Source organism: Neoarius graeffei, chromosome 1, assembly GCF_027579695.1.
Source record: "Neoarius graeffei isolate fNeoGra1 chromosome 1, fNeoGra1.pri, whole genome shotgun sequence".
In the NCBI taxonomy this organism is placed as follows: Eukaryota; Metazoa; Chordata; class Actinopteri; order Siluriformes; family Ariidae; genus Neoarius; species Neoarius graeffei.
Genome location: NC_083569.1, coordinates 31,267,017 through 31,339,105, shown reverse-complemented (window position 1 = coordinate 31,339,105; position 72,089 = coordinate 31,267,017). Strand labels below are relative to the sequence as shown.

The following is a 72,089-nucleotide window of genomic DNA, read 5'->3' as shown; positions in this document are numbered from 1 at the left end:
TGTTTACCCTACAATAAAACGAGAAACATCTCTGAACAGCTCTGTATGTGCGTGTGTGAGTCAGTGACGGTGTGCTCCCAAATATCCATGAGGCAGAATCTTCTAGGCGGCAAAGGTCTACATTCTGAAATCATATGTTGTCAATTCGACCTCCTTCGGTACAGGAAGATTAAAAACCTAAGACTTGTGTTAAACTTTAGTCTTTAAAAACAAAGTTCACGCCATATAAATTAAGGCAATAAAACAAATAAACCACACACACACACACACACACACCACACTTTTAAATCTCACACACTGCAGTGGTAAATTTACACACATGTACTCCATTCTAACAAAAGCCACAATGTGTGCAATGTCTAATTCTTATCTAATCTGCTTTCATGCATAGTCCCACCTGAAACCCATTCCTTAGTTTTGGAGATTACAAACCCCATTTCCAGAGAAGCTGGGAAATTTTCTAAAAAGGAATTAAAAACAAAAATCTGTGATTTGTTAATTCACATGAACCTTTATTTAACTGGCAAAAGTACAAAGAAAATATTTTCAATAGTTTTACTGACCAACTTAATTGTGTTTTGTAAACACTTATACAAGTGCACTGTATGACCTTGGTTAGATATTATTATTCAATAAACTGCTGATGGATTTAGAAACTGGAAGCCTTTTATTTGGCTTTTATTTTATTTAGTTAGAATTTGATTCCTGCAACACACTCAAAAAAAGTTGGGACGGAGATTTTCCGTCATGGTGTTTTTACTATATACCAGACAAATTACTAGCCAAAGTCAGTATCGAGGTTCATGCATCTATGTTTTACTGGAGCACTCAATGTTGGTTTTTACATACAACACGCAGACTCCCCTAATGCAATGCGGCAACCAACCAAGAGTGTCAGTAAGGAACAAAATGCTAAAATACATAAACTACTATACATGACATACTCCTCCCCCTTTAACTGAAAGGTACCACTTTTCCAAAGACAATTCAGATGGCAATACCCCATGACAAGTTAACCCAACATGTTACTATACTGCACCTGTCCAGCTTTTCGTTAGTAGCATGACAAGCCACAGTGCACATAATGCCAGATGGTATTTCAGCATTTAGTAACAATGCAACAAAGTTTTTTTTTCTTTTTTTTTTAACAGTTTAACTAATCTAAGGAAATGAGGGTAGATGGCCCCAAATCCTGACATTACGCTGGGGTTTATTCTGCCCCAAATCAGGGTATGTCACAAATACCTAATAACTCAAATGTTTTTGGGGTCTGGGTTCCCTGACTAGGTACCGATGAACAGTCACTTCTTTGGGTGAAGATATACCTGGGGTGACAGGTAGTTGTACAGGTGTAGATGGTGATGGTGTAGAATCCACCTCTTGAGAGACTGGGCCTGAAATGGCAGAAACAGGCTTCAGAGATAGCGGCAGCAAACCACTAGTTGTAGGTATCTCTGTGGTGAGCTACGGTGTTGGTTGGGACTTCACAGGTAAAGATGTTGCTGGTGCTCCAGTTCCCTGTAGCAGCTGATCTATAGTTCTTCTCCAGACAGTGTCCTCTGCTGTCTGAACCATGTAGGACATGGGACCGGTCTGTGTGATGACTGTACCTGGAACCCATTTTGGACCACCTGTGTAGTTGCGTGCCAGAACACAATATCCTGAACAAAAGACCCTCTCCTTTGTTGTGTTCTCACACCTTTCAATCTAGGGTTCAGCAGATCAAAGTTAGTATGTAAGCAGCACTTCAGAAAAAGTGTTGACAGTGACACCTTTGTTGTTCCATGTGGCACATTTCTGTACAACAGCAAGAAAGCATGCAGTCATTGATGGAGTGAGCCTTGTCCTTGTGAAGTGTTGAGTGAGTGTTTCATGCTCCGTACAAATCTTTCTGCTAATCCATTAGTAGCAGGGTGGTATGGAGCAGATCAGACATGCTGGATTCCATGTACTGTACTTCAAGGAACTTTGCAGATTCTTCAGAGAGAAATTGAGCACCATTGTCACTTACCAGCTGTTTTGGAAAACCAAACTGACTGACCATTTCCTTGAGCTTCTCCAGGGTTTTCTGGGCTGTGGTTGATCTCATAATTGCAACGTCTGGCCACTTACTATGTGCATCAATAGCTACCAGCAACATTCTCTCTTCAAACAGGCCAGTGAAATCAACATATATGCGTTGCCATGCCTCCTCAGGCCAGTCCCATAGACATATAGGGACTAACTCTGGTGTATTGTGGACTCTCTGACAGGAGGAACATGACTTGACCATGTCTTTGATGTGGCCATCTAGTCCCAGTCGCCAAAAGCAGCTCATCGCAAGCTCCTTCATGTGGACCATTCCACAGCACCCAGAATGTAACTGTTGGAGTATTACTTCCCTCAGATTTGGTGGAATGATTACTTTTTGGCCCCATAACAGATAGCCTGCTTGGTCTGAGATTGCATTCCTCCTTGAGAGGTATGGTTTCAGCTCAGTAGAACTCTCAAATGTTCCTTCCACAGTTTAGAGCATCAATCAGCTTAGATAGTGTGGGGTCATTTCTGCTATGACGTTTCACTTGTGCACAGGTGAGAGGAGTCCCCTCCACTTACTGGAAATAGATGATGTTTGCTCTGTTTGACACAGGATAGATGTCAGACAAGGGTAGTCTAGACAGACCATCAGCATTTGAATGTAGTTCAGACTTCCAGTACGTTAGGTCATATCTGTGCACAGATAAGAGCAATGCCCACTTTTGTATACAACTTGCAGCCATTGATGTAATGCCTGTGTGTGGCCCAAAGATGGTGGTGAGAGGGTGGTGGTCCATAAGAAGGGTGAACTTCCTCCCATAAAAATTACTGATAAAATGTACAGATGACAAACACGATTGCCAGTGCCTCTCATTCTATTCGGATGTAATTGCTTTCAGCCTTGTTGAGTAAACATGATGCAAAAGCTATTGCTCTTTCCTCACCATTTGGCATAATGTATGACACCACAGCACTTACTCCATAAGGTGATGTGTCACAGGCTAACTGCAGAGGAAGCGAAGGTTCAAAGTGTGTCAGTACATCAGATTTCAACAATGCTTCCTTGGTTTGTACAAAAGCCCACTCACACTGAGCTGTCCATTTCACATTTTGTCTTGACACAGAAGGTGATGGAGTGGCTTCAGCATAGATGCCAGTTTGGGAATAAATCTACCATGATAATTCAGCAGACCAAAATAGGAACATAGTTGACTTATGTTTTGTGGTGCTGGTGCCTCTGTGATTGCCCAAACCTTTGATGGAGCCTTGTGTAAATGCTGGGCATCTATTCCATGCCCCAAGTACTCAACAGAAGGTTGGAAGAATTCACACTTGGCATTACAGTCTCTGAATCCATACTCCTTCAGTCTTTGGAGGGTGCCATCAAGATTTTTCCAAGTGCTCATCCTCAGTCTTCCCTATAACTAGAATATCATCCAGGTAGCACTGTACTCCAGACAGGCCACTTAGAACTTGATCCATTGCTCACTGAAACAGTGATGGGGCAGCTGTGACTTCAAAAGGCAGATGAAAGTATCTGTATAGCCCCTTGTATCTGATTATTGTCAGCGGTTCTCGTGACTGTTCAGCAACATGCATTTGTAGGTATGCTTGGCTTAAGTCTATTTGACTGATTTTTTGTCCTCCTGCTAGACCAGCAAAAAGATCATCAGTGAGAGGGAGTGGGTATTGTTCGACTTCCATCACTGAGTTTAGAGTCACCTTGAAATCCCCACAAATCCTTACAGAGCCATCTTTCTTCATTACAGGAACTATGGGTGTTGCTCAGTCACTCACAGTGACAGGCTCCAGCACCCCACTCTTGACTAGGGAGTCTCACTCTGCTTCAGTTTTTGTCCTCAGTGTATAGGGTAATGGTCAAGCTTTCATGAACTTGGGTTTACTACCGGGTCATTCCATGCCAAATCAACAAGAGGTTATGCTCGACCATCTCAGATTTCAATGAAATTTGGAGGGCTCAAAGATACTATTAAAAGACGTTAATCCCCAAAACTTGAGCTTCCTATCACCAATAGTTTCAGAGATACATGCATTTGAATTTTTTTTATTTTTTTTTGTTTTTTGCTCAAAACACATATTTCAAAGTGCAATATAATCTTTATTATGCAAGATAGAAACCTAAAATTTTGCACAGAGAGACTCAATGTCTTGTACTACAAGCTTCAACTTAGAATTTCAATGGTCATTGTATATTAGATGGTGATTTTAACAAGGAAATTAAAAAGACAAATTTGCATTTTTTGCATTTTTAACTCATTCTGGAAGCTTGCCTGTGGCAGTAATGCTTAAACTAAGAATGCTATTCAAATATATACAGAAATATTTACCAATTTCAGTTTTACCAAGTCTCCACTATTCCTAGTTTGTCTGTAATAGAGTTTTGAAATTCGCCGATTTCTAAAACATGCCATTTTCAGTAGCAAGAAATCCAATGTGGGATAGCAGTTAGGAACTTGTAATTTTTTTTTTAGTAATCCCCAAGACCCATATTTTATATTTCCAAATTTTTGTTCTGTGTCTCTCAAGTATTTTTAAACTACAGGGGTTTAAAAAATCCATTTTCACCAAATTCGAATTTTTGATATATTTTCATATAACTGATATTTGAGGGTTAATAAATGCTTCAATAAGGCTCAAGTAGGTTAGGAGACATGTTTCTTCCTCAATTTTAAATAAAATTTCAATTAATGCTCAGTATTAATTATTTGTAAAGTGATTTTAATCTAAGACTGTGTAACATTAGCAATCAATGACCAGCTATTGTGTACCAGTCAACAGCCAGCCTTATCAATATCAACACAGCACAATAGGTGACCTTGAAACCAGAACAGGTGGCTCATATCTTATAGTTTTAGAGTCTGTAAACTGCATACTTGTTCAGCTAACATTATATTGCTTGGATTATATTAAATACATTGTAATACAGAGCACTGAGAAAATTTACCAATGTTATTAACTGAATGTGTTTCTTTGCAAGGATTGGATATTTTGAATAGTTGACTAGGGAATTTAATTGTAGTTGCTTTCAATTTGAGATCAGTATAAATGAGTTTGTTCTTAGACATCTAGAAATGGCTGAACTTCCTCCTTGTTCTATAGGAATTGGACTAAAGAAAGATTCTGACTGCCATAAACTAACATACAACAGAAATTGTAAGTTAAATACACTCTCTCAGTATAGTTTGGAGCAAATGTCATTAATTAATAAAATTTCATTTTAGAAAGTAAAGTTTCTTCTACTCGTTGCAGCTTTGCTTTGCCATATGCAGCTTTCTGTTTGTGGCTATACTTGGCAATTTTCAGTGGAGGGCAACCAATTGACACAAGGTTTTTGTCAAGTGATTCAGCTACCTCACCAGTGTATGTTGGATCCACATCTACACACATGCTCTCTTGTTCTGATTCTGTAGAACCTGCTGAATCTGCTTGGCTTAAATGTTCTTTCACTCTCTGTGAACATTTAGAACACAGTTTTTGTCCAGGTTTAATATTTTTATTTATCAGATTTGAAAGTGAATCTGCTGTTTCAGGAAGAATTGAACGTAATTCTGTTTTAACTTTTTTCTTGTGCCTTTCATATGGATCACAACAACTTTTCTGTAGCTCTTCATATTTCATCAGAAACAGTTTCTCATGATGCAGGCATACTGTGTCTGTGCTTGAAATGTTCTCAAGTTCAGTTCTCTGTTTAATTAATGAAAATTGCTCCAAACTATACTGAGAGAGTGTATTTAACTTACAATTTCTGTTGTATGTTAGTTTATGGCAGTCAGAATCTTTCTTTAGTCCAATTCCTATAGAACAGGGAGGAAGTTCAGCCATTTCTAGATGTCTAAGAACAAACTCATTTATACTGATCTCAAATTGAAAGCAACTGCAATTAAATTCCCTAGTCAACTATTCAAAATATCCAATCCTTGCAAAGAAACACATTCAGTTAATAACATTGGTAAATTTTCTCAGTGCTCTGTATTACAATGTATTTAATATAATCCAAGCAATATAATGTTATCTGAACAAGTATGCAGTTTACAGACTCTAAAACTATAAGATATGAGCCACCTGTTCTGGTATCAAGGTCACCTATTGTGCTGTGTTGATATTGATAAGGCTGGCTGTTGACTGGTACACAATAGCTGGTCATTGATTGCTAATGTTACACAGTCTTAGATTAAAATCAATTTACAAATAATTAATACTGAGCATTAATTGAAATTTTATTTAAAATTGAGGAAGAAACATGTCTCCTAACCTACTTGAGCCTTATTGAAGCATTTATTAACCCTCAAATATCAGTTATATGAAAATATATCAAAAATTCGAATTTGGTGAAAATGGATTTTTTAAACCCCTGTAGTTTAAAAATACTTGAGAGACACAGAACAAAAATTTGGAAATATAAAATATGGGTCTTGGGGATTACTGAAAAAAAATTACAAGTTCCTAACTGCTATCCCACATTGGATTTCTTGCTACTGAAAATGGCATGTTTTAGAAATCGGCGAATTTCAAAACTATTACAGACAAACTAGGAATAGTGGAGACTTGGTAAAACTGAAATTGGTACATATTTCTGTGTAGATTTGAATAACATTCTTAGTTTAAGCATTACTGCCACAGGCAAGTCTCCAGAATGAATTAAAAATGCAAAAAATGCAAATTTGTCTTTTTAATTTCCTTGTTAAAATCACCATCTAAAATACAATGACCATTGAAATTCTAAGTTGAAGCTTGTAGTACAAGACATTGAGTCTCTCTGTGCAAAATTTTAGGTTTCTATCTTGCATAATAAAGATTATATTACACTTTGAAATATGCATGTTTTGAGCAAAATGCAAAAAAATCGAAACATTCAAATGCCTGTATCTCTGAAACCGTCGGACATAGGAAGCTCAAATTTTGGGGATTAACTTCTTTTAATAGTATCTCTGAGCCCTCCAAATTTCATTGAAATCTGAGATGGTCGAGCATAAATTTGTCAGATATTTGTTGATTTGGCATGGAATGACCCACTACTGAGTGATAAGAAGTCCTAGTGAATGCTTGATAAGTAGACAATAATAAATAATTAGGTGTATTTTTCGGCGCGTGCACTATGACTCAAAATAATAGTAACGGCAAGAAATAAAAGTTACTTTCACCCCTGCCTACGGCTGCTCCACAGATCAGACACACACAACGTTCACCAACTTGAGTAAAGAAGAACTCTTTCTCCCATTCATCCTGAAAGTGATGTCTTCTTTTTCTTGCTCTACGACATCACGTTTAAACACTTTTACAAAACTGCCTTTACTTATCGCACTGTGCTGATCGCTATTGATTGGCGGGCTAATGACTGAGGACTGAATGCAAAGGGGAGTTGGCATGCTGGCATAGTGGGCTAAACTTTGACCCAGCAAAGAAAATTATCTATGGTACATTAGGCATCTATTTTAATTTAAAAAATATTAGGGGGATTTTTAGAAAATACTTCTGGATTAAACTTCAAGGCATCTTAAAACATGAAAACAATAAAAAATAATATTTTTTTAAAGATTACCAAATATGATTTGAACAGTGCAGTAGTCACTGGCTATTTTTAGAACTTCCATCGCGGGCGCCTCCCAGGCTCCCGGTGGGCCACCTGGTGCCTGTGGGCACCGTGTTGGCGAGGCCAGCTCTAGAGACTGTTGTGTGAAATATCACAGGAGATCAGTTTCTGAAATACTCAAGCCAACCTATTTGCCAACAACAACCATGCCACAGTCAAAGACGGAGATCATATTTTCCCCCCTTCTGATGTTTAAGAGAAACAGATCAAGTATGAGAAATGTCTTCACTATAAATCTAGTGTCTGACATTTTTAATTTACAGTATGTTTCAGTATGTGACCTTGCGAATGAAAAAAACCCTGATTTTTTTATGTCATTTATTATGAACAGTACACATGCTATGAGTAGTGAGTTAGCAACAACCCTGCACCAATGGTGATGTGAGTCGCTGCCTCCTGAAGGAATTTTACAGGGTCATAATACTTATCCATTCCCGAAGGTACTGAAATACCACATGAATTGTACAAATGGATGTAGTGGCAAATTGTAATTCTAAATAATATGCATTTCAGTCAGGTGGTTTCTTAACTGGTGTGGTTTTGCACGCAGTGATGGTTGTTCACTTTTTCATTTCTGTTTCCTTTGCAGCTGCTTCACTTTGACATGGGGTGTGTGTGTGTGTAAGAAGACCCAATGTGTGACAGCATGCTGAGAGTTTCAACCAGAACTTGTGTTTCAGCAACATGTTCTTGGCTGGGTAGCTTCTTAGTCTTAGAGCCTCAAGAAACACAGTGAAGAGCAAGCAAACACACTGCAAGCGTGCTTGAAAGATTCAACAAGGCCTTGTGGTTGAATGACCTTGCTAGCTTACTCTATAAGCTTTTGGCTGTGTTCTGATGCATGCAACACAAACAAACCTCGAAGGAACAAAGGAATGGAGCATGATTTGCTCATTAATTAATGATGAATCTTTAATGACTATGTATTACTTGCTTAAAAAATTACGAATACTATGTATTACAAAACCAATAAAATGTACAAAATTGTATCACCTGTAGCTTTAATAATGTCAAAGAAATGCCACATCTTGGATCAATCTTTATTTGATCAGAGTCTAAGTGCATCTTGAATCCTCCAAGGCCTGATGTGTACCCCTTGACTGGTAGTCCATAGTTCACTTCTGACTTGGGCAAAGTCCATGGGGCCACAGAGATCAGAACATTTGGCCCATCAGCTTTTGAGAACTGCCAGGCTGGACAAGAATTTCATCCTCATCCCCTCAGCCAGCACTACTGTAAGCATCTGATGGAAGATCCCCTTGTTGAGAGGCAGGACATCAGCGCAGGATTAGCAGGGGCCAATAACCTGAAAGTAGGGATGGTGGTAGTTTTGTTCCCCGGACCTAGGAATGCAGATGTGGTCCTCTTGCCAATAGAGTTAACAGTGTTAATGTTAACAGAGTGTGTTGCAGGCATCAAATTCTAACTTCAATTAAATTTTGGAAATATAATTAAGTTGGTCAGTAAAACAAACAAAACTTCCGGCTTGATTACATCAGCATTCGAAAGAGGGCACATGCGTCTTTTGACAACATTGGCAGATTTTGGTCACTTTGATTTCCGCTGTATGTTTTACTTCCATCCTACAATATCTTGCACAGGTCCCAACAAATCTCATTTACAACCATTGCTTTGACATATGGATTGATACATTACATAGCATATTTCAAACACTCATAACATGCTATAGCAGTGACAAAATAGCTATCAAAAATGCATTCCTGCATTTCATAAAATGAGATAAATAAAATTTTGATAATAAAAAAAATTGCCTTCAGTTTTCCTTGAATGACTGTTCACAGGAATTTGTTGGCAGCACAGAAACTGCCAGGGATTGACGTGGAGGAGCTTAGCAGTTGACCCCCAGCTCCTAAGTCTCGGGGATGCTTTCACATGAAAATGCTGCAAGCTATACAAATGCAAATCAGAATAGTGGGAGGATTTTGAGTCATCACTGGTGCAGAGGTTACACCTTTTTCTAAAAGGTACCAGCCATTTTGAGAAAATCTCTAGTATAAATAGATTAAGCTTAGTATAAATACAGAATTCATAAATTGAAGCTTGAATAGATTTGCCTTACATAAGGAAGTATGCAATGATGAATTACCTTTTTAACCACTCGTAATAGTTAATAATTTTTTTTTAGAAATACACAAAATGGTACAATTTTATTCAACAGTTAACTTGAATCACGGTTCATTCCCTTTTTAAGAGTAAACGTCAAGCACTTTCAAGGTATCTAAACCAAAATTTTCTGACTCTCAAAGCCTTTATCATCACAACTATATTGTTGCTATGAATGTAATTTTAAAATAAAATAAAAAGTTTACAGATTTCAGTTATACCCACAGCAATACATGTACATTGATACTTTATTTTACCTGCTGTTCCTATTAACTTTGTAAGCTGCATATGTTTTGTTCATGATTATTTAATGCTTGATCATTTCCAGAGTAAGGGATCAGAGGAGTCAAAGAACAGACAGCCTTTCAATAATTTTAAAACACAGTTTACATCTTTTCATATAACAGCAAGTATAGCAAGTACTCTGTGTACAGCAAGTATTCTAAGAATCTGTTTCTGTCAAAAAAAAAATCAAATGAATAAAATGATCAGATTATCCCAGAATAATATTTTGATTAGGAAATATATACATTTTTCAAAAGTTAATCCAGCCACTGGGGGTGCATAAGTCTACTCTTGGTGCCAGTCCCAAGCCCGGATAAATTTGAGAGGGTTGTGTCAAGAAGGGCATCCAGCATAAAACTGTGCCAAATCTAACATGCAGATCGAAAAGAGAAATACCATACAGGATCGGTCGGGGCCTGGGTTAATCACGTCCGCCTCCGGTACCGTTGGTCAACAGAGTGCCGGTGGAAAGTATGCTACTGTTGCACCAAAACGAAAAAGGAAAAAGAGAGGGGGGTGGTGTGTTACTGTAGGAGAGCATGTGAAAGATGGAAGGGAAGGAGCTTAGAAGTGAGGGTAGGAACATTGAATGTGTGAACATTTACTGGCAGAGCGAGAGAGTTAGCAGGTATGATGGAAAGAAGGAAGTTGGAAATTTTGTGTGTGCAAGAGATGAGGTGGAAAAGAAGCAAGGCCAAGAACATTGGAGGTGGATGCAAATTGTTTTATTATGGAGTCAATGGAAAGAGAAATGGTGTTGGTATTGTTTTGAGGGCAGAGTTGGTCAACAGTGTGATTGATATGAAGAGGGTGTCAGAGTGATAGGCATGAAGTTGGAGATTCAAGGAGTGGTAATCAATGGTCTGTGTGTGTGTGTGTGTGTCCCACAGGTTGGATGTGAGAATGAAGAGAAAGAGTCTTTCTGGGAAAAGATGGATGACGTGGCGTGCTGATAGGAGTAGATTTCAATGGACATGTTGGCGAGGGAAACAGAGGAGATGAGGACGTGATGGGCAGATATGATGTAAGAGAGAGAAATGTGGAAGGGCAAATGGTGGTTGATTTTTCAAAGAGGATGAATTTGGCAATAGTCAATACATACTTCGAGAAGAAAGAGCAGCATAGGGTAACGTTTAAGAGTGGAGGAAGATCTACACAGGTGGACTAAATACTCTGCAGAAGGGGCAACCTGAAGGAGATTGGAGACTGTAAAGTGATGGCAGGGGAGAGTGTAGCTAGACAACATCGAGTGGTCGTGTGCAGGATGAGCTTGAAAGTGAAAAAGAGGAAGCGTGAAATACTGGAGCCGAAGATTAAGTGGTGGAAACTAAAAGAGGTTGAACATCAGAAGGAGTTTAGGGAAGAAATGAGACGAGCATTGAGTGGTAATGGAAGTCTGCCAGAAGATTGGGATACTACTGCTATACTAGTAAGAGAGGCAACAAGGAAGGTGCTAGGGTGGTCATCGGGAAGGTGGAAGGAAGACAAGGAGACATGGTGGTGGAACAAAGAAGTGCAGGTAATTATAAAAGAGAAGAGGGTAGCAAAGAAGAATTGGGATGATCAGAGAGATGAGGAAAGCAGGCGGTTATACAGAGAGACGAGACAGAAGGCAAAAAGAGCAGTAGCGAAAGCGAAAGCAGATGCATACCAGGAGTTGTACGAAAGACTGGAGACCAAAGAAGGAGAGAAAGACCTGTACATGTTAGGACTGGGACTGTTTTGGCCTCTAGAGGCCGCTGTTATTTCCTGTTTTTTGTCTGTTTGTTTTGGCCTCTAGAGGTCGCCACTGTGTCCTGTGTTTTGGGTTGGTGTTGATTGCCTGTTTTCATTAGTGTCACCTGTTTCCAATTTCATTCTTCATTCATTATCTCTAGCCGCTTTATCCTTCTACAGGGTCGCAGGCAAGCTGGAGCCTATCCCAGCTGACTACGGGCGAAAGGCGGGGTACACCCTGGACAAGTCGCCAGGTCATCACAGGGCTGACACATAGACACAGACAACCATTCACACCTATGGTCAATTTAGAGTCACCAGTTAACCTAACCTGCATGTCTTTGGACTGTGGGGGAAACCGGAGCACCCGGAGGAAACCCACGCGGACACAGGGAGAACATGCAAACTCCACACAGAAAGGCCCTCGCCGGCCCTGGGGCTCGAACCCAGGACCTTCTTGCTGTGAGGCGACAGTGCTAACCACTACACCACCGTGCCGCCCTGTTTCCAATTTATTTTGTGTATTTATACCCCCTGAGTTCAGTCCTCTTGTCACGGAGTCTTTGCGCTGTTATGTTTAAGCTCCAGTTACCTCTGTTCCGATTTCCTCGTCCATGTCCTTGTGTTCTTTGTATTTTTGCTTTCTTTTGGACTTTGTGGATTTTGTTTTTGACTTTGTGGATCTTCTGAGCGTTTGGCATTTTTGCCTTTTCTTTTCTAGTTTTTTTGGCTTTTGTATTGACTTTGAACTTTTGGATTTTTTATTTTTTCCCTTAGATCTTCTGAGCGTTTTGGATTATATTTTTTGGATTTTTTGTAAATATTGTAAATAACCTTTTGATACTTTTTCTACTTCTGCCTCACACCTCTGCATTTGAGTCATCCCCCTGGTGGCCTAGTGGGGGTTTGCTGGATTATCACACCAGCGAACCAGGTTCATATCCCAGCAAAACCCTAACAGAAAGACTCCATCATGACCAACTCAGGAGAGGCTGCTTCAACTGTCTACATGGCCAACCTTCAGGGAATTATGGCAGCTTTGACACGCTTCGGAGCGACCATGGACGAACGCTCACCAGCCAACGTGAGGCCCTTGCTCACCACGAGGAACTGCTTCAGCAAATTGGGAAAACCCTGGCACAGCTGACACCTCTGCCTGCATCTCCTCATCCTGATCCAGCTTCTGTTTCTGCTCCAGTGCCTCCTGCCACACTGTCTCCTTCACCTCATGAACCCAGCCTTCCTGCACCACAGAGGTATGACGGTGAGTGCCGGGAGTTCCTTACCCAGTGCCAACTCACCTTTGAGCTCCAGCCTACCACCTACACTACGGATCGCTGCAAGATCGCCTTTGTGATAACCTTGTTAGCTGGTAAGGCACGAGCTTGGGCAACAGCTATCTGGCAGAGACGGGGACCCGAGTGCTCTGATTTTGAACTATTTACTGAAGAGATGCTTTGGGTCTTCGACCAGGCGGACATCAGTACCGACGCAGCCAGAAAGCTCATGTCCATCCAGCAAGGAGGAAGCGTCGCAGATTACGCCATCTCGTTCCGGACGCTCGCAGCAGTAAGTGGATGGAACGAGACTGCCCTGGTGTCAGCCTTCCACCATGGTCTGTCTGACCCCATCAAGGATGGCCTGGCCTCTATTGGATGCCCAAGTGACCTCGAAACTCTCATCTCACATTCTACTCGTCTGGACAACAGGATGAGAGAACGCCGCCAAGTCCTGAGCCCCCCCAGCCTCCCTACCTCTACCTGGAGCCCGTCTACCTCCTTCAGTGACTGTCCAGAACCCATGCAAGTGGGTCGTACTCGCCTCTCCGCATCTGAGAGGGAGCGCAGAAGGAGGGACAAGTGCTGCATCTACTGTGGCAAGCCTGGTCACTTCCGAGCATCATGTCCCGAACTCTCAGGAAAAGGACCGCCCCGTCCAGCTGAGGGAGGGTTGTGACGGGGCCTACCCTCTCTCCCGGACTCCCTGGCCAAGGAATCTACATCCCGGTCTCTATCTCCTGGGGTGAGTCTGTCCACTCTTGTCAAGCTTTGTTAGACTCAGGGGCGGCTGGGAACTTTATGGATATTCACTTCGCCCAAAGTATCAATGTCCCGACTGCACCTCTTGAAGTCCCACTGTCTGTGTCTGCCCTCGATGGCCAAGCGTTAGGTGATGGAAGAGTCACCCAAGTTACTTCTCCAGTCTTCCTCCTGTCTCAAGGTCACAAGGAAGAAATATCCCTGCACCTGATTCCTTCACCTGAATTCCCAGTTATTCTAGGCCTTCCTTGGCTTACTCGCCACAACCCTCGCATAGACTGGGTAACAAGCCAGGTTGTGGAATGGGGCCCTGCATGCCATGCCTCTTGTCTGCTCTCTAGCTCTCCTGTGTCTCCTGCCGAGCCCCCTGATCTCACCGAGTTATCTCAAGTTCCCACAGAGTACTGGGATCTCAAGGAGGTCTTCAGCAAGAGCAGGGCCGCTGTTCTTCCTCCGCACCGGGCCTACGACTGTGCCATCGACTTGCTCCCTGGGACTACCCCTCCTCGTGGCAGACTGTTTTCCCTCTCTCAGCCAGAACGCAAAGCCATGGAGGAATACCTCAAAGACGCCCTGGTCTCTGGGTTCATTCGACCCTCCACCTCACCTGCTGGTGCCGGCTTCTTCTTTGTCGGCAAGAAGGATGGGGGGCTCCGACCATGTATTGACTACAGGGGCCTGAACAAGATCACTGTGCGCAACCGATATCCCCTTCCGCTGATGTCCACAGCTTTCGACCTGCTCCAAGGCGCCACTGTCTTCACCAAGTTGGACCTACGGAACGCATACCACCTCATCCGTATCCGACAGGGAGACGAGTGGAAGACTGCCTTTAACACCCCGTCTGGGCACTACGAATACCAGGTGATGCCCTTTGGACTCACCAACACACCAGCTGTTTTTCAGGCCCTAATCAACGACATCTTGAGGGACATGATTAACCTGTACGTTTTTGTCTACCTCGACGACATCCTTATCTTTTCCAAGACCGTGTAGGAGCACCGCCATCATGTCCGCCAGGTTCTCCAGAGGCTGCTACAGAACAATCTGTTCACCAAGGCCCAGAAATGCAAATTTCATGTTCCCGAGGTCTCCTTTCTGGGTTTTATTGTACGGACAGGCAAACTCCAAATGGACCCAGCCAAGACCCTGGCCGTCCGGGACTGGCCCACTCCCAAGTCCGTCAAAGAGGTTCAGTGGTTCTTAGGATTTGCTAACTTCTACCGCAAGTTTATCAGGAACTTTAGTTCTGTAGCAGCACCCATGTCGGACCTCACCAAAGGGACAGGTGGATCTTATGTCTGGTCTCCTCAGGCGGAAAAGGTATTCAAAGACCTCAAGGACCGCTTCTGCACAGCACCCATTCTGGTCCTCCCAGACACCTCCCAACCATTCATCATGGAGGTGGACGCCTCGGACAGTGGTGTCGGCGCGGTGCTCTCTCAACGTTCGGAAGGAAAACTGCACCCCTGCGCTTACTTCTCCCACCGCCTGAGTCCTGCAGAGTCCCGGTACGATGTGGGGGATCGAGAACTGCTAGCAGTCAAATTGGCCCTTGAGGAGTGGAGGCACTGGCTGGAGGGAGCGCAACATCCATTCCTAGTTTGGACTGACCACCAGAACCTGGAGTACCTCCAGCAAGCCAAGAGACTGAACCCACGACAGGCTACGTGGGCCCTGTTTTTCAGTCGGTTTGACTTCACCCTCTCGTACCGCCCCAGCTCCAAGAACACCAAACCTGACACACTGTCCAGGCTGTTCTCTGCCACTAACAGGGAGAGTGAAGTCGGGCCTATTATCCCTGTGTCCCGGATTGTGGCCCCTGTCCACTGGGGTATTGAGGAGGCCGGCCGACAAGCCCAACGCCAGGACCCCGGTCCTGGGACGGGGCCACCGGGCCTCTTGTACGTCCCACATCAAGCCCGGGCCAAGGTTCTCCAGTGGGGTCACTCTTCCCCTCTCACCGCCCACCCAGGAGCTCGGAGGACCCTGGACTTCCTGAAAAGACGCTTCTGGTGGCCTAACATGGAGAAGGAAGTAAGGTCACTTGTCCTGTCCTGTGAGGTCTGCACCAGAACCAAGAACCCGCGACAGCGTCCCCAGGGTCTCCTGCATCCTCTGACCATTCCCCGGCGTCCCTGGTCCCATGTGGCAGTCGACTTCATCACGGGTCTCCCTGAGTCTCAAGGTAACACTGTCATTTTGGTTATAGTCGACAGATTCTCGAAGGCCTGCCACTTCATACCACTGTGCAAACTCCCTTCTGCTCTTGAAACAGCCAAACTTATTTTTAATCATGTCTTCCGAGTCTTTGGTCTCCCACAGGACATCGTCTCAGACTGAGGGTCCCAGTTCTCCTCCCGAGTGTGGCACGGGTTCTGCAAGGTCATCGGAGCCACTGCCAGCCTCTCCTCTGGGTTTCACCCACAGTCCAATGGTCAGATGGAGAGGCTCAACCAGGACCTGGAAGCCACCCTGCGAGGCCTGGCTATGGATAACCCGACATCATGGAGCACCTGGCTGCCATGGGCAGAGTATGCCCACAACACCCTGCAGTCATCGGCCACCAAGCTGTCGCCATTCCAGTGCCAATTCGGGTTCCATCCACCTCTGTTCCCGGACCAGGAGGAGGACGCGGGGGTGCCCTCGGTCAACCAACACGTGAGACAGTGTCGCAAGACCTGGAGCAAGGTCAGGAAGACCCTCATCCAGACCTCCAGAACCAACCAGACTCAGGCCAACTGCCATAGAAGACCTGCCCACGCTTTCCACCCTGGGCAGCGGGTTTGGCTGTCCAAGGACCTTCCGCTGCAGGTGGAGAACTGCAAGCTGGCTCCTCACTACATTGGCCCCTTCAAGGTGGTGCGCAGAGTGAACCCTGTCTCCTACCGGCTCCAGTTGCCCCGGACTCTGAGGATCAACTCCACATTCCATGTTTCCCTGTTGCAGCCCGTACTGACGTCCACGTATGCCCCTGCCCCTAGGAACCCCCCACCCCCCCCCCGCATCTTCCAGGGTCAGACTGTGTTCACCGTGCATCGCCTGCTTGACTCCCGCCGGGTCCGCAGCGGGCTGCAATATCTTGTGGACTGGGAGGGCTATGGTCCTGAGGAGCGCTGCTGGGTTCCCGCTCGGGATGTCTTAGATAAAGAACTGTGTCGGGACTTCCATTCGGCCCATCCGGATCACCCTGGGAACGTCAGGAGACGCTCCTAGATGGGGGGGTCCTGTTAGGACTGGGACTGTTTTGGCCTCTAGAGGCCGCTGTTATTTCCTGTTTTTTGTCTATGTTTGTTTTGGCTTCTAGAGGTTGCCACTGTGTCCTGTGTTTTGGGTTGGTGTTGATTGCCTGTTTCCATTAGTGTCACCTGTTTCCACTTTATTTTGTGTATTTATACCCCCTGAGTTCAGTCCTCTTGTCACGGAGTCTTTGTGCTGTTATGTTTAAGCTCCAGTTACCTCTGTTCCGATTTCCTCATCCATGTCCTTGTGTTCTTTGTATTTTTTGCTTTCTTGTGGACTTTGTGGATTTTGTTTTTGACTTTGTGGATCTTCTGAGCGTTTGGTATTTTTGCCTTTTCTTTTCTAGTTTTTTTGGCTTTTGAATTGACTTTGAACTTTTGGATTTTTTATTTTTTCCCTTAGATCTTCTGAGCGTTTTGGATTATACTTTTTGGATTTTTTATAAATATTGTAAATAACCTTTTGATACTTTTTCTACTTCTGCCTCACGCCTCTGCATTTGAGTCATCCCCCTGGTGGCCTAGTGGGGGTTTGCTGGATTATCACACCAGCAAACCAGCTTCATATCCCAGCAAAACCCTAACAGTACAGACTAGCTAGGCAGAGAAACAGGAAAGTGAGAGATGTACAGCAGGTAAGAGTGATGAAAGATGGGAATGTGCTGACAAACAAAGAGAGTGTATTAAGAAGGTGGAAAGAGTACTTTGAGGATTTTTTAAATGAGGAAAATCCAAAAGAGAAAAGGTGAGATTCGTTGGAGACAGCAAATCAGGAAGCAGAGTTGGTTAGTAAGGATGAGGTGAGGGCAGCCATGAAAAGAATGAAGACTGGAAAAGCAGTCAGACCAGATGGTATCCTGATTGAGGCTTGGAGATATTTGGGTGAGATGGCTGTGGAGTTTAGAATGAGATTGTTTAATAAGAGAATGAGAAAATGCCAAATGAATGGAGAAAGAGTGTGCTAGTCTCAATACACAGGAATAAGGGAGATGTACAGAGCTGCAGTAATTACAGAGGGATAAAATTGATGAGTCACACCATAAAGTTATGGGAAAGGGTATTGGAGGTGAGACTGAGAAGAGAGGTAGTAATCTGTGAACAGCAGTACAGGTTTATGCCAAGGAAGAGCATGTCATATGCAATTTTTGCTTTAAGAATGTTAATGGAGAAGTACAGCAAAGGCCAGAGAAAGCTACATTGTGTGTTTGTAGACCAGGAGAAGGCATACGATAGAGTGCTGAAAGATGAGTTATGGTATTGTATGAGAAAGTGTGGAGTGAATGAGAAGTATATTAGAGTGGTGCAAGACATGTATGAGAACAATGAAACAGCAGTGAGGTGTGCAGTTGGAACAACTGAATGGTTTAAGGTGAAGGTGGGACTCCATCAAGGATCTGATTTGAGTCCTTTTTTGTTTGCCATAGTGATGGATAGCTTGACGGACGAAGTGAGGCAAGAGTCACCATGGAACATGATGTTTGTGGACAATATTGTGATATGTGGTGAAAGTAGAAAGGAGGTTGTAACTGGGTTTGGAGAGATGGAGGTATGCATTGGAATGAAAAGGAATGAAGGTGAGCAGTAGCAAAACAGAATACATGTGCATCAATGAGAATGGGGATGAGAGTGATAGTGAAGATGCAAGGAGTAGACAAAGAAAGTTGGTGAATTCAAGTACCTGGGGTCAACTGTACAGGAAAATGGGGGCTGCGATAGTGAGGTGAGAAAGAGAGTGCAGGCAGGGTGGAGCAGATGGAGAAGGATTTTGGGAGTCATTTGTGATAGGAAAGTCCCAGCAAAAGTGAAAGGTAAGATGTATAAGACAGTAGTGAGACCAGTGGCGTAGCCAGGATTTTTTACATGGGGTGGCCAAAGGGGGGCCAAGGATATACAAGGGGTGGCCATGCTGTGACTAAATAAGGGGGGGGGGGGGGGGGGGGGTTCCGGGGGTCCTCCCCTGGGAAATTTTGAATTAGCTAGATTTGATTTCCTGTATTCTGATGTATTTGGTGGCATATCTGGTGCCTAACTCATGAACAAAACCCATGTGAGCCAAGAGGTCAGAAATTAATGTATTAATTTATTTATGTCACATAAAGCATCTGCAAAACAAAGAAACCATCCAACTTGTTTACTCTAGTTAAGTATCAGGATTTTAACGATCACTACTAAAATGCAAAAGTAAAAAACTAAAAGATCACCTGTCCCAGGCACCTGGGAAGTAATAAGGATATTAGTCAGACTTGAATAAAGAGTGCTTTGCTCAGGGAAAGGAAAATACTTGTATACTTAACTCATACATACAACATATGTAAACACTTACAACATGTTGTGATATTGTCCATTGTAAGTACTGTACAAACTAAATGTGTTGAGTTACAAAATGTGTTTGTGTGTGTGTGCGCGTATGTGAGTGAGTGAAAGTGTTACACTGATGTAACACATGACATAGATGAGGTGTAGTGCATAGGTGGTGTGTGTGTGAGAGAGAGGGGGAACTCTCATGTGCACTGCATGTAGATATAGATGAGCTGTAGTATACAAATTGTGTGTGTGTGTGTGTGTGAAGATATGTTACATGTAAATACAAAAATGAAGTGCATAAGTTGTGTGTGTGTGAGAGAGAGAGTGTATGTTCAGAGTGCATGAGTGTTGTGTGTGTTATATGTGAATATAGAAATGTAGTGCATGGGTGGTGTGTGTGTGTGTTCAGAGTGCATGAGTGGTGTGTATGTTCAGAGTGCACAAGTGTTATGTATACCAGTGAGTGTGTTACATGTAAATATAGAAATGTAGTGCATCATGCATGAGTGGTGTGTGTGTGTAAGAGAGGGTGTGTGTTGAGAGTGCATGAGTTGTATCTTATAGTGAGTGAGAGAAAGACAGTGTGTGTTAAGAGAGTGAAGTGTGTGTTCATATATGAGTGAGAGAGAGAGAGAGAGTTAAGACAGTGCATGAGTGTTACATTTAAATATAAAAATTTAGTGCATGAGTTGTGTGTCTGTGTTGAGAGTGTATGAATGTTACATGTAAATATAGAAATGTAGCGCACAAATTGTGTGCGTGTGTGAGAGTGTGTGAGAGTGAGATAGACAGTGTGTTAAGAGAGTGCATAAGTGTTGTGTATGAGTGAGTGTGTTCCATGTAAATATAAAAATGTGGTGCATGTAGGGGGAGAGTGTGTGTTGAGAGAATGCATGAGTGTTGTGTATGTATGAGTGTGACAATTATTAATCAATGTGTTCTCCCACCAGTAACACACAACATCTCTATATTTTCATGTAACAGACAAACATTAACTTTAAAAGTTGTATTCTGCGGTTAGAATGAATGAATGAATGAATTTATTTATTTCAAACGTATAAAAAAAATGTATATAACTATTTGTACATACAAAAGAAAGAACACGAGAAAGTGACAAAAAAATTAATAAATAAAATACATAAAGAGCTCAGACATTACAATACACCGCACATTGTTCGAAAAAGGAGTGGGAAGAAGTACAATACTTTTTTTAATTTCCCACCCCTTTTTAACTACCCCGAAATCCAAACTTCATTAATACACCTATAAAAATATATACCATATATACACTTCATGAATATCTATATAATTACAAAAATAGATATATACTACACACCATATATATACACACTTCCTAAATATCTATATAAATATTTAATTACAAAAAATACTTTATATATACTATATCCTATATATACACTTCATAAATATCTATATAAATATATAATTACAAAAATAAATATCTACTACATACCTATCCCTGTAAATATGAATATATAAACTATCCCCATAAATAAATACATACCATATATACCATATACTAAGTTAGTTCTAATATAACAATCAACCCTATTCTATTTATCCCTCATCATCCTCCATTGACATACTTCCTCTTCTATATACTTGTTTAAAAATATTTTTTGTACCTTTTTTTAAACAGATTTATATTTGCACTTTGTTTTATTTCTGTCTCCAGTCTGTTCCATAAAGTCACCCCACAACTCGATACGCACATGTTTTTCATATTTGTTCGAACCTTTGTTTTTTTTAAATTTAGGTCTCCCCTTAGATTATATCCCCCCTCTCTCTCACTAAACATTCCTTGTATATTTTTTGGCAATAGATTATTTCTCGCTTTGTACATTATTTGTGCTGTTCTGAATTTGACCAGATCCATACATTTCAACATGTGTGATTTTATGAATAGTCGGTTTGTGTGATCTCTGTATCCTGTTTTGTTTATTGTCCTTATTGCTCTTTTCTGTATTGTACATATCGGCTGCAGAGTGCTTTTGTAGGTGTTTCCCCAGACTTCGACACAGTAAGTCAGATATGGCAAAAATAATGAGTAATATAGAGTATGCAAAGATTTGCAATCAAGAATATCTTTTGTTTTCCACAGAATTGCCGAGCACTTTGCCACTTTTGCATATTAATATATAATATGAATAATTTTGGACCTAATATTGACCCCTGTGGTACCCCGCATGTAACGTTCATGAAATGAGATTTATGGTCACCTATCTGCACAAACTGTTGCCTGTTTCTTAGATAGCTCGACAGCCAGCTCCACCCAACTCCCCTAACACCACACTTTTCTAGTTTACTTAATAATATACTATGATCAATGGTATCGAATGCTTTTTTTAGGTCCACAAATACTCCAATTGGTATTTTTTTTATTGTCTATACATTTTGTGATTTCCTCTATTAGTTCCATTAGTGCCATCGATGTTGATCTGTCCGTTCTGAATCCATACTGACTGTCTGTAAGGAGGTTGTGTTTTTCAATGAATTTGTCCAGTCTATCTGAAAAAAAGTTTTTCGAGTATTTTGGAGAATTGGGGGAGTAAAGAAACAGGCCTGTAGTTTGTGAAATGGTGTCTATCTCCGGTTTTAAAAAATGGTATCACTTTTGCAATTTTCATTTTGTCTGGAAATGTACCTGATTGAAAAGATAAATTGCAGATGTGGGTGAGTGGTTTCACAATTCCCTCAATAACTGTCTTTACTGTTAACATGTCTATTGAGGTATTTCACCTGACGTCACAGGGTCACGTGATGCCCCGGTGTCCGCCATTTTGAACGTCAAGCTAGCTAATGTCAACAACATCATAGCTGGTATGTTACTGTAGCAATGTTTACGTTCAGTCATTTGGATGACTGTTAAAACCTTTCAGTCTCAAGTTTTTCCTTTACTGGATTTACTAGTTTACTGAGCTAGCATGCGCCGGCCGGCCAGCAGGCTAGCGCGCACGCTAGCTCAGTAAACTAGTAAATCCAGTAAAGGAAAAACTTGAGACTGAAAGGTTTTAACAGTCATCCAAATGACTGAACGTAAACATTGCTACAGTAACATACCAGCTATGATGTTGTTGACATTAGCTAGTGCTAACAGCTAGTTGCTAATACACTGCTACAACTACACCGACCCTAATAATACAGTTCTTAGTCATTGCCTGGTAACAGCAAATTTATAACGGGCCATGTCTCAACAGACTAAGAAGTTATTTCAATGACATTTAATAACATTTTGTTTATCCTGAGGACCGAAAGTAAATGAAAATGTGAACAAACCTTAGCTGTAATAAGATGGCGACCACCGGCTCCAGGGACGACCCGCTGATGTAGGCATGTTACCCAGTCTGACACAAAATATTTGTAGGTATCCAAACTCTTATACGCTTTCAGATCAATACCTGTGTATGGCGATGGGTTTTTAACGACATAGGTATACAGATCATGTGGGCTGAAGTCAGGTAAAGACAAGGGCTTCGTGTACTTCCGTACGTCAGTGAACAATCCTGGTGGAAGCAGGTAAACGTTGTTCTCTAAGCCTGCTAACCTCAATTTTTGCCAATACCTCTCCCTCTGCTCGCCCTGTAAATGCCCTATGTCGCTGGATAGTGAAGGTGTTTTCTGCATCTCACTCCTTTTTCTTTTATGTTTTTCGTTTGTCGTCTTCCTCGCATTCAAACTGATTCGAGCCATGCCGTCCAAAATGGCAGCATCACATGACTTGGTCACGTGAGTGAAATACCTCAATATCATTCCAGTCTGTAGAGGTTTTGTTTTTACATTTTCTTACAATTTGGATAATTTCTTCCTCATCAGTTGCAGTTAGAAAAAATGTACTTGGATTTCTATCCCCCATATCTTCTATGTCCCCACATTGTGTTGTCTCGGGTTCCTTTATTTTTGCCGCTAAATTTGGTCCCACATTTACAAAGAATTGGTTAAAACCATTCACCACATCCTCCATATTTTTTATGGTCTTGTCATTTTCAGTGTAGTACTCCGGGTAATTTGTAGTTTTGGATCCATTTCTCACAATACCATTTAGTACAGTCCATATACCTTTTAATATTGTTTTTATTTTTCTCCACTAATTTATTATAATAGTCTTTCTTACATATCCTCATAATATTAGTTAATTTATTTTTATATTTTTTATATTTTTCCTCTGCCTCTATAGTTCAATGCTTTAAGAATTGTCTGTATAATATATTTTTCCTTTTGCAGGCATTTTGTAGCCCCTTGGTGACCCACGGACTATTTGTACATTTATGTATATTACTGTATTTCTTTATAGGACAATGTTTATTATATAGTTCATTGAATATTATTAAAAATTCCTCATATGCTTTATCAACATCTTTTTCTTTATAAACTACATTCCAGTCCTTTATCATTAAGTCATTTTTTAGTGCAATCATGGTTTCTTCAGTTTTCACTCTTATATATTTATAATTTTTAGTATCCTTTTTCTTGCTATAATTACAGTAATATACATTAAAAATAGGTAGGTGGTCACTGATATCTGTTAATAGTAGTCCACTCTCTATATTATTTTCCAAGATATTAGTAAATATATTATCTATTATAGTGGTGCTGTGAGAAGTGATCCTGCTTGGTCTGGTAATAGTTGGATACAGTCCCATACTGAACATTGAGTTAATGAACTCTTCTGTCATTTTATGTTTTTTATGATTTAAGAGGTCGATGTTAAAATCACCGCAGATGTACATGACCTTCTGTGTTGATTTTATAAGCATACTTTCCATCCAATCTATAAAAACTTCTATGCTTGATCCAGGAGATCTGTATATACAGCTCACTGTTATATTTTTCATTTCTTCACAACATATTTCTACTGTAGGGCAGCACGGTGGTGTAGTGGTTAGCGCTGTCGCTTCACAGCAAGAAGGTCCGGGTTTGAGCCCCGTGGCCGGCGAGGGCCTTTCTGTGCGGAGTTTGCATGTTCTCCCTGTGTCCGCGTGGGTTTCCTCCGGGTGCTCCGGTTTCCCCCACAGTCCAAAGACATGCAGGTTAGGTTAACTGGTGACTCTAAATTGACCGTAGGTGTGAATGTGAGTGTGAATGGTTGTCTGTGTCTATGTGTCGGCCCTGTGATGACCTGGCGAGTTGTCCAGGGTTTACCCCGTCTTTCGCCCGTAGTCAGCTGGGATAGGCTCCAGCTTGCCTGCGACCCTGTAGAACAGGATAAAGCGGCTAGAGATAATGAGATGAATGAGATGAGATTTCTACTGTAATACACTCTATCCAATCATCAACAGCTACCGTCATTTTGTTATTAATTTTATATTCCAAACTATTATCAACATATATTGCCACTCCCCCTCCTCTTTTGTTCTTTCTGTTTATATAATTAAATTCATATCCGTTCAGCTCAAAATCTACTCCCATCTCATCATTAATCCAAGTTTCTGATATGGCTATTATATTGAATGGAGTATTGAACTGACTGAGATATTCCTTCATTTTATGGAAATTGGCATACAGACTTCTAGTATTGAAATGAATAATTGATATCTTATTTCCTTCTCTGGTTGTTGCATTGTATTGATTTTCAGTATAATACCGGCAGCTGATATTGATGTTGCTGAAAAGATTATTTTCCGGATCAATATTATTTTCCATATCTTGTGTTTTATGCTCAGTATAAAGGAAAGTGTCCAGTTCTTGTGTCCAGTGTCCAGTCCTTGTGTCATGATTGTAAGTTGCTTTGATTGGCTCCCTCAGAATTTGTCCAGTTCCCCAATATCTCGGATGACCAGGATCTTGGCCTCTTCTGGAGATCCCTTCAGCTTTATGAAAATCTTACAGTTTTGTGTCCAAGTGTTCTGGATTTTCCCCTGTTTCCTCAGGAGTCTCGCCTTTCTTGCAATATCTGCATTTTTTTTTGTTAAGTGATCATTCAGAAAAACGTCTGAGCCGTTCAGTTTCCTCCCTTGCTTTAATAGTTGCATCTTATACTTTCTGTTGGCAAATCTCATTATTACAGCCGGTTTGTCTGTGTTGCTTCTCCGTGGGAGAGGGTGACAAGCTTCTATGTTAGTATTTTTTACCTCTATACCCTTGGAGTGCAGGAATGCTAACACCTGTTGCTCCACAGAGTTAGCATCCTCCTCTTTCTGCTCCTCTCCGTTTCCTCTCGCCACTGCTCCAGCATATGTCCAGGGTTTTATCTGCAGTCCGGTCACAATGATGTTGTTTACCCGGGTGTACTGCTCCAGCTCCTCCACTCGGTTCTCGAGAAAGGCGATCCTCTTTGCCTTCTCTGTGTTCTGCAGCCGCAGAGTTCTGACCTCTTCCACCAAGTCCAGGATGGTCTTCTGCTGCATCCTGACAGCAGAGATTTCTTCACCCAAAAAGTCGAGGGATTTTTTAATGTCATCAATCTCCTCGACCGTTGGAGCTCTCTTTGGGGGCATTGCGTTGTTTGTTGTTACTCAGCCCGTTCCCGCGCAGCCTCTCGGTCCGCTCTCGCGCAGCCTCGCTCCCGCGCAACCTCTCGGTCCACTCTCGCCCGTGAGAGTGAGCAAAGTGATTCACAGACAGCTAACTTGCCGACGTAATTTTCTCTTTTGAGTCGTACAATCGAAAACCACTGACATTTTGCTTTCTATCTATCTCGTATCTATCTGTGTGCACACAGCACAAATCCCACTGTAGCCGGATATCTATAAAGACGCATATTTATCTATACGGTTGCATTTATATGTAAACGAAGGTTTCAGTCTCTGAAAACGGATACTTTCGAAAATCCCGGGCAAAGTGGAGATTTCTGGAAACTCTGAATTGTCTGAGGACAGAATTGTAACTGTATGTCTACAAAGTGAGAAAACTTGAAGAGAGTATAAGAGATGAATAACTTACATCCCAAATTAATCAGACGTTCTCGTAGGTTGTTGTGTTGTCGGACTAGAGCATGACTATCTGAAACCACTTGCTGCTTGAACACGCGAAATGTTTATGTGCTACGGTAATATGCATCCCCGCAGAAACCAAATAGGCGGAACAAAAATCCAGTGGGTGGAACTAACATTTCGTGGGACATATCAGTTTTATAAATTTTATTGTCCGGGCCTGGGGTGGCCAGGGCAGGGCCAAGGCGTGCCCTGGGGTGGCCACGCCCCCCCGGCCACCCCTTAGCTCCGCCCCTGAGTGAGACCAGCTATGATGTATGGATTGGAGACTGTGCCCTTAACAAAGAGACAGGAGGCAAAGTTGGAGGTGGTGGAGTTGAGGATGTTAAGGTTTGCGATAGGAGTGACAAGGTTAGACAGGATAAGGAACGAGCACATCAGAGGGACAGCACATGTGGAGAGCTTGGGAATTAAGCTAAGAGTGATGAGACTGAGATGGTATGGGCACATCCTGAGAAGAGATGCAGCGCATGCTGGAAGGAGAATGTTGAGGATGGAGCTGCCAGGCACACGAAAACAAGGAACGCCAAAGAGGAGATACATGGATGTGGTGAGAGAGGACATGAAAGTGGCAGGTGTGGTAGAGAAGGATGTGGAGCAGGGAGCAACGGAGATGAAAGATCCGCTGTGGCGACCCCTAATCAGGAGCAGCCAAAAGAAGATGATACATGTTTCAAAAGTTGAGTGAATTTCCTTGAACTTAACCACTGTGCAGAGTGGCATGACTACAGCTGCCTTTTCTATTTTCTGGTTTAAATGCACAGTGGATGTGTTTACCGCGGTCGGGAGAGAGAGAGAAGCCATTGCTCACTACAAAACTAAATCTGAATAGCATGTAAACAACTGTGGAATTAGAATGACAGCACATTGGGGCTATTGTAGGTATAAAAAAAATTGGAGCTGGGGGAGGGGCTTATATTTAGAGAAACAACTCATGACTTCTGAGATTAAAGGCATACATTTACAAGAATAAAAACTTGGAGATTCTCTGCAATTAAAAAGCCATAAATTTCTGAAAAAAATTCTGGGATTAAACTCATACATCTGCTAGGAAAAAAAAAGCCCTCGGAAAAAGTAGTGCCCCCCCCAAGTTAACATGTTGCTTCAGTTTCCACAGTCGTTACTTTCCTAGAGTTACTGGAAATGTAATCTTTCTACCCTGAGAACATCTCATCTCTCATCTCATTATCTCTAACCACTTTATCCTTCTACAGGGTCGCAGGCAAGCTGGAGCCTATCCCAGCTGACTACGGGCGAAAGGTGGGGTACACCCTGAGAACATGATATAAAAAATAAAGCACAAAGAGATTTTCAACCATGTTTCCCAGAATACACTATGGCTGTCTCACCAGTCAGTAGGGGAATGTTCCCAAGATTCCTTCCTTGTTGTTATCTCATTGGTAGTGATGGTTCAATGAGGCTTTCCAGCCCATTGATTCGCCCAAAAGGTTCATTACTCGAGGATTCATTCAAAACGTTGCTGAATGGCGACACCTACTGCTAAAAGTTATGAATTGCAGTCAAATCACTGGCGCTTATGAGGCCTTGGCTTTCATGCAAAAATTAAGTCACAGAGCTATTATAGGAATTCTTTTGTAACCACTGTATATAAAGTATCAGGTAGTAATATTTCTTTACACACACGGTGCTGTAGTGGTTAGCACTGTCGCCTCAGAGCAAGAAGGTTCTGGGTTCGAGCCCAGTGGCCGACAGGGCCTTTCTATGTGGAGTTTGCAGGTTCTCCCCGTGTCTGCGTGGGCCTCCTCTGGGTGCTCCAGTTTCCCCCAAAGACATGTGGTTAGGTTGGGCAAGGCACCTGGGAGCTCTAGCATAGCTGCCCACTGCTCTGGGTATGTGTGCTCATTGCCCACTTCATATGGGTTAAATGCAGAGGAGGCATTTCACTGTGCTTCCATCTGTGCTTGAGTGCATGTGGGATAAATAAAGGCTGTGTGTGTGTGTGTGTGTGTGTGTGTGTGTGTGTGTGTGTGTGTGTGTGTGTGTGTAATAAAAAATAAATAAAGGGGAATGAAATTTTTACTCCAGGACTGTGAGTGCTCCAACACTGAGCAGTGCACATGATGAGGGAAGGAACATCTCATCTCATCTCATTATCTCTAGCCGCTATTTTTCCAGATGTAGGATTCGCATCTGGAATGGTAATTTTATGCATATTGTTCAGCTTCTTCTTAAAATGAAAGTTTAATGTCTATATAAGTTTTTGTACAGTGTAGTTAGGTTTCCTGTCATTGTGGGCTGCAGAGCACAGTAGTACAGTGCAGAGTCTGATACTGTGGCAGAAGAGATCTCCAAATCCACACGCTGCAGACTTGGATGAATTTTAGCAAACAGATGAGGATGAGGAGTGTCACTTGTCTGGTTTGCTCCTGATTCCATCAGTAGAACAAGGAAATCTGGTGCAGCGTTGGAATATTGTCGATACCACTGTATATTCCTCATAGAAACTGTGTATTTATAAAAGCAGGAGAGTGTAATGGTTTCCTTCTCTTTACCATAGACAGCAGAAGATGCTGGATTAATGCTGTCCTGTGTACTCTCACCTGCAGAGGACATTAATTTAGGAATATTATAGTTATAACTTATGAAAATACATGCTTACACGAAAACAATGACACATGAAAACAGTTCAAAATCACTGATGTTCATTTGTTAATTTTTTAAGAGTTTGAAAATAAATATAAAACAATACTCTGTGTAACATTTTAAAAAGATACATGGGGTAAATGAAAGATTACCTATGAACAAGTTCAAAAACAGAACTGTACAGAAAACCATCATATCTTTCCTCTATTCTCTGGTAAGACTCCTTTGTAGGTTATTGCAAATTTCAAAGTTTCCTTCTACCCTGTCTTCAGTGAAGTACTATCTAAACATTTCTTGTGCACTGCGCCTTAATTACATCCCTCCTTTTTGGAACCAATGAGAGTGCAGGATGTGCTACATTATGCAAATTTCACACACAGTATCAAATAGATTTTTAAGGCTTCATCTACTCTTTACTATTTATGAATAGAACTGTATCCTATTTTATTATAGAATAGAATTGTATTTTATATTATGTACAGCAGGGTGGCACGGTGGTGTAGTGGTTAGCACTGTCGCCTCACAGCAAGAAGGTCCTGGGTTCGAGCCCTGTGGCCGGCGAGGGCCTTTCTGTGCGGAGTTTGCATGTTCTCCCCGTGTCTGCGTGGGTTTCCTCCGGGTGCTCCGGTTTCCCCCACAGTCCAAAGACATGCAGGTTAGGTTAACTGGTGACTCTAAATTGACCGTAGGTGTGAATGTGAGTGTGAATGGTTGTCTGTGTCTATGTGTCAGCCCTGTGATGACCTGGCAACTTGTCCAGGGTGTACCCCGCCTTTCGCCCGTAGTCAGCTGGGATAGGCTCCAGCTTGCCTGCGACCCTGTAGAACAGGATAAACCAGCTAGAGATAATGAGCTAAGAATGAGATGAGATTATGTACAGCAGTAGGAATTGTGGAGATATGAGCCTGAATAATGCCTGCAGTTTGTGGTCACTGAATTGCTGAATGTCTTGATTATCTTGGAAAATAACTCTTAATCTTAAGGTTGGCCTCAATAATTATCAACAATTCAGAAACAAGCCAGACAGAAGACAAAACTGTCCATCAGTTCTGTTTATTCTCACAATAAAATTAACATAATTTTTAAAATATTAGTTTCTGTAACTTTCTTTGGATAAGTGTATTTGAAAATGCTGTAAATACTATTGTAAAATTAGATCATGTGAAATGAGCTCCCAACACCTTTTATCTTAAGCTCCAATATGGTGTCAGATTTATGTAATTTGTCACAAGCATGATAAACATGCTCAAGGGGAAATTATATTGTTTTGCCCACATAAACATTACCTGCCACTCACATAGGCTCGGGTGGTATGGTGAAAATATCGTGTACCGTGGTACGACAAAATACCGGCGATATATTTTTAATACTGTCAAAAATAAATATATGTGCCCAAATCCAGAACCCAGGGACACATGTCTGCCCTGGGGCATTTTGAGTTATTGACAGATTCAGAAAGTACAGTTTCTAAGCTTTCCAATGATGCCTTCCATGTGGAGATCTGACAATATTTGAAGAATGTGTGGCCTTTTGAAAGTGTATACCTCTTAAAACAGAACAGGGAGAAAATCGCCCTCAAAGTTTTCCATCTCAGCTACTCTGGGTGTAGGGCGGGCACATAATGGTGCTCATTTGCATGATATTAAGGAAAGCCTTACCTCCTACGAGCTAGCACGATGCCACTTTCATGTAAACAAAGATCACCACGTCAATTTTCCTTCCATGCAAAGTATGCCCAAAACAATTATGAAGTACAAAAATAAGTCCTAAAGTATACTTTAACGCTTTGTGGTTGAAAAATTACTCACACCGTAAGAAAGAAAGATAGCACGATGATGACACAACTAACACAACACTAGTTTCATGTAAAGCCTCGGTCACAACCGGCCGTACGTGCTCCTACGGCCGGTCTACATGCAAAAAACGCAAGAAACGCACGAGAGCACGCATGAAACGCACGAGAGCGCGCATGAAACGCATGAGAGCGCGCGTGTGAAAAGCACGAGGGCGCGCATGTAATGTGCTGATTTTCGAGCCGCAGACCGGCCGCAGAGGTTCTTTGTCATGTCAAACAAACTCTACGGGCGCTTACGTTTTTTTCAGGTTGCAAGACAAACTTACAGCCAACGCGCATCTTTCTCCATGAACAAAAAAAAAAAAAAATGCAGCGATTTGGGAAACGCCAAAAATCACACGGCCAAAAAATCGTACGTCTGGTTGTGACCTAGGCTTAACCAAACCACAACACTCTCCGTTACATGCAAAAATAACCACACAGCCTTAGATTAATAAACTTACCCCATCAGAAAGAGAAACGGCGCCTTGTACACACCAATGCCTCCGATGGAATGTAATCCTAGAACGGTCCGTGTATCATCCGATCATTCAAGTATTCCATTCAATCTGGAAAATGAGGTTGTGGGTTTTTTTGCTAGAAATGGTTATCTCCGATGTAAATACCGTGTGTCTGTTTGCTTCGCGGTGTTTCAGCTCCTCTGCGCTCTGTTTAACTTGCTCATTCCATAGTGAAATCACATGCCTGTATGCAGGTTAAGTAGCCATGAGCTCAGCTCGTATCATACAGCTGATTCGCGAAAAAAAACAAAACAAAAGACTTAAATCATCATGTGAATGGCCCATATGGTAATTTACCCACACCCCCCAGCAGGCTACAGTCCTGACAAAAACGAGACAATTTGCAACAAAAAATGTATGCTTTTCCAACAAAACAATCTTTTATCTGAAATACTGATTGCATTCTTCAAGATCTCAACTTGCACATGATGGAAAAAAACAAAAATCACAAATTTAAAAAAAAAAAATGCTTCTTTTGCGATTATCTCGGATTCGTTTCGGCCGACATGTGTCCCTGGATTCAGTGAGGCGGCACATATATATTTTTTTCCCCTCCACATATGTGAGAGCGGCACATGAGCACCCCCTATGGGCCAGCCGGCACTGCGAAATAGTGATGTTGATTTTGAAATCACTGCGAAATCCTTCGGGATCTGACAAGTTGACCTGAATCCAGTCAGTGTTTTCATGAATCGTCTATCTTTTGTTTTCAAAACATTTTGCTATAAATCCCGAAAGCACACTGTAGTTTATAGTAATAAAAAGAATAATATACATGTGAGTTTGCAGAAATTTGTCTTCTCGTGATAAAATTGAAACACATCAAAGTCCAACATCTGTTGCATGTTTGTTTTCATTTGAATGGAAGCTCCGCTATTCGGTAGGACCTAAAGGAGATCCTAGGTGTTTCCATAATGAGCTCCTCAGCCACAACTACAAGCATCACAGTGGCAGCGCTGAGAATCTGTTCCTACTTATTCAGATGACATTGGGCATACCTAACAACCTGTGTTTTCTCCCCCCGCATTACATGTCGGTCCTGGGATCGAGATGCTGACCTCTTCTGCTCCTCGGACCTGCCTGATCCATCCTAGTGCCCTGTCTCTGGTTGGAGTCTCATTGCATCACTCCTGTGGAGGATGGCCCCATGTGGACAATTGGGGGTTATGCCTGGAGGAGGCTCTGGACTCTTGCAGTGGTGTTTTTGTGGCTGGGGACTGCAGTTGACTTGCTGACTTTGGGACTGCGGTTGTCATGAACAGTTTTGCGCTCGGGTTTCCGTTGGTGAGGGGGTTTATAGCATCAACGAAGCTGACTTTGTTAGGACTGTTAATGTTATTGTCATGTTGTCTGTTGTTGCCCAAATGAGGATGGGTTCCCTTTTGAGTCTGGTTCCTCTCGAGGTTTCTTCCTCATGTCGTCTGAGGGAGTTTTTCCTTGCCACCGTTGCCACAGGCTTGCTCATTGGGGATAGATTAGGGATAAAATTAGCTCATGTTTTAGGTCTTTCAAATTCTGTAAAGCTGCTTTGCGACAATGTTTATTGTTAAAAGAGCTATACAAATAAACTTGACTTGACTTGAAGTAGGGGGTAGAGCAATGTGTGTGATACCTGGACCTGGTGCAGTGTGGGAGGGGGTATCAATTTTTAGATGCAAGCTGGTGAATTCTAGGCCCCATTTTCACTTCTGATTGTGACCATTTTTATTGCTATTTTATGGGTGTTTATTTTCAGTTTGTGCATGACACTGAGTGTATGGCATATAGCGTAATCCAAAATAATAGCCAACATATGTAGTTGAATGTCAGCCCATAAAACATGAATTAATAAATAAACCTGTGTTCTTGAAATAAATAATTTATTAACGGAGCTCCATAGTTAAAAAACTATGGTAACCCATCGAGTTGATTTTTCATGGACACACAGGGATCCCAGCCATGTACGTCTGTCCGTGCCCCTCATGATTCTGATTGGCTGTTTGATTTTGGCCGGAAGTAGAAGCAAAAGCGCACCTACATAACTTATTTTTCTCTACAGATAATTTCTTATTTATCAGGTTTTTCCACTGAGAACAACTCAAACAGCACCTCATCTTATTATCTCTAGCTGCCTAATAGCTCTAGCTTCTACAGGGTCACAGGCAAGCTGGAGCCCATCCCAGCCAACAGGCAGGGCACACCCTGGAAAAGTCACCAGGTCATCACAGTTCTGACACATAGACACAGACTCACATTCACACCTCCAGTCAATTTAGAATCACCAGTTAACCTAACATGCATGTTTTTGGACTGTGGAGGAAACCCACACAGACAACATGCAAACTCTGCACAGAAAGGCCCTCACCTGCCACAGGGCTTGAACCCGGACCTTCTTGCCATGAGGCGACAGCGCTAACCACTACACCACCATGCTGCCCGCACAACAACATAATCATCATTTTTACAAACTTTAAAAAGATGTCAGAACAAGTTAACCAAGGAGAGAAAGATGAAGTCAAAACCGGGAAGAGAAAGAGAGCTTTGACAGAGGAAGAAAAGGAAAGAAGCGGTGAAAGAGCGAGAGAAAGGCGAAGAAATCTTTCACAAGAAAAGTGACAAGCTGAAAGAGAAAGAAAACATGTGAAAATGAATTAATAGAAATGAGAGTTGTAGGAATTTAATTCTAAATAGCAGTGGCGGTTGGTGAAAAAAATTCTTGGTGGAAGCTGCCCCTCAACTGTCGTCGTCGCCATCATCTCTCTGACTGACTGACCTGAGACCTCAAGTTTATCACCATAGCAATCCAAAACGTTCCCACATTTTCTGTAGCAGGGGCAAAATTTCCAGTGCCCCAAAACCATTAAATTCAGCAATGCTGATTGGCCAAATATTTATTATTTTTCCCTAGCAACCATACACAATTGGCTATTTCACTGCACTTCTGGGGCGCTTTGATGAGTGCCCAAGAAGAGAAATGATAGGAGTCTGTCAGTGGAACTTCACTGTTGCATGAGAGTTAGTCGGTGGAAATGTTGTTTAAATAATTCAGATTGCATGTAGGACACACTATTAAGTAAAAATTACATTGATAATATAAAATATTTTTTTCCCCCTCTACATCTGGGAGGGCGGCACCCGAGCGCCCCCTATGAGCCAGCCGCCACTGCAAAAAACTGATGATTTTGAAATCACTGCAAAATCCTTTGGGATCTGACAAGTTGACCTGAATCCAGTCAGTGTTTTCATGAATCGTCTATCTTTTGTTTTCAAAACATTTTGCTATAAATCCCAAAAGCACACTGTAGTTTATAGTAATAAAAAGAATAATATACATGTGAGTTTCGAGAAATTTATCTTCTCATGATAAAATTGAAGTTGAAACATATCAAAGTCCATCATCTGTTGCATGTTTGTTTTCATTTGAATGGAAGCTCCGCTATTCGGTAGGACCTAAAGGAGATCCCAGGTGTTTCCATAATGAACTGCTCAGCCACAACTACAAGCATCACAGCGGCAGCGCTGAGAGTCTCACAGCCTCCAATCCAGTGTCACTAACCTGATCCAGTGTTCAGTGCAGCTCAGGTTTCTCTTCACTGACATGGAAATCTTTCACCTTTTACTAAAGATTTCCGGGGAGAGGAATGTTAATGAGTGCACCTTAGTTTTGCAGGCTTTACTCTGGTAGAGCTGGACATGTTTCATGGTCAATGCGCCCCCAAGTCAATGCCTCTGTTCAAAAGGATCCAGCTGTTGGGATGGAGTCTAGCTGTGTTTGTACCTTTCTGGATTTTAATATTTGGAAGTGGTATATTTAAAGCTATTAAGCACACAAAGTTATCGCTTCTCGGCCTTTTGGCTAAGATCAAGTTTAGTATCTGCTGTGTTCTCTAAATGAGAAAGTTATGTTAAACAGACTTTTAGAACAGAGAGCTGGAATAGGAGCTTGCTCCACACATCAACCTGGTATTGCAATACCTCCAGAAATGGTGCCTTTATTAAAAAAAAAATACTTTTTTTTCTTTAATTGACCAGTTTCACATTTGATGTGCTCTTCAAATAAGGATGATAAATGGATGTTTTATACTAGGGAGCTAGAATTAGGGCTTGTTTCTTCTATTACATGCATCCACGTGGCATTATAGTAGTGCCAGAAACAGTTACTTTGTACAAAAAGTAAAGAAAAAAGTATTTTTTTTCTTTGCTTGGCCTAATTTTTCCCCATTTCATGGTTTTCTCTATGCTTAACAAGCAACTGGACCATGAGTCTGCAGTAATTCTTTCTCCTACTTTTCATTAGACAGATCATACAACACTCAACTGTTCCTTTTCAAAATTCAACACCCCCACCCCTTTCTTTCTTTTATTTATTTATCAAGAACTCTCGTTGATCAGACATTTCTCTGCCTGTTTGCAATGGCTAACAAAGCTGTAAAGGTGCAAGAGATTGGCCCAGACCACCTTACCCTACACCAGATTTCTGCACCTCCAATAGAGTGTTTTCACCGACATCACCAAAACACGAAAGTTTCAGATGTATGCTATGTTGGAGACATTGATTTCCGTAAATAAACAATGCTTGCATTTCATGCAAAGAAAAAAAATCTCAATTTTTCTAATGGCATTGGCTAAAGAAACTTGCAATAGGAAAATAGAAGTTGCTAGAAAATATGTAGAAGGCCCAGAGCCCAGTGTAAGAGCCTGCTATCTGAAGAAACTGCAGTTAATCAGTGGCCTGGAACCATATGAAACAGGAGAGGAACTGAGTGAAGACAATGCATTGCTGCTGGCTGTGACATACCCAGACATCAACTAATTAATTTTTTTCTCCAAGTCCACACACTGCTGAGGATCTGAAATGTTTCAAGGGACTAGAAGCCTATAACCAGATGTGCCGTGGCTGGGTCAGGGAATGAAAAGCACGGAAATTTGGTGACAAATGTCTGGTGAAAGCAAAGGTGTGTACTGTGTACATTACATGCACAGTGATATAGTGTAGGTCCTGAGTGCACATCCCCTGTGGGCCTACCTCAGCTGACAGCAGATGGCTGATTTTTAACTTTAGCTTACGCTCAAGAGAACATACAGAAGCACCATCATGGCTAGACAGTAGAAATATGGTGTCATGCTTAATTTTAGGACATTGATCAAAACTTTAAAAAACTCATACCTGATACAAAGTGAACTGAACACAGTCTTGTGCGGATTTTTGTCGGTCAGATCTTGGTTTAGTTTGGCAAGCCAGAGACGACGGTGCTCCTCTGACAGTTTTCTGGTTTCCTCCCCCTGATTTTCGATTATTTTAGGTAATCAGTAGAAGTGCAGATGTTTCTCACGATCTGAGCGATTGTGGCAACCCAAAACTGTGCAGTAATTCACCATTATTTGGTTAGTTTATTGAAAAATTCATGCAGATTGCTTTGCTGTTGATCTGTCCGATGCCTTCAATATGGCCAACTTCCAGTTTGATGACGTCATGTGAAAACACGCTATACAGTTTCACTAACCTGATCCAGTGTTAAGTGTAGCTCAGGTTTCTCTTCATTGATGTTAAATCTTTCGCCTTTTACTAAAGATTTTCGGGGAGAGGAATGTTAATGAGTTCAATTTATTTTTGCAGGCTTTGCTCTGGTAGAGCTGTACATTTTTAGTGGTCAAATGTTAGAAATATCAAATTTTCCATATTGAAACACTCCCCGGGGCGGCACGGTGGTGTAGTGGTTAGCGCTGTCGCCTCACAGCAAGAAGGTCCTGGGTTCGAGCCCCGGGGCCGGCGAGGGCCTTTCTGTGTGGAGTTTGCATGTTCTCCCCGTGTCCGCGTGGGTTTCCTCCGGGTGCTCCGGTTTCCCCCACAGTCCAAAGACATGCAGGTTAGGTTAACTGGTGACTCTAAATTGACCGTAGGTATGAGTGTGAATGGTCTGTGTCTATGTGTCAGCCCTGTGATGACCTGGCGACTTGTCCGGGGTGTACCCCGCCTTTCGCCCGTAGTCAGCTGGGATAGGCTCCAGCTTGCCTGCGACCCTGTAGAAGGATAAAGCGGCTAGAGATAATGAGATGAGATGAGATGAAACACTCCCCTACACACACAGACACAGACAACGTCTCTCTTTGAAAGGATTCAGCTGTTGGGGGTGGAGTCTAGCTGTGTTTACCTTTCTGGATTTTAATATGTGGAAGTGGTATATTTCAAACCATTGACTTTTGTGTAGTATCTGATTTTATCAATTTTTTATCAAGTGATAAAAGATACTCAAACTAATGAATTAATAACTCCACTGTTAATTCCAAAGAGCTGCAAGGAAACCTTATTTTATGCAGCTTGCTTTAGTCCTATAGTTGAACACTAAGGATAAGATAAAACACAAGCCTGAGTAATGGCCCAGTTCTATTGGCTAGGGATTTATGGGGATGTTGTGAATGCCAATTAGTAAATCCCGTGGCTACTCCAAAAGTGCCATTGCGCTCTCTTCCTCTATCGAGACCCTGTTTGAGTGAATTGGGATGGATCTCGTCGGGCCATTAGATCGGTCAGCACGGGGATATTGCTTTATTTTAGTTCTGGTGGACTATGCAAAGCAATATCTGGAAGCAGTGCCTCTCTGCAATATCTCAGCACACAGTATTGCAGAAGCGCTCTTCCGCTTTATCTCCCGGGTCGGGATTCCAAAAAAAATCCTGGCAGACCAAGGCACTTCGTTTATGTCATGCACACTGCGTGAACTGTATGGGTTACTGGGGGTTAAGTCTATCCGCACCAGTGTGTATCACCCACAAATGGATGGCTTAGTAGAGCAATTTAACCGAACACTCAAGAACATAATCCGGAAATTCGTAAGTGAAGATGTGCGTAATTGGGATAAGTGGCTTGAGCCCCTGTTATTCGCAGAAGAAGAGGTCCCGCAAGCCTCCACGGGGTTTTCTCTGTTTGAATTATTATATGGGCGTAAGCCACATGGCATTCTAGATGTGCTATGGGAAAATTGGGAGGAGGGACCTTCACCTAGTAAAAACGAAATACAGTACGTTCTTGACCTGCACGCCAAACTCCACACCCTCATGCACCTAACCCAGGAGAATTTGTGGCAGGCACAGGAACGTCAAAGCCAGCTGTATGATGAGCAGGCACCTTAGAGAGTTCACACCGGGAGACAAAGTGCTCGTATTATTGCCCACATCGAGCTCCAAATTAGTCGCCAAGTGGCAAGGGCCCTTCGAGTTCAGATGGCGAGTCAGGGACATCGACTATAAGGTGTGGCGAACGGATGGGGTGGGGCACTGCAAGTCTACTACCTCAACCTTTTAAAACGCTGGAATGAGGGGGTCCCCGTGGCATTGGTGTAGGTAGTCCCGGAGAAGGCGGAGCTGGGGCCAGAGGTGAAAAAGATAACATCTCGGACCACTCCGGTCCCTTGAGGAGACCACCTCTCCCCGGCCGAACTCACGGGGATAGCCAAGTTGCAAAAGGAATTTTCCGATGTGTTCTCGCCCCTTCCTGGTCGTACCCACCTCATAGAACACCACATCAAAATCCCCCTGGGGGTGGTAGTGCATACCCACCCTTACCGCTTGCCCAAACAGAAGCAAAATGTGGTTCAGGACAAACTCAAGGCCATGCTCGAAATGGGCATAATCAAGGGGTCCCACAGTGACTGGAGCAGCCCGGTGGCCCTGGTTCCCAAGACCGATGGGTCGGTCTGGTTCTGTGTGGACTATATGCAGTGTCTAAATTTGACACATACCCAATGCCTCGTATTGATGAGTTGCTTGATCGGTTAGGTGCTGCTCACTTTTATTCAACGCTGGATCTAACAAAGGGATATTGGCAGATCCCCTTGACTCCTCTATCCCAAGAGAAAACAGCCTTTTCCACACTGTTTGGTTTACACCAATTTGTCACGCTCCCTTTTGGGTTGTTTGGGGCACCCGCTACATTCCAGCAGCTTATGGACAGGGTCCTCTGCCCTCACGCTGCCTACGCGGCCACCTATCTAGATGACATAATAATCTATAGTCATGATTGACCATGGAACTTGGAAAACCTGAGGGCCATTCTAAAGTCGCTGAGGCAAGTGGGCCTCACAGCTAACCTGAAAAAGTGTGCGATTGGGCGAGTGGAAATACGGTATTTGGGGTTCCACTTGGGTCATGGGCAGGTGTGTCCCCAAATTAAATTAACAAGACTGCAGCAATTGTGGCCTGTCGAGGCCCAAGACCAAAAAGGAGGTGAGACGGTTCTTGGGGCTGGCTGGCTATTATCATAGGTTTCTACCTAATTATTCAGACGTCACCAGCCCGCTAACCGATCTCACTAAAAAGGGGGCTCCAGATCCAGTCCACTGGATGGAGCAGTGCTAACAGGCCTTCTCTGAGGTAAAAGCTGCACTGTGTGGGGGGCAACTTTTACAATCCCCTGACTTCTCTCTCCCCTTTATTTTGCAGACTGATGCATCAGACAGAGGGCTGGGGGCCGTTTTGTCCCAGGAGGTGGAGGGCGAGGAGCGCCCCGTGCTGTACACTACCATTCAAAAGTTTGGGGTCACCCAGACAATTTTGTGTTTTCCATGAAAAGTCACACTTTTATTTACCACCATAAGTTGTAAAATGAATAGAAAATATAGTCAAGACATTTTTCTGGCCATTTTGAGCATTTAATCGACCCCACAAATGTGATGCTCCAGAAACTCAATCTGCTCAAAGGAAGGTCAGTTTTATAGCTTCTCTAAAGAGCTAAACTGTTTTCAGCTGTACTAACATAATTGTACAAGGGTTTTCTAATCATCCATTAGCCTTCTGAGGCAATGAGCAAACACATTGTACCATTAGAACACTGGAGTGATAGTTGCTGGAAATGGGCCTCTATACACCTATGGAGATATTGCACCAAAAACCAGACATTTGCAGCTAGAATAGTCATTTACCACATTAGCAATGTATAGAGTGTATTTCTGATTAAAGTGATCTTCATTGAAAAGAACAGTGCTTTTCTTTCAAAAATAAGGAAATTTCAAAGTGACCCAAAACTTTTGAACGGTAGAGTACATCAGCCGGAAACTGTTGATGCATGAGAGTAAGTACAGCACAATTGAGAAGGAGTGTCTTGCCATCAAGTGGGTGGTCCTCGTGCTCTGATACTACCTGCTGGGCACCCTTTCACTCTCTGTTCGGACCATGCACCCCTCCAGTGGCTCCACCGCATGAAGGATGCCAATGCTTGAATCACCCGTTGGTATCTCGCTCTCCAGCCATTTAAGTTCGAGGTGATCCACAGGCCGGGGACACAGATGGTGGTGGTGGACTTCTTGTCCCATCGGGGGAGAGTCAGCTTCAGGCCGGATGGCTCCCCGGCCTGAGTCGGGCGGTGGGGGTCTGTGGCAGCGGGGGCATGGCCAAGCAGCAGTCTGTGAATGGAGGGCGGGGTCAGGGAAGGTAAGTGGCTAAGTCATTCCACCTCCTGTCAATTATTGTGTGTGTGTGTGTGTGTGTGTGTGTGTGTGTGTTACATGGATGGAGCAGAGAAAAGGGTCTCTCTCCCTGACCACAACGCATGTGTGAGTGAGTAAAAGGGAAAAAAAAAAGCTGAATAGCTCAATAAAGTGTTTGGGTGTAACATCGACTCTCGCCTGCCGTGCTTCTGTGCTCCACCCACATCAGGAACTGTTAGAGTGCTTGTATGCATCTGTACTGGCAGATGGATGTAATGCAGCTTCCAACAATGTTAGCTGCCCTTCAACTGAAAACGAAGGCGAGAAAGCAGAAGACACCTGTTATCTAGTGTCTGTTGTCAGTATCCTCCTGATATGTTGTTGTATCTGTGATATACTCTTGTGTATTTCCTGCTTGTCTAGTTTGTTACATAGTCCTTGTCTTTGTTCACGTGCTTCATTTTAAATAAAATACTCTGCACTTGCATCTATCCAGGACAGAACACTAGACTGAACAATGGATGCAGTGGAGTTCATCCAAATGATGACTGACCAAGTGAAGCAGATTCAGGAGAACTTTTGGCAGCTTGACCAGACCAGCTTCAGGCAGGGCTCCTCCAAATCTTTTTTTTTTTCCTGGGAGGACTACAACCTGTTATAGGCAGTGTTCTGGAGGGACTTGGGGGTACTGTAGCTACTCCTAGGATTGCCATAACACCCCCTTAGTACCCTCAATACATTTCTGTAATTTATTTAGAATTTTAAATTTTTTGTATTTGTGAATATTAAATTTATACTTTGAAAAATAAATACATACATAAATAAAGTAAGCTGATTATTTTTGGAATAAAAACATAAATCCAACACAGGTTCAGCCAATGGGTGCAACGCACATTGAACTTTTGACCAGAGTTTTTTCTTTTTTTTTAACTTATCATTAGCGATATCATGAGCAGCACGGTGGTGTAGTGGTTAGCACTGTCGGCTCACAGCAAGAAGGTCCGGGTTTGAGCCCCGTGGCCGGCAAGGGCCTTTCTGTGCGGAGTTTGCATGTTCTCCCCGTGTCCACGGGGGTTTCCTCCGGGTGCTCCGGTTTCCCCCACCATCCAAAGACATGCAGGTTAGGTTAACTGGTGACTCTAAATTGACCGTAGGTGTGAATGTGAGTATAAATGGTTGTGTGTCTATATGTCAGCCCTGTGATGACCTGGCGACTTGTCCAGGGTGTACCCCGCCTTTCGCCCGTAGTCAGCTGGGATAGGCTCCAGCTTGCCTGCGACCCTGTAGAACAGGATAAAGCGGCTACAGATAATGAGATGAGATTAGCAATATCATAATGGATTGTTTTCACTTCAGAAACTTACACATATGACTCACTCAATAGACACAATTTTTTTTTTTGTTCTGAAGTTGTTAAATGCTAAGTGCATGATTTCTTTTTCCTCTGCTGCCAATTATAAATTTAATACTTTTGGCAGTTGAGACACAAAGTCTGACTTCTTATAGTTATCTCTGTGATACTCATTCATTAAACATTAGGTTTATGGAACAGAATCTTGTTTGTGCATTAGCTGAGGTGTTGGTAACTGGCAGGACGAGTATGTGATCTGAGAATCTGAGGCTGAAATGTGCATAAGCCTGTGTCTGTTGCTTGCTGCTTGTGAGCAAGCCTTGGCCATTTGCTTAATTTGTGAAATTTTATATTCAGAGGTGTGTTTATGTAGGCTGTCTTGAGAACCTTAAAAATATGTCCTGTGAGCTGAATATCGGGCGGCACGGTGGTGTAGTGGTTAGCACTGTCGCCTCACAGCAAGAAGGTCCTGGGTTCGAGCCCCGGGGCCGGCGAGGGCCTTTCTGTGCGGAGTTTGCATGTTCTCCCCGTGTCCGCGTGGGTTTCCTCCGGGTGCTCCGGTTTCCCCCACAGTCCAAAGACATGCAGGTTAGGTTAACTGGTGACTCTAAATTGACCGTAGGTGTGAATGTGAGTGTGAATGGTTGTCTGTGTCTATGTGTCAGCCCTGTGATGACCTGGCGACTTGTCCAGGGTGTACCCCGCCTTTCGCCCGTAGTCAGCTGGGATAGGCTCCAGCTTGCCTGCGACCCTGTAGAAGGATAAAGCGGCTAGAGATAATGAGATGAGATGAGATGAGCTGAATATCTCACATTGTGTTTAACACAGAAAGGCATTGTGACTGTCATACATTGGGTACTGCTTGTGTTCACGTGTGTATATGTGTCGGGGTGTTGCAATAGAAATTAGAAGGGCACTCAGAGAGCGCAGACCTCTGCCAAGGTCAAATGCTACAATGTTTTTGAAAGCGAAATTCAATACATTGAGCTGCCCTATGAGTTGGATCTGCTCCAAAATTTAATGGGCTCTTTCTTTGCCCATGCTACATTTTTCCACCAAGTTTCATGAAAATTGGGTTGATAGCTTGTCGTCCTGCTTACAAACAAACAAACAAACTGAAAGCATAACCTCCTTGCCAGAAGTAATTAAACTGTGGACACTGGCACATAATGGGAAACCATAAATTTCAGAGTACCCTTACTGAAAATTCAAGCCACCCCTTATCCCCAGCAAAAGAAAAGTCTTTTGCACTGCCCACCCAGATAGCAAAAATCAGTTGAATCAACATTGAAATAGCATTTGGCAGAAAACATTGAAATAATGTTGAAATGATATTGAAAGTGTCCCCTTGAATTTGGGTTGAATCAACATTGAATTTTCAACCCTATCAGCATTGAATCAATAGTGATTTAACCATCATCTAAATAGAAACTTACATTCAAATTTCCGTTGATTTCATTTTGAAATAATATACTGAATCAATGGTGATTCAACCATCATCTAAATGGAAATCGACATGTCATGACACTGAATCGATATCTGTTTGACCATTATCTAAAAGGTACATATGCTAATAGAGTATAATTACTTTTATTATTCATTCAGAGTTACTTCATGGGTGTCTATCAGCCTACACAGACAGATCAAACACTGCATACAACCACATACATTCATACATACATATTTGTCAATTACTGAATGAAATAACAGAAGAGGGATTGTTTGTTATTGTTGTTTTATTGTGTCAGTAACAACAGAAAAAAAAAGACTTCAATCCTGAAGTGGAGGCTGTGGGAGAAGCAGAGGCAACATTTATGTCAGTGCTCATGATAGAACGTTTTGCAGACAGCAAATACTACAAATCACCTCTTACTTTTACAAAACAGCAATTTAGGAATATCAAGTTCACTTACATCTAGTTCCTTTTCTTTCCTCCGACACGCCAAGGGGCGTACCGAAGCCAATTTTTCACCAATTCGCTGAAGGCCTGCTGGGTAAGCCTAGCCATTTCTAGCATAGCAGACCTGCCTCACCTTATGAAAATCACGATAATACATGTCAGGTTAATTGTCACAGAGGGCTGTCCTTTTATAGCTACCATTTCACTACTACGAAGCCTATACACTTAACCACTATTTTTAACCACACTTACCACAAAGAGGAGAACTGACCAGTGTTGTTGAAGCAAATTTCTTCAGTCGCAAGCACGGACAGTCTATGGTCGCAAGTCTCATCGTCAACGGAGCTCAAGCTCTTCTGAAAGTTCTTCTGAGAGACGGTTATTTGGACCATTCCAAATAGCGGCCGGTACGGTAGAAAACGGAGATGTTTGTTTTTCTGTTCATTTTTTCCTTACATGTTGCACACACAAGATTTGCACATAACCATAAATAATCTATTCTTCATAGTTCCTTGTGCTCTATTAAAATTCTAAATTAAATAAATTAAATTCAATGAAATATAGGAACCCCCCCCCACACACACAAAATGGTCTCACCCAGAGTGCACCCTAGGCTCCCGTCCAGTGGTGCAGTGTATGATGACAACAAAATCAACATATATTAAACATTGATCAAATGTTTCCTTCAACCATTACATTGATTCGAACACATTTTTTCAACTTTTTATTTTATCAGTGGTTGATTAATGGTTGATCCACCATCAGTGTTCAACTATAACTGTAAATCAACCATCTTGACCAAATATCAACATTGAAATAACATCATTTGCTATCTGGGCAAGCACCGAAGATAGCATTAACACTAAATCTGATGCTGCTATAGGCATTAACATTAGTGCTAGCAGCAACCCCATCCCTAATGTTTTAACTGAGGATGATCCTGACCCGATACAACAGCAGCAGATGTGGTCTTCTGACGTTGTGGCTTGTCTACCTCAAGGTTCAATGTGTTGTTCTCCATGGGTGTAAAAAGTGTTTTATCATAGCCTTCCTTTCAGCACCTTCCAGTCTGATCATTCTCCTCTGGCCTCTCTCATAAACAAGGCTTTTCCATCTGCAGAACTTCCACTTGCTGGATTCCCCCCTTCTTTGTAAGCTCTAGAGACTGTTGTGTGAAATATCACAGGAGATCAGTTTCTGAAATACTCAAACCAACCTATTTGCCAACAACAACCATGCCACAGTCAAAGACGGAGATCACATTTTCCCCCATTCTGATGTTTAAGAGAAACAGATCAAGTATGAGAAATGTATTCACTATAAATCTAGAGTCTGACATTTTTAATTTACAGTATGTTTCAGTATGTGACCTTGCAAATGAAGAAAAAAACTGATTTTTTTTGTATGTCATTTATTATGAACAGTACACATGCTATGAGTAGTGAGTTAGCAACAACCTTGCACCAATGGTGATGTAAGTCACTGCGTCCTGAAGGAATTTTACAGGGTCATAATACTTATCCATTCCCAAAGGTACTGAAATACCACATGAATTGTACAAATGGATGTAGTGGCAAGTTGTAATTCTAAATAATATGCATTTCAGTCAGGTGGTTTCTTAACTGGTGTGGTTTTGCACGCAGTGATGGTTGTCCGCTTTTTCATTTCTGTTTCCGTTGCAGCTGCTTCACTTTGACATGGTTGGTGTGTGTGTGTGTGTGTGTGTGTGTGTGTGTGTGTGTGTGTGTGTAAGAAGACCCAATGTGTGACAGCATGCTGAGAGTTTCAACCAGAACTTGTGTTTCAGCAACAGGTTCTTGGCTGGGTAGCTTCTTATGGTTAGTCTTAGAACAGGGGTGTCAAACTTACAGCCCACAGGCCAGATCAGGCCCGCAAACAGGTTTAATCCGGCCCGTGAGATGATTTTACAAAGTATAAAAATGAGCTGCAATTTTACAATAAAAGAAACTGCTGTTCTAAATGTGTCCACTGGGTGTCGCAATAGCAATTCTGTTAAGCAAGCAAACTGTTTGCCGCGCTGAGCGGTATAGCGCGGAAGTATAGCAAGGACAGCTAGCCTGGAGCTACCTTTTCATTCTGCCTAATAAGTCTTCTACTTTGAACATTATGCGATTTGGCACCCTCGTTGTCCCAAAATGTCTTTATCAAAAAAGAGAAAAGTCGACACAGAGTGCAGAGTTTTCCAAGACAAATGGTCATCATCCTATTTATTTACAGAGGTGAATGGGAAACCTGTGTGTTTGGTGTGTTCACAGCACGTTTCAGTGCTGAAAGAATATAACCTTTGGCGCCACTATGAGACTCTTCATGCTGAAAAATACAACCACTTGCAAGGACAACAGAGAAGAGAGAAGGTGAATGAATTGTTGGCGGGTCTGAAGAAACAGCAGTCTGTGTTTACTCACAGCCGAGAGATCGGTGATGCTGCAGTGAAAGCTAGCTACCTTATTGCTAACAAAATTGCACTGGCTTCAAAACCATTCAGTGAGGGTGAATTTTTGAAGACGTGCATGCTGAAGGCTGCAGAGATTGTGTGCCCTGAAAAGCGTCAGGCTTTTGCAAATATCAGTCTGACAAGAAACCCAGTTTCAGACAGGATATCTGATCTTTCGGCAGATGCGGACAGCCAATTGAAGCACAAAGTAAAGTCATTTATTGCTTTTTCAGTTGCAATTGATGAAAGCACGGACATTACAGATGTTGTGCAACTGGCCATATTCATCCGCGGAGTTGATGACACTTTGATCATCACCGAGGAGTTCTTGGAGCTGGTGCCAATGACGGATACCACAACAGCAGGAGATATTTTCACTGCCCTCGTCAGAGTGCTGGACAGGGTCGGAGTGGACTGGTCCCGCGCTGTCAGCCTGGCTACAGATGGTGCGTCATCAATGATCGGTTAAAAAGCAGGTGTCATGACAAGATTCAGAGAGAAAGTTCAGACGGCAAATGGAGGACGTGATTTTTGGACTTTTCACTGTATATTGCATCAGGAGGCATTGTGTTGCAAGTCATTAAAGATGGAAAACGTCATGGAGGTAGTCGTCCGAACTGTTAATTTCATCCAATCCAGAGGCCTGAATCACCATCAGTTTGACAGCCTTCTCAGAGAGAAAGACCACAACTATGGCCTGCCATACCACACCGAGGTAAGATGGTTAAGCCAAGGTGCTGTGCTGAGGAGGTTCTTTAATTTACGAGTGGAAATTGAACAGTTAATGGAAAAAAAGGGCAAACCAGTGTTAGAATTTCAGTCCACAGAATGGATACAGGACCTTGCATTTATGGTGGATGTTACAGAGCACCTGAATAACTTGAACAAAATGCTGCAAGGGTGCAACAAAGTTGTCACGCAGTATTATGACAGCATATGTGCGTTCAAGTTGAAGCTGTCATTGTGGGAGAGACAACTCGCGGGTGGTGATGCTGCTCACTTTCCTTGTCTGAAAGACATGTGCATGACCCAACATGCCGTAGACATGAAGCGGTTCAAAGATAAGATAACGGGACTATTGCGGGAGTTTGAGCAACGCTTTCAGATTTTTGGTGAACTGGAGAAAGACTTCAAAGTTTTTTGCTCTCCATTCACCGTGAATGCCTCTGATCTGCCCGTCAACATCCAACTTGAAATAATAGACTTGCAGTGTGACTCAGATTTGAAGGGCAAATTTGCCGCAGCCGGCTTGGACACATTTTATCAGTATCTCTTGCCAGGTTATCCCAACTTGACAGCCCTTGCTGTAAAAGTGTTATGCATGTTTGGAACCACATATCTTTGTGAGCAAGTTTTCTCCGTAATGAGCATCAATAAAACAAAGCTGCGTTTAAGGCTCACGCACAAGCACTTGAATGACATCCTGAAATTGGCTGTCACTCAGGATGTGACACCTGATATTGATGCACTTGTGAAAGCTAAAAGATGCCAGGTTTCAGGAGTAAAATATACAGTGGGTTGAATGCACTTAAAATGCCGCATGAGAAACACCCTGATATAGTTCTGTGAAAATGAATATCTTCTGTGGAGATTTAAAGAAAGTGAACAGTGTGTGATTTACTGTAATAATTCATAGTTCATAAGTTTGTTTTATTGAAATTGTTTATGCATTGCACAGCTTTTATTTTTCTATCAATAAATAGTGTAGCCTACAAGGCAGGGAGTAACTCAACCCTCTTGAATAGTTTCAGTTTGTATGGTGTGGTGATTTAGCTCGGAATTAAGATGTAGAAATGACAAATTAGGTATTTGATACCTAGAAGAGTTGTTTGTTTTTGTTCAATCCCAGATAGTCTGTGACTTAAAGTTGTATGCCTTTGTAGAAACACTGAGACAAAGTCTAAGTTCCAATCACTGAGGCATTGTGTTCTTGAAATTGCACCAATTTTGTCCTCAGAATTTTTAACTAATTTGAATTGTTTTGTCACTGTGTTTTGTTTACTTGTGATGTGTACAGTTTTTGTGTACAATTTTCAGAATGTTCTTGGACTATTTTGAACCAAACTAAAACAAAGAAAACAATCTGAAGTTGTCATTATTTTTAAGCTATTATGCCATGATTTTACCGGTCCGGCCCACGCGAGAATGGATTTTCCTCCATGTGGCCCCTGAGCAAAATGAGTTTGACACCCCTGTCTTAGAGCCTCAAGAAACACAGTGAAGAGCAAGCAAACATACTGCAAGTGTATTTGAAAGATTCAATAAGGCCTTGTGGTTGAATGACCTTGCTAGTTTATTAGCTTTTGGCTGTGTTCTTACGCATGCAACACAAACAAACCTCGAAGGAACAAAAGAATGGAGCATGATTTGCTCATTAATTAATGATGAATCTTTAATGACTATGTATTACTTGCTTAAAAAATTACAAATACTATGGATTACAAAACCAATAAAATGTACAAAATTGTATCATCTGTAGCTTTAATTATGTCAAAGAAATGCCACATCTTGGATCAATCTTTATTTGATCAGGGTCTAAGTGCATCTTGAATCCTCCAAGGCCTGATGTGTACCCCTTGACTGGTAGTCCATAGTTCACTTCTGACTTGGGCAAGGTCCATGGGGCCACAGAGATCAGAACATTTGGCCCATCAGCTTTTGAGAATTGCCAGGCTGGACAAGAATTTCATCCTCATCCCCTCAGCCAGGACTACTGTAAGCATCTGATGGAAGATCCCCTTGTTGAAAGGCAGGACATCAGAGCAGAATTAGCAGGGGCCAATCACCTGAAAGTAAGGATGGTGGTAGTTTTGTTCCCTGGACCTGGGAATGCAGATGTGGTCTTCTTGTCAGTAGTGTTAACAGTGTTAATGTTAACAGTGTGTGTTGCAGGCATCAAATTCTAACTTCAATTATCTCATTATCTCTAGCCGCTTTATCCTTCTACAGGGTCGCAGGCAAGCTGGAGCCTATCCCAGCTGACTACGGGCGAAAGGCGGGGTACACCCTGGACAAGTCACCAGGTCATCACAGGGCTGACACATAGACACAGACAACCATTCACACTCACATTCACACCTACGGTCAATTTAGAGTCACCAGTTAACCTAACCTGCATGTCTTTAGACTGTGGGGGAAACCGGAGCACCCGGAGGAAACCCATGCGGACACGGGGAGAACATGCAAACTCCGCACAGAAAGGCCCTCGCCGGCCCCGGACCCAGGACCTTCTTGCTGTGAGGCGACAGCGCTAACCACTACACCACCGTGCCGCCCCAACTTCAATTATATTTTGGAAATATAATTAAGTTGGTCAGTAAAACAAACAAAACTTCCGGCTTGATTACATCAGCATTCGAAAGAGGGCACACGTGTCTTTTGACAATGTTGGCAGATTTTGGTCACTTTGATTTCCGCTGTATGTTTTACTTCCATCCTACAATGTCTTGCACAGGTCTCAACGAATCTCATTTACAACCATTGCTTTGGCATATGGACTGATATTACATAGCATATTTCAAACACTCATAACATGCTATGGCAGTGACAAAAAAGCTATCAAAAATGCATTCCTGCATTTCATAAAATGAGAAATAAAATTTTGATAATAAAAAAAAATTGCCTTCAGTTCTCCTTGAATGACTGTTCACAGGAATTTGTTGGCAGCACAGAAACTGCCAGGGATTGACGTGGAGGAGCTTGGCAGTTGACACCCCCCAGCCCCTAAGTCTCGGGGATGCTTTCACATGAAAATGAAAATGCTGCAAGCTATACAAATGCAAATCAGAATAGTGGGAGGATTTTGAGTGGTGCAGAGGTTACATCTTTTTCTAAAAGGTACCAGCCATTTTGAGAAAATCTCTAGTACAAATAGATTAAGCTTAGTATAAATACAGAATTCATAAATTGAAGCTTGAATAGATTTGCCTTACATAAGGAAGTATGCAATGATGAATTATCTTTTTAACCACTCATAATAGTTAATAATTTTTTTAGAAATACACAAAATGGTACAATTTTATTCAACAGTTAACTTGAATCATGGTTCATTCACTTTTTAAGAGTAAATGTCATTGTTCTACACAATTACAAAACTTCAATAATGTACAATAAACTTCACACTTTTTAAAAAACTTTATTTCAATATTGAAGTTTTGTAATTGTGTAGAACAATGAAAAAAGGCATGTATAGTTTAATGATAAATTGTGACCTGTTGGAGATCTGGCCATGCAGGTTGTAGCTTAGATTCCAAAATAGGAACTGTGGTGTGGATCTGCCTGCCAAGCATAAGCTGAGATGGACTCACACCCGTGGCCTGCAGCGGGGTCGCTCTATAGCTCATGAGGGCTAAGAAAGGATCAGTCTGTTTCAGGATTCGTTTGGCTGTCTTTACAGCTCTTTCTGCCTCTCCATTAGCCTGAGCATAGTGAGGACTAGTTGTTATGTGTCTAAAGTCATACTCCTGAGAAAACTGTGCAAAAGCTCTGCCTGAGAACTGGGGACCATTATCTGTGATTAACTCATCTGGACATCCCCATCTGGCAAATATGTTTTTTTCAGTTTAGCTCTGATGGTTTCACTGGACATGTCTTTGAGATAGGCTATTTCTATGTACCTTGAAAAATAGTCAACAACTATCAGGTAGTTTTGTTTATTCAACTCACATATCAGCTGCTACTCTTTCCTATGGATGGCTAGGAAGTGGGGTAGTGATCAGGGGTTCTCTTTTCTGTGTAGGCCTGGACTCTTGACAGTGTTTACATGTGCTGACTATTCCCTGAATGTCTCTACTTATCCCAGGCCACCACACACTACACCTAGCATGTTCTCTGCATTTGACAGTGCCTTGGTGTCCATCATGTATGCGCTGCAGTATCTCTAGCCTCATCTTGTGTGGTACTACTATTCTATCATTGTACAAGTCAAGTCATGTCAACTTTATTGTCAAATATGCTCAACATACATGCTCGACATACATGCTCGACATACAGCACAGATGAAATATCAGTCCTCTCTGACCCACGGTGCAAACAGGCAATGCAATAAATAAAAATAGAATAATTGAAAAAACAAACAATATAAACAGTATAAACACTCTAGATAGGAACTAGACATAGACTAAACACTCAAACAATATAAACAGTATAAATAAACAGTATAAACACTAGATAAGAACAAGACATAGACTAAACACTCAAACAATATAAACAGTATAAATAAACAGTATAAACACTAGATAAGAACAAGACAGACTAAACACTCAGACAATATAAACAGTGTAAACACTAGATAAGAACTACACACAGACTAAACACAGACAATATAAACTGTATAAACACTCTAGATATGAACTAGACCTAGACTAAACACTCATATATATACACACACACACACACACACACACACACACACAAATTGGTTCAAATAACCAAACAGTCAAGGGCACTTGAGGTATAGCAGGTAAACATGAAACATGAAATAAGCAGTATAAACAAACTAGCAGCTGTTAAAGTGAGGTAGTGCGGAATAGTGCAAACGAGCGAGGTAAAGTGAGATGTGCGGTCCCTGAGTTCAGTGTGTTAATGAACGATGAGATGTATGTGTGTGTGTGTGTGTGTGTGTGTGTGTGTGTGTTGGGGGAGGAAACTGTGAGGATGACATGTCAGATGCTGAAGGGGGGTGTGCGAGCAGAATCTGTGGCGGGGGCAGAGGGGGGAGGAGGGGCAGAACAGGGAGGGAGTTGAGCCTCCTGACTGCCTGGTGAAAGAAACTGTTCTTGAGCCTGCTGGTTTTGGCCCGGAGACTCCGCAGTCTCCTCCCCGACGGCAGTAGGCTTAAGAGGCTGTGAGATAGGTGGGTGGGTGGGGTCACCTGCAATCCTGATGGCTTTGCATGTGAGGCGGGAGTTATAAATATCCATTAGAGAAGGGAGAGAGACACCAATGATCCTCTCAGCTGCTCTCACGATGCGCTGTAGAGACTTGCAGCAGGACACAGTGCAGGCGCCGTACCACACGGTGATGCACCTGGTCAGGATGTTCTTGATGGTGCCTCTGTAGAAAGTGTGCATGATGGGGGCCGGGGCTCTTGCTCTCCTCAGTTTGCAGAGGAAGTACAGATGCTGTTGGGCTTTTTTGGCCAGTGATGTGGTGTTGTTGCTCCAGGACAGGTCTTCAGAGATGTGCACACCCAGAAACTTGGTGCTGCTCACCATCTCCACTGCAGCACTGTCGATAGATAGTGGAGCATGCTGGGTGTGCTCTCTCCTGAAGTCCACAACAATCTCCTTTGTCTTCTCCACGTTCAGATGGAGATTGTTGTCCTTGCACCACATGGCCAAGCGGCTCACCTCACTCCTGTAGATTGTCTCATCGCCATTGTTGATGAGACCCACCACAGTCGTGTCATCCGCAAACTTAATGAAGAGATTTGAGCTGGATGTTGGTGTGCAGTCATGGGTCAGCAGAGTGAAGAGGAGGGGGTTTAGCACACATCCTTGGGGGGCCCCCGTGTTCAGTGTGATGGTGCTGGAGGAGTTGCTGCCGACCCGTACAGTCTGTGGTTTCCCCGTCAGGAAGTCCAGCAGCCAGTTGCACAGGGAGGTGTTGAGTCCCAGCTGGTCCAGTTTGTGAATGAGCTGCTGAGGAATGATTGTGTTGAATGCTGAGCTAAAGTCTATGAACAGCATTCTGACATACGAGTCTTTTGTCTCCAGGTGGGTGAGGGCTGAGTGGAGGGCAGTGGAGATGGCGTCATCGGTCGAACGGTTGGACTGATATGCAAACTGGAAAGGATCCAGGGCGGGGGGAAGGACAGACTTGATATGCCTCATGACTAGCCACTTGAAGCACTTCATGAGGATGGGTGTGAGTGTGACAGGGCGGTAGTCATTGAAGCAGGAGGGAGACGGCTTCTTCGTGACCGGGATGATGGTGGTGGTTTTGAGGCACATGGGGACAACAGCCTGGCTCAACGAGATGTTGAAGATGTCTGTAAAGACATCTGTGAGCTCCTCGGCACAGTCTCTCAGGACACGACCAGGAATATTATCAGGACCCGGGGCTTTTTGTGCATTTGTTGTCCTGAGAGCTCTCCTCACGCTGTCTGGGGACAGCGTCAACACCTGGTCACCGGGAGGTGGTGGGGTCTTCTGTGCCGTGGTGCTGTTGTCTGCCTCAAAGCGAGCGAAGAAGTCATTCAACTGATTCAGCAGAGACGTGGAGTTGTCACAGGTCTGTGGCGAGGGCTTGTAGTCTGTGATGGTCTGAATCCCCTGCCACAGGTTCCTGGTGTCTCTGCTGTCATTGAAATGGTCAGCAATGTGCCTGGAATACTGTCTCTTGGCCACCTTGATGCCTCGTGACAGATTGGCCCTAGCTGTCCTCAGGCCCACCTCGTCCCCAGCTTTGAAGGTGGCGTTCTGAGCCCACAGGAGCCTATAGACTTCCCCTGTCAGTCATGGCTTCTGATTGGCCCGAATGGAGATGGTTCTGGTGACCATAATGTTGTCCATGATAACAATATCAGTCCATTGGAAGTAGTGAGGTTATGTCTGGAAGAGTAATAGGCTTTTACCTTGTCAGGCACTTTAACTGCATACTTGGGTCAACCTGTCATCACATAATGCTGGACCATTTGCAGTTCAGCATCGAGCAGGGTTTGCTGCTTGATCAGGTCGAGCTTGGTTGGCGAGATGGGCCATGCTTTGTGGACTGCTTCCTCGTAGGCCTGTATTTCACTTGTCAACTCTGTGACTTCTTGCGTCTCAGCTGCCTGAGGATGTCTGGAAAGGGTATCAGCTATAACAAGTTCTTTCCCTGGCACATATTCAGCTGTGGGGTTATAGCGCATCATACGTAGCAACAGTCTTTGACATCTAATCGGCACAGTGTTGAGACCTTTACAGTTTATTAATGGAATGAGGGGCTTGTGGTCACTCTGCAGGATAAAGGTGTCTAAACCATACAGATATCTGGAAAACTTCTCGCAAGCCCAGACTGCAGCAAGACACTCTTTTTCGATTTGTGCATAGTGCTGTTCAGCCTCGGTGACTGTTCTGGAACAGAAGCTAACAGGTTTCAACTGTCCATTGTGTTTCTGCAATAGGACTCCTCCAAAGCCATAACTGCTAGCATCTGCACTAACAATGGTCGGCTTACTTACATCATAGAATGCTAGTACAGGCAACTGTGTGATAAGCTGTTTCACCTTCTTGAAGGCTTCCTCCTGTGCTGCGCTTCAGGCCCATGCTGCATCATTTTTGAGAAGGTCATTGAGGGGCTTAGTGACTTCAGACAGGTTTGGCAAATATCTGCCTAAATAGTGAATCATGTCCAGGACTCGTCTTAGGCCAGAGACATTGCTTGGTGGCTCAAGATCAGTAATGGCTTTGACTTTGGCCTCATCTGGTCTAATGCCATGCTCATCAATGCAATGTCCAAGGTAGTTGAGTTGACGCTGATGCAGGAGACATTTCTTGTGGTTTAACTTTAAATCTGCATTCTTGAGTGTGTCCAGGACTTTCTGTAGCCTTGCTTCATGTTCCTCTGGAGTGTCTGAATATATGAGAATATTGTCCATGTAAATGGCTACACCTTCGTGATCCTTCAGGAGCTCAGTCATTTCACACTGAAAGATTTCAGGTGCACTTGTGATCCCAAAGGGCATTCTGTTAAAATAATATCTCCCAAAGGGGGTTATGAATGTTGTGAGTTTGGCACTTTCAGTGTCTATTGGTATTTGCCAAAACCCACTGGCTGCATCCAAAAGAGAAAACACCTTGGCACCTGTTAGTTTGAGCAGGATATCATCTATGGTGGGTAGAACATATTTTTCTCTCTTCACAGCTTTATTTAGCATTTTTAAATCAATACATATCCTTGGCTGGTCTTTGTTTTTCCTTTGTACAGCAACCATTGGAGCACACCACTCTGTCGGCTCTTTGATTGGTTGTATCACTCTGCTTGTTACCATATGGTCTAGCTCTCTTTTCACTTTTGGGAGCATGGGTACTGACACACGCCTGGCAGTGGTCACACTGTAAGGTATGGCATCTTCTTTTAGAATGATTTTGATTGGCTTTATGTTTAGTTTGCCAACTTCTGCTGGATGGGGATCTTTCAGCTGTCCCACGCTTTTGATCTCCTCTATTCGCTTTATCAAGCCCATGGCAGCAGCTACATTGCGACTCAGGAGGTGGCTGCTACGTTTGAATCATCCACGTCTGTTATTTCTCCTAGGAAATGTGTTTGACTCCCTTCTCCATCCTTGTAGGGTGCAGTAACCTCGTTGACCACACGGGAGCGTCACACAACCGCAAAATGTCCCAGTTTTCTGCATTTGTGGCATTTGGCGTTTCGTGCGGGGCACACGTCTTCTTTCATATGTGCCCGACCACATCTGGAGCATTTACGTCCTTGTTGTCCTCTGCCCCCGTTATTGTGTCCATGTCCCTTTCTGTGCCTCTGCTTATCACTGCATGGCACATGTTTGCACGCGACTTCACTCACTTGTGCACATACAGCATTTGCGCCTTGCTCACTAACGTGCTGTTTCACTTGCTCTGACTGCCTCACAAGCTCTACCGCTTTGTTGAGCATCAAGTCAGACATTAACTGTAGCTTCTCTGATAGCGCTTTATCCAATATCCCTATAACTAACCTGTCATGGATATGTTCATTCTTAGCATCAGCAAATGCACAGGTGTTGGCTAGATCATGCAGGCTCCTGATGTATTCCTCCGCGGTCTCCCCTGGCTTTTGGAAGCGCTGATGGAAGTGGGCTCTTTCATGAATTGTGTTCTGTGGCAGTGGGGGCGTGGTCAAGCATCGGTTTGTGACCGGAGGGTGGAGTCAGGGAAGGTAAGTGGCAGAATCACTACACCTGATGTGAATTAACCTGTTTGTGTGTCTTCCCAGCAGCCACGCCCTATTTAAGGAAGAGAGCGAGAGCAGAGCGGGCTCTCTCCTGACCAGAACACGTGTGTGTGGCACGTGTGTGTGTATATATAGTTATATATGAATAAACATGTGGAAGCTGAAAAGCTGTCAATAAAGAGAGTTTTTGGAACTCAGTTCTGGCCTGCCGTACTTCTGTGCTCCACCCACCTCTTCTGACCTTTACAGTGGTGCCAAAACCCGGGATGCCGAGCACAGAGGAGAACAGCCCCATGGAGTCCTCCCCCTTCCCAGACCTAATCCGCACCCTCACCACGGCCCAACAGAGCCAGCACCAGGCGCTGCTCGCCCTCCAAAAGGAGCAAGAACAACGGTTTGAGGCCCTGGTGCTGGCGCAACAGGAAGATCGACAGGCGTTCTGGCACCTCCTTGCGTCGGCGGGGTCCGCCCACTCCACCTCACCCTAACAAAGATGGGCCCACATGACGACCCCGAGGCCTTCCTCACGCTATTTGAACAAGCAGCAGAGACGTCGGGGTGGCCAGCGGAACAGTGCACGGTGCGCCTCCTCCCCCTGCTAACGGGCGAGACGCAGCTGGCCGCGCTACAACTCCCCGCCGACAGCCGGCTGGTCTACGCGGACCTGTGCCAGGCCGTCCTCCAGCATGTGGGGCGCACCCCCGAGCAACATCATCCGGGCTTCCACGCTCTGCGCCTAGAGGAGGTCAGCCGCCCGTTCGCGTTTGGCCAGCAACTCCGGGACGCCTGCAGGCGGTGGCTGAGGGCCGACCACAGCGACGCCGAGGGAGTCGTCGACCTGGTGGTGCTGGAGCAGTTCATCGCGCAACTTCCCAAAGAAACGGCGGAGTGAGTCCAGTGCCATCGCCCGGCGTCGCTGGATCAGGCAATCGAGCTGGCGGAGGACCATTTGGCGGCTGTCCTGAAGGCAGGACAGCAGACAACCTCTTCTCACCTCTCCTCTCTCTCTCTCTCCCCCTCTCCTCCTGTGTCTCATCCTCGCCCCATTTCCCCACCGCGGAGGCAGGGGCCGGCTCCACCCCAGCCGGCCCGCCGCACCCACGATGCCCTCCCGTTTCTCCCTTCTGTGTCTGTCTCTCCCCCCCCTCAGGTGAGTGAGCCCCAGAGCACCAGTGCAGAGAGGAAGCCCGGGCCGGTTTGCTGGCGCTGCGGGGAGCCGGGCCACCTCCAACAGCAGTGCTCGGTAATGGAGGTGGGCGCGGTAGTTCGGAACCCTGATGCGCCAGGAGCCGCCCTCGATTGGGCCGGAACGTATCACATACCGGTGAGTATCCAAGGGGGTACATATCAGGCTTTCGTGGATTCCGGCTGTAATCAGACCTCAATCCACCAAAGCCTGGTGCAAGATGAGGCATTGGGGGGAGCACAATTGGTGAAGGTGTTGTGTGTGCACGGGGATGTTCACAGCTACCCTTTAGTGTCAGTTCACATTCTGTTTCGAAGGAAAAAATTTATAATAAAGGCAGCGGTTAATCCTCGCCTCACCCACTCTATAATTTTGGGGACTGATTGGCCGGGATTTTGGGAAATAATAAGTCATTTAGTGAAGAGTGGGTCCTGTAGTAGTTTAGTAAGGGGAAGTCCCGGTGTCGCGTTAGCAGGAGCAGCTGTCACAGAGCCATCTACATCAGCTCTGCGTCAGAGTGAGGAGCCACCGGCTCCTCCTCTCTCTCTCTCGGGGAATCCCTGGTGGATTTCCCGTTACAGCAGTTGCGAGACGAGACTCTGCGGCATGCATTTGACCAAGTGAGAGTAATCAATGGTCAAACGCTCCAGCCAAATGCCACCCCATCCTTCCCCTACTTTGCGATTATGAAGGATAGATTATACCGAGTGACGCAGGACACTCAAACTAAAGAGTGAGTCACGCAGCTTTTAATTGCGAGAAGCCGCCGGGAATTGGTATTCCAGGTGGCTCACTTTAATCCCATGGCTGGACACTTAGGGCAGGATAAAACACTAGCCCGAATAATGGCCCGATTCTATTGGCCAGGGATTCGTGGCGATGTCCGTAGGTGGTGTACGGCGTGCCGCGAATGCCAGTTAGTAAATCCAGCGGCCATTCCAAAAGTGCCTTTGCGCCCTCTCCCATTAATCGAGACCCCGTTCGAAAGAATTGGGATGGATCTCGTCGGGCCATTAGATCGGTCAGCACGAGGGTACCGCTTTATATTAGTTCTAGTGGACTATGCAACGCGATACCCGGAAGCAGTGCCTCTTCGCAATATCTCAGCACACAGTATTGCGGAGGCACTCTTCCGTGTTATCTCCCGAGTCGGAATCCTGAAGAGATTCTGACTGACCAAGGCACAGCGTTTATGTCACGTACACTAAAGGAACTGTATGGGTTGTTGGGTATTAAGCCGATTCGCACCAGCGTGTATCACCCACAAACAGATGGGTTAGTTGAACGGTTCAATCGCACCCTCAAAAATATAATTAAAAAATTCGTAAGTGAGGATGCACATAATTGGGATAAGTGGCTCAAACCCTTGTTGTTTTCAGTGCGAGAGGTCCCCCAAGCCTCCACACGGTTCTCCCCGTTTGAATTGTTATATGGGCGTAAGCCGCGCGGCATTCTAGATGTGCTGTGGGAAAATTGGGAGGAGGGACCTTCACAAAGTAAAAATGAAATCCAATACATTATGGACCTGCGCGCAAAACTCCACACACTCACCCAGATAACCCAGGAAAATTTGCGGCAAGCCCAAGAACGACAAACCCGCCTGTACAACAAGGGTACGCGCCTCAGGGAGTTCGGACCGGGAGATAAAGTACTCATACTGTTGCCCACATCGAGCTCCAAATTAGTCACCAAGTGGCAAGGACCCTTTGAGGTCACACGGCGAGTCGGGGACGTTGACTATGAGGTGAGGCGAACGGACAGGGGTGGGGCATTACAAGTTTACCACCTCAACCTGCTCAAACTCTGGAACGAGGAGGTCCCCATGGCATTGGTGTCGGTGGTTCCGGAGAAGGCGGAGCTGGGGCCAGAGGTTCAAAAGGGTTATTGGCAGATCCCCTTGACTCCATTATCCCGAGAAAAAACGGCCTTTTCCACACTGTTCGGCTTACACCAGTTTGTCACACTTCCTTTTGGGCTGTTTGGGGCACCCGCTACGTTTCAGCGGCTGATGGATAGGGTCCTTCACCCCCATGCCACCTATGCGGCCGCCTATCTTGACAATATCATTATCTATAGTAATGACTGGTCGAGGCACCTCCAACATCTGAGGGCCATCCTTAGGTCGCTGAGGTAGGCGGGTCTCACAGCCAACCCGAAGAAGTGTGCGATTGGGCAGGTGGAAGTATGGTATCTGGGCTTCCACTTGGGCAACGGGCAGGTGCGTCCCCAAATTAACAAGACAGCGGCAATTGCGGCCTGCCCGAGGTCCAAGACCAAAAAGGGGGTGAGACAGTTCCTCGGGCTGGCTGGCTATTATTTTTTAAGTCATTCAAATTCTGTAAAGCTGCTTTGTGACAATGTTTATTGTTAAAAGCACTCTACAAATAAACTTGACTTGACTTGACTATTATTGTAGGTTTATACCTAATTATTCAGACGTCACCAGCCCGCTGACTGATCTCACTAAAAAGGGGGCACCAGATCCGGTCCAGTGGACGGAGCAATGCCAGCGGGCTTTTTCTGAGGTAAAGGCTGCACTGTGTGGGGGGCCACTGTTACACTCCCCTGACTTTTCTCTCCCTTTTATATTGCAGACAGACGTGTCGGACAGAGGGCTGGGGGCTGTTTTCTCCCAGGAGGTGGAGGGGGAGGATCGCCCAGTGCTGTATATAAGTCTGAAGCTGTCAGTGCGTGAGGGGCGCTATAGCACCATAGAGAAGGAGTGCCTGGCCATCAAGTGGGCGGTCCTCGCCCTCCGTTACTACCTGCTGGGATGCCCTTTGACCCTCTGTTCGGACCATGCGCCCCTCCAGTGGCTCCACCGCATGAAGGATGCCAACGCGCGGATCACCTGTTGGTATCTGGCACTCCAACCCTTTAACTTCAAGGTGGTTCACAGGCCGGGGGCGCAGATGATCGTGGCGGACTTCCTCTCCCGTCAAGGGTGGGGGGGAGTCGGCTGTGGGCCGGACGGCTGCCCGGCCTGAGTCGGGCGGTGGGGGTATGTGGCAGTGGGGGCGTGGTCAAGCATCGGTCTGTGACCGGAGGGCGGAGTCAGGGAAGGTAAGTGGCAGAATCACTACACCTGATGTGAATTAAACTGTTTGTATGTCTTCCCAGCAGCCGCGCCCTATTTAAGGAAGAGAGCGAGAGCAGAGCGGGCTCTCTCCCGACCAGAACACGTGTGTGTGGCGTGTGTGTGTGTATATATAGTTATATATGAATAAACGTGTGGAAGCTGAAAAGCTGTCAATAAAGAGAGTTTTTGGAACTCAGTTCTGGCCTGCTGTACTTCTGTGCTCCACCCACCTGCTCTGACCTTTACATGTTCACTTTGGGCACAAAGTAGTTGTCCAGTTTCACCATAACAGTCTCATAATCATCCGGATCTTCCTCATCCTCCTCCGAAAACGTGAAAGTCTTATAAACTTGTTCGGCTTCTTTCCCCAGCGAGTAGAGCAGTGTACACACCTGTACCTCTCCATCTTCTTTATTTAGCTTTGTGGCTATCCTGTATCGATGAAACCTCTGGTGCCATTCAGGCCATTGTTCCGGCCGGGAAAAGTCAAAATTCTCTGGAGGTGGGAACGATTTCTGACGCCATGTAGTGTTATGCAAAAGATTCGCTGTCACTCAGCCATCATCTTTAGGTCCACTTTATTAACTTACGAAACATAACACAGGAATAAATGAATGACGACTGTTCTGTTATTTGGCACGCTGGACTCACCAGTGTTACAACATAAAAGGTCCGGCTTTAAACAACCACTATCTATTCCTATGCCCTGTATTACTCAATAAAACACCATTACAACACAGTAATGAGACCAGCTATGATGTATGCATTGGAGACCATATCCTTAATGAAGAGACAGGAGGCAAAGTTGGAGGTGGTGGAGTTGAAGATGTTAAGGTTTGCGATGGGAGTGACAAGGTTAGACAGGATAAGGAACGAGCACATCAGAGGGACAGCACATGTGGAGAGCTTGGGAATTAAGCTAAGCGAGATGAGACTGAGATGGTATGGGCACATCCTGAGAAGAGATGCAGAGCATGCTGGAAAGAGAATGTTGAGGATGGAGCTGCCAGGCACACAAAAACGAGGAATGCCAAAGAGGAGATACATGGATGTGGTGAGAGGGGACATGAAAGTGACAGGTATGGTAGAGAAGGATGCAGAGCAGGGAGCAATGGAGACGAAAGATCCATTGTGGCGACCCCTAAGCAGGAGCAGCCAAAAGAAGATGATACATGTTTCAAAAGTTGAGTGAATTTCCTTGAACTTAACCACTGTGCAGAGTGGCATGACTACAGCTGCCATTTCTATTTTCTGGTTTAAATACACAGTGGATGTGTTTACCTCGGTCGGGCGAGAGAAGCCATTGTTCACTACAAAACTAAATCTGAATAGCACGTAAACAACTGTGGGATTAGTATGACAGCACACTGGGGCTATTGTAGGTATGAAAAAAATTGGAGCTGGGGGAGGGGCTTATATTTAGAGAAACAACTCATGACTTCTGAGATTAAAGGCATACATTTACAAGAATAAAAACTTGGAGATTCTCTGCAATTAAAAAGTCATAAATTTCTGAAAAAAATTCTGGGATTAAACTCATACATCTGCAAGGCAAAAAAAGCCCTTGAAAAAAGTAGTGCCCCCCCCCCAAGTTACCATGTTGCTTCAGTTTCCACAGTCGTTACTTTCCTAGAGTTATTGGAAATGTAATCTTTCTACCCTGAGAACACAATTTAAAAAATAAAGCGCAAAGAGATTTTCAACCATGTTTCCCAGAATACACTACGGCTGTCTCACCAGTCAGTAGGGGAATGTTTCCAAGATTCCTTCCTTGTTGTTATCTCATTGGTAGTGATGGTTCAGTGAGGCTTTCTAGCCCATTGATTCGCCCAAAAGGTTCATTACTCGAAGCCTCATTCAAAACGTTGCTGAATGGCGACACCTACTGCTAAAAGTTATGAATTGCAGTCAAATCACTGGCGCTTATGAGGCCTTGGCTTTCATGCAAAAATTAAGTCACAGAGCTATTATAGCAATTCTTTTGTAACCACTGTATATAAAGTATCAGGTAGTAATATTTCTTTACACACATGCATGGTGCTGTAGTGGTTAGCACTGTCGCCTCAGAGCAAGAAGGTTCTGGGTTCGAGCCCAGTGGCCGACAGGGCCTTTCTATGTGGAGTTTGCAGGTTCTCCCCGTGTCTGCGTGGGCTTCCTCTGGGTGCTCCAGTTTCCCCCAAAGACATGTGGTTAGGTTGGGCAAGGCACCTGGGCGCTCTAGCATAGCTGCCCACTGCTCTGGGTATGTGTGCTCATTGCTCACTTCAGATGGGATAAATGCAGAGGAGGCATTTCACTGTGCTTCCATCTGTGCTTGAGTGCATGTGTGATAAATAAAGCCTTTGTGTGTGTGTGTGTATATTAAAAAATAAATAAATAAAGAGGGGTGAAATTTTTACTCCAGGACTGTGAGTGCTCCAACACTGAGCAGTGCACGTGATGAGGGAAGGAACATTTTATTGAATTTTTTTTTATCTTTATTGGTCAAATCCACTTCAACAGTGGCATTGTAGCTCCTTCTGCTCTGTTCAATGGTGAAGTCTACCAGATGCCATAGGATACCAAGGACATGTATTCAAAAAAAGGGGGGGGGGGGAATGGACAGCAGTAATTATACTTCACATTACATGGTTAGATATCGGTGGTAATATGTCAGCAGAACTTAACAGAACACTTGCTACAGCTGGTTGAAGGTGCAGGTATTGCTCCTGAATACACTGGGAGCTGAACTAAGTGTTCATTGTTTGTTGCAGATTGCACTTCAGTGTTCTTAATTATAATGGCAATGTAAATAGTGAAAGAGTAATTTGCCTGAGTATTTTTTCCAGATGCAGGATTCGCATCTGGAATGGTAATTTTATGCATATTGTTCAGCTTCTTCTTAAAATGAAAGTTTAATGTCTATATAAGTTTTTGTACAGTGTAGCTAGGTTTCCTGTCATTGTGGGCTGCAGGGTACAGTAGTACAGTGCAGAGTCTGATACTGTGGCAGAAGAGATCTCCAAATCCACACGCTGCAGACTTGGATGAATTTTAGCAAATAGATGAGGATGAGGAGTATCACTTGTCTGGTTTGCTCCTGATTCCATCAGTAGAACAAGGAAATCTGGTGCAGCGTTGGAATATTGTCGATACCACTGTATATTGTTCATAGAAACTGTGTATTTATAAAAGCAGGAGAGTGTAATGGTTTCCTTCTCTTTACCATAGATAGCAGAAGATGCTGGATTAATGCTGTCCTGTGTACTCTCACCTGCAGAGGACATTAATTTAGGAATATTATAGTTATAACTTATGAAAATACATTCTTACACAAAAACAATGACATGAAAACAGTTCAAAATCACTGATGTTCATTTGTTAATTTTTTAACAGTTTGAAAATAAATATAAAACAATACTCTGTATAACATTTTAAAAAGATACATGGGGTAAATGAAAGATTACCTATGAACAAGTTCAAAAACAGAACTGTACAGAAAACCATCATATCTTTCCTCTATTCTCTGGTAAGACTCTTTGTAGGTTATTGCAAATTTCAAAGTTTCCTTCTACCCTGTCTTCAGTGAAGTACTATCTAAACATTTCTTGTGCACTGCACCTTAATTACATCCCTCCTTTTTGGAACCAATGAGAGTGCAGGATGTGCTACATTATGCAAATTTCACACACAGTATCAAATAGATTTTTAAGGCTTCATCTACTCTTTACTATTTATGAATAGAACTGTATCCTATTTTATTATAGAATAGAATTGTATTTTATATTATGTACAGCAGTAGGAATTGTGGAGATATGAGCCTGAATAATGCCTGCAGGTTGTGGTCACTGAATTGCTGAATGTCTTGATTATCTTGGAAAATAACTCTTAATCTTAAGGTTGGCCTCAATAATTATCAACAATTCAGAAACAAGCCAGACAGAAGACAAAACTGTCCATCAGTTCTGTTTATTCTCACAATAAAATTAACATAATTTTTAAAATATTAATTTCTGTAAATTTCTTTGGATAAGTGTATTTGAAAATGCTGTAAATGCTACTGTAAAATTAGATCATGTGAAATGAGCTCCCAACACCTTTTTTCTTAAGCTCCAATATGGTGTCAGATTTATGTAATTTGTCACAAGCATGAGGCTCACATAGGCTCAGGCGGTATGGTGAAAATTTCATGTACTGCGGTACGACAAAATACCCGCGATATATTTTTAATACTGTCAAAAATAAATATATTTGTATTTTTATCCAACTTACTCGAAACGACTGTAATGTCATTTTATTATAGTACAACCCCGATTCCAAAAAAGTTGGGACAAAGTACAAATTGTAAATAAAAACAGAATGCAATGATGTGGAAGTTTCAAAATTCCATATTTTATTCAGAATAGAACACAGATGACATATCAAATGTTTAAACTGAGAAAATGTATCATTTAAAGAGAAAAATTAGGTGATTTTAAATTTCATGACAACAACACATCTCAAAAAAGTTGGGACAAGGCCATGTTTACCACTGTGAGACATCCCCTTTTCTCTTTACAACAGTCTGTAAACGTCTGGGGACTGAGGAGACAAGTTGCTCAAGTTTAGGGATAGGAATGTTAACCCATTCTTGTCTAATGTAGGATTCTAGTTGCTCACCTGTCTTAGGTCTTTTTTGTCGTATCTTCCGTTTTATGATGCGCCAAATGTTTTCTATGGGTGAAAGATCTGGACTGCAGGCTGGCCAGTTCAGTACCCGGACCTTTCTTCTACTCAGCCATGATGCTGTAATTGATGCAGTATGAGGTTTGGCATTGTCATGTTGGAAAATGCAAGGTCTTCCCTGAAAGAGACGTCGTCTGGATGGGAGCATATGTTGCTCTAGAACCTGGATATACCTTTCAGCATTGATGGTGTCTTTCCAGATGTGTAAGCTGCCCATGCCACACGCACTAACGCAACCCCATACCATCAGAGATGCAGGTTTCTGAACTGAGCGCTGATAACAACTTGGGTCGTCCTTCTCCTCTTTAGTCCGAATGACACGGCATCCCTGATTTCCATAAAGAACTTCAAATTTTGATTTGTCTGACCACAGAACAGTTTTCCACTTTGCCACAGTCCATTTTAAATGAGCCTTGGCCCAGAGAAGACGTCTGCGCTTCTGGATCATGTTTAGATACGGCTTCTTCTTTGAACTATAGAGTTTTAGCTGGCAACGGTGGATGGCACAGTGAATTGTGTTCACAGATAATGTTCTCTGGAAATATTCCTGAGCCCATTTTGTGATTTCCAATACAGAAGCATGCCAGTATGTGATGCAGTGCCGTCTAAGGGCCCGAAGATCACGGGCACCCAGTATGGTTTTCCGGCCTTGACCCTTACGCACAGAGATTCTTCCAGATTCTCTGAATCTTTTGATGATATTATGCACTGTAGATGATGATATGTTCAAACTCTTTGCAATTTTACACTGTCAAACTCCTTTCTGATATTGCTCCACTATTTGTCGGCGCAGAATTAGGGGGATTGGTGATCCTCTTCCCATCTTTACTTCTGAGAGCCGCTGCCACTCCAAGATGCTCTTTTTATACCCAGTCATGTTAATGACCTATTGCCAATTGACCTAATGAGTTGCAATTTGGTCCTCCAGCTGTTCCTTTTTTGTACCTTTAACTTTTCCAGCCTCTTATTGCCCCTGTCCCAACTTTTTTGAGATGTGTTGCTGTCATGAAATTTCAAATGAGCCAATATTTGGCATGAAATTTCAAAATGTCTCACTTTTGACATTTGATATGTTGTCTATGTTCTATTGTGAATACAATATCAGTTTTTGAGATTTGTAAATTATTGCATTCCGTTTTTATTTACAATTTATACTTTGTCCCAACTTTTTTGGAATTGGGGTTGTACAACCGTCTCTGGTACAGCACGCACACACCACTAGATGGCAGTTTGCGGGTCAACAGCAAAGATTCTAGAATCTTTGGTCAACAGGCAGCAGCGACAGTTGGCCCAGTCATAAGGCCCAGTCAGTGCATGAGGATGGCGACTGCAAATGATGGCGGTGCGGAATTAGTCAAAAAGGCCAATCCCTCGGCCGTTGTCTGGGAGCATTTTGGTTTTCTGCCGAATGATAAAGGTGAGCCGGCAAATCCCACCTAAGCTATATGTGCTATATGTTATAAGAAAGTCTGTGCTAGAGATGGCAACACGTCTGATAAGTCTGATACGATTTTTTTTGTTTTACATCACCACAGTGGCTGCAGCTTAGGCTCCAGTGACAGGCGTAGCATTTAGCAGTTGATTGTGTGTGTGTGTGTGTGTGTGTGTGTGTGTGTGTGTGTGTGTGTGTGTGTGTTAACAGGTGAGTTTTAGAGCACGGATATTTAATACCAGCAAAGAAGAAGCCAATTTTGGCCAGTCTCCTTGCAAGAACGTCTGCAAGAAAAACGACCACACACGCGGAGTGTGCACAGGCAGAACTGTCAGTATATGCGCAAGAGGATACAATCCATGCTGAAGAAAACCCGCTTGAATGGTGGAAACTGAATGAAACACGTTTGCCAATGATGTCAAAAGTTGCCCACAAATACCTCTGCATATGCACGACAAGCGCTGCATCTGAGCGCGTATTCAGTACAGCAGGAAATACGGTCACACCACAGCGTTGCCAACTGAAGCCAGATAAAGTAAATATGCTGGTATTCTTGGCAAAGAATGTTTGATAGAAATTAAGAATTGCTTGTGGCCTACCACTACCAGAAATGTAAATTTAAGTTAGCAAATTATTTTCATTTAGGCTATTGGGAGCATGGGGCCCCATGTATGGTTTCTGTTCATGTTTGTTGTTTCTGCCTTGGATTGGCTATTGCACTGAATTGCATTACCGGTATGTTTCGAGTTCTCTCCAGTCACTCAGCTAAGGATGCTAACCCGTTTGCTTTGCATAAAGAGGCTTTTAGTGCCTTCCTAATTTTCTTCTAAATGGGCACAGCCTACTAGCAGCCTGAAATAGCTTTATTTCATTACTTGTATAGCCTATTTGCCTGTTTGAGTGGAAAAAAGCTACCTGTTATTGCTTGAATTAGGCAAATTATTTTCTTTTGATTTACAAAAGACGTGATTTGAACTCACATGCAATGTTTTATTTTCTGCTGGCTTTGTTGGTGTTTGCGCTTCTTATTTTTATTAATGTGTGTTTTTATTTCCAACATTAATATAGGCCTACTTGATTGCTTGGCACTGAGTTCAAACCATGTTATCCTGGCAGTTTAAATAAATGTCTTTAAACATTTCAACTGTTTGTTTTATAATGTCAAATACAGAATATCTAAAACAGAATAGATAACAAAAAATAGAATAACAAAGAAACATAAATTATGCTGCTCTGCAAATTATGACTCTCCTTGCACCTCCTCCCACCTTCGTCATCACCGAAAAAGAGGGAACACAAACACTCACATGCCTTACACAAGCTCAGATGTGATCACTTTTAAAACTCACCTCCAAAGGCCTCACTCTCCATTCACAAATGGACGCTCAACCACGCCCCTGCCTCCGCAATACTATAGTATTTTTCATTTATAGTATTAAAATATTCCAGTCATTTGACATTATCGCGTAATGTCTGCATGCGTAAGCGCTCATTCATGCTTAGCATGCCTCGAGCTGTTGCTCACGTCCATGCACAGTTGTGCTTAGTGTGTGCTGCAAGGACTAATTAATACATGCACTTGTCCCTGATCAGAGCACAATCACATAAAAGGTCTCTGCATTCACAAAGACTTTGTGAAATACACACATTGGACCCAGTGTCTTCTGTTTACCAAACCTTGCACTCTGTAGGATACTCTGGTTTTCGTCTACTTTAATTTATTATTGCCTCCGATATTCTGTTTGCGCCTCATACGACCGTTGCCTACTTTATGACCCTGCTTCTGTCTCATGTTTTCGAATATCCCAGGGAGCGCCATTAAATCCATTATAACAAAATGGAAAGAATATGTCACAACTACAAACCTGACAAGAGAAGGCCACCCACCAAAACTCACAGACCAAGCAAGCAGGGCATTAATCAAAGATGCAACAAAGACACCAAAGATAACACTGAAGGAGCTGCAAAGGTACACAGCGGAGATGGGAGTATCTGTCCATAGGACCACTTTAAGTCGTACACTCCACAGAGTGGACTTTATGGAAAAGTGGCCAGAAAAAAGTAATTGCTGAAGAAAACACATTTGAAGTTTACCTGACAGCATGTGGCAGACTCCCCAAACACATGAAAGAAGATTCTCTGGTCAAATGAGACTAAAATTGAACTTTTTTGCCATCATGGTAAATGCCATGCATGGTGCAAATTCAACACCCTGAGAACACCATTCCTACAGTGAAGCATGGTGATAGCAGTATCATGCTGTGTGGATATTTTTCATCTGCAGGGACCGGAAAGCTGGTCAGAACTGAAGGAAAGCTGGATGGCACTAAATACAGGGCAATTCAGGAAGAAAACCTGTTGGAGTCAGCCAGAGGTTTGAGATTGGAATGAAGGTTCACATTCCAGCAGGACAATGACCTTAAACATACTGCTAAAGCTACACTGGAGTGGTTTAAAGGGAAACATTTAAATGTCTTGGAATGGCCTAATCAAAGCCCAGACCTCAATCCAATTGAGAATCTGTGGCATAACTTAAAGATTGCTGTATACTAAAGCAACCCATCTAACTTGAAGGAGTTGGAGTAGTTTTGCCTTGAGGAATGGGCAAAAATCCCAGTGGCTAGATATGCTAAGCTAATAGAGGCATACCCCAAGAGACTTGCAGCTGTAATTGCAGCAAAAGGTGGCTCTACAAAGTCTTGATTTGGTGGGGTGTGTGTGTGGGGGGGGATACCTATACATCCACTCCAGATTTCTGTTTTTTTCTTTCATCTTAATTATTGTTTGTGTCACAATAAAACAACAATTTTCACCTTCAGGGCTTTCCCCAGGGAAAAAAAAAATACCAGAGTGGTGCCACTGATGTGGAGCCCAGCCTGTCAAAGAGGGCTGGCTGCTGGGGGGGGGGGGGGGGTCAAGGACCATGCTCCCCTGAAAAATTTTAAAATTAGAGACTTCAAATGGTGCATTCTGGTGGCATACAGGAATGATTCATGCACAATTCAACAGTATTAAATTTCCTGTTTTTTTTTTATCTTGTCAAATATGCAAGGAGCAAAATGTGAAGGGCAAAATGAGATTTGAAAGGAAAACACTTCATAGCACACCTCTTCATTTTCCAATTCCAGGATGCCAGGAACAGAGTCAAGGTCAAATCATGCAACAGCACCATCTAGTGATCAGCACCTAGAACGTGGTTTTATGTATGGTTGTGAACAGTGATGGGAATAACGGCATTAGAAATAACGGCGTTACTAACGGCGTTACTTTTTTTAGTAACGAGTAATCTAACTAATTACTTTTTACATCGTTATAACGCCGTTCCCGTTACTTACAATAAAATACTATGCGTTACTTTATTAAAGCTGTTCTCATCTGGCACGCTGCTCGTTCAGCCTTTCTTTACTCTGCTTTCATGTGGGGCGGGGAGACACGAGACAACGGCACAATAAGCCAATCAGAGTAGATTTGGACATCAGACGTAGGTAGGCCACGCCTACTGCACTACTGCGCGCTCTTTCAATCGGAAGACACAGCGATGGCGAGCGGTCAGCCCAGCACTGCGCTTTCACATTGGAAATACAGCCATTACTTTTCATTACTTGAAATAAAAGGCAAGAGTGTTTACGTGCAATGCACATTATGTCGAGGAACAAAGCGTTTGTCCTCATCAGTGGCCAGTAATTAGTAACATAATTTTAATAACTACAAAAATATATTACATTTGATATATGTCTTATCTCACATTGTCCCACAAACATATTAATATAGTGTAGATAACATTACTAATTGGTTCTGTTAAGTGTCCATTTCAGTCATTAAACACATTTAACATTCACTTTTATTATGATTACACTAATTGAATTTGATTTTTTTTGAGGGGGAACAAAATGTAACGGAATAATTACTTTCCCTGGTAATTAGTTACTTTTATGACAAAGTAACTCCGTTACTAACTCAGTTACTTTTTGGGAAAAGTAACTAGTAACTATAACTAATTACTTTTTGAAAGTAACGTGCCCAACACTGGTTGTGAATGGCTGTCAGTGCACACAGTGAGACCCTTTATTTTCACTTCTTGATTGAGTACCAAGGTAGTCTAGACCTATATATTACAGTGTCTTCCAATTTCTATAGTTGTTACTCAATTTCAGAGGGGAATAGGAGATATTTAGGTGTGGAAAGTACTCTGCATTGTTCAATTTATGCAGGGTTTCATTAAGAAATGAAGTAGAGGGTGGAAAGAAGAAAGTATTTAAGTTTTTAAGAAGTATCCCTTCTGGCTCTCCCCTTTTAGTTATGCTGTCATATAGTTAGTTGCTGGAGTCCCTGGTTGTACTCAGTGTAATAAGTATACTGTTCCTACTGCAATATAAAGTGCAATATCTTTCCTGCTTCCCCCCCACACACACACACACTTACCCTAACCCCACTTCTCCCCCCTTTCCCCCTCCCTCTTCCTCTCTTCCCCATATCTTATTCTTTTATATTTGTATATGTAAATACTTAATTTATTTTAATTTATCGAGAAGTTTTTCTCTATTTCTTTTCTCTGTTTATCTGTAATGATGCTGCTGGAATCTTAATTTCCCTGAGGGAACCCTCCCAAAGGGATCAATAAAGTTTTATCTAATCTAATCTAATATAATCTAATCTAAAACTTATTCAGGTGACATTGGGCATACCTAACAACCTGTGTTTTCTCCCCCCGCGTTACATGTCGGTCCTGGGATCGAGATGCTGACATCTTCTGCTCCTCGGACCTGCCTGATCCATCCTAGTGCCCTGTCTCTGGTTGGCGTCTCATTGCATCAGTCCTGTGGAGGACGGCCCCATGTGGACCATTGGGGGTTGTGCCTGGAGGAGGCTCTGGACTCTTGCAGTGGTGCTTTTGTGGCTGGGGATTGCAGTTGACTTGCTGACTTTGGGACTGCAGTTGTCATGAACAGTTTTGCGCTCGGGTTTCTGTTGGTGGAGGGTTTATAGCATCAACGAAGCTGACTTTATGTTAGGACTGTTAATGTTATTGTCATGTTGTCTGTTGTTGCCCAAATGAGGATGGGTTCCCTTTTGAGTCTGGTTCCTCTCGAGGTTTCTTCCTCATGTCGTCTGAGGGAGTTTTTCCTTGCCACCGTTGCCACAGGCTTGCTCATTGGGGATAGATTAGGGATAAAATTAGCTCATGTTTTAGGTCATTCAAATTCTGTAAAGCTGCTTTGTGACAATGTTTATTGTTAAAAGCGCTATACAAATAAACTTGACTTGACTTGAAGTAGGGGGTAGAGCAATGTGTGTGATACCTGGGCCTGGTGCAGCAGGGGAGGGTGTGGGAGGAGGTATCAATTTTTAGATGCAACCTGGTGAATTCTAGGCCCCATTTTCACTTCTGATTGTGACCATTTTTATTGCTATTTTATGGGTGTTTATTTTCAGTTTGTGCATGAAACTGAGTGTATGGC

General features: G+C 43.2%; 2 non-coding genes and 2 pseudogenes across 2 annotated transcripts; all 4 read left to right on the top strand.

Moving 5' to 3' along the window:
• The first annotated feature begins 34,800 nt into the window (after positions 1–34,800).
• On the top strand, positions 34,801–34,914 carry LOC132896201 (U5 spliceosomal RNA). Its single transcript, XR_009655967.1, has one exon. It is a non-coding gene; the product is annotated as a U5 spliceosomal RNA (small nuclear RNA).
• A 147-nt stretch (positions 34,915–35,061) lies between these two features.
• On the top strand, positions 35,062–35,222 carry LOC132897877 (U2 spliceosomal RNA; annotated as a pseudogene).
• A 1,525-nt stretch (positions 35,223–36,747) lies between these two features.
• Positions 36,748–36,861, top strand: LOC132895966 (U5 spliceosomal RNA). Its single transcript, XR_009655887.1, has one exon. It is a non-coding gene; the product is annotated as a U5 spliceosomal RNA (small nuclear RNA).
• Positions 36,862–46,054: 9,193 nt separating this feature from the next.
• Positions 46,055–47,875, top strand: LOC132884753 (general transcription factor II-I repeat domain-containing protein 2A-like; annotated as a pseudogene).
• Positions 47,876–72,089: the final 24,214 nt, after the last annotated feature.